The sequence below is a fragment of the Strongylocentrotus purpuratus genome, unplaced genomic scaffold (assembly GCF_000002235.5).
Source record: "Strongylocentrotus purpuratus isolate Spur 01 unplaced genomic scaffold, Spur_5.0 spur5_scaffold_3, whole genome shotgun sequence".
In the NCBI taxonomy this organism is placed as follows: domain Eukaryota; kingdom Metazoa; phylum Echinodermata; class Echinoidea; order Camarodonta; family Strongylocentrotidae; genus Strongylocentrotus; species Strongylocentrotus purpuratus.
Genome location: NW_022145609.1, coordinates 8,585,054 through 8,657,142, shown reverse-complemented (window position 1 = coordinate 8,657,142; position 72,089 = coordinate 8,585,054). Strand labels below are relative to the sequence as shown.

Genomic DNA, 72,089 nt, shown 5'->3' with positions numbered 1-72,089 from the left:
ATAGCGGGAGACTTTTGGACATATATATTATTTGAATTAGTCCACGTTTGTAAGGATGTTACGGTTACACTCCAAATTGATATATTCTTTTTTTTTAACACGTATCTGATTGTAACGCTGGTTAGACGCAACTAGTGTACCTGCGGTTTCATCCCATGTATCTTGTAATTACTCTATGATATATCCTCAACCGTATCAGGATAATTACCCCCTGGGCAATCACCCCCGGAAAAATCCCGGAAAACTACACCCAAGGACAATTACTCCCCGGAAAATTACCCCCGGAGAATTACCCCCGAGGACAAGTACCCCCAAGGACAATTACCCCCGGAAAATTAACCCCCGGAGAATTACCCTCTGGGGACAACTACCCCCGAGGACAATTACCCCCGAGGACAATTACCCATGAGGACAACTACCCCCAGAGGACAATTACCCCCGAGGACAATAACCTCCCGAGGACATCTACCCCTGAGGACAACAACCCCTATTGACAATCACCCCCGAGGAATTTGTAACACTGTGACGTATAATGCGAGCTTCTTTCCAAATTGCTATCTACAGAAAAATTCATAAACTTTCATTTTTTTTTAGTTATTAATGAAGTTCATTTCAGTCTTTTCAAATCATTCAATTCGATGTTGGGGTGGAAGTTTCCCTATTCCCCCGTATTTTTTGCCACTGAGTAAAGAACAGAAATTACATTTTCTGGGGGTAATTGTCCTGGGGGTAATTGTCCTCGGGGGTAATTGTCCACAGGGGGGAATTCTCCGGGGATCATTTTTCCTGGGGGGGGGGGGGGGGGTAATTGTACTTGTTGGGTAGTTTTCCGGGGGTGATTGCCCAGGGATTAATTGTCCTAGAACCGCCCCGTGTTGCATTTGTCCCCTGTCTCCCTACCTTATCGTCGTTCAGTATGATAAAAATAACTTCCTATTTTCTTCAAGATGAAACTCAAAAGATATGTGTACCTGATTATCTGTATTTTTAGTGATTGAGCTGCCTTCCCCAACAGTAACACATTTTGTGATATCTCTTAAACCCTTCAGATAGAAAATATTTGTGTCTTTCGCCCTATTCTATACTATGGGTGCCGAGTTTGTAGATGCACCACATTGCTGAGCCTAAATAGGGGTTTCTGTATGATTCCTCTGTTTTCAAATTTCTATCTTTTATTTAATTATTTTGAATACTTTGTAAATATATTCAATGTTTGTACATAGTAATAAACTGGAGAATCAATTAATGATTATACTTAAATCATCTTGGTACTGATTCATTATTTAGTAGACTTATTTATGTATTATTCAGTTATTATCTTAATAATCTATCCAGAGCTAAAATAACAAATGCAAAGTCAAGACAAGCAAACGAATAGCTAAATATCTATAACAATACATATCGGTGAAAACTCGCTCTTTTCTTCCAGTGTCGTAGATAAATTGGGTCCGGACATCGAGGGGGCATTAATTGCTGGGTGGAGGTATGTGAGGGTTGTGTGTTGGGTCTGTGAGTGTGTACGAGTGTGTGCGTGTGTGCGTGTGAGTGCGCGTGTGTTTATAAATGTGTGTGTAGAGGTTATATTCTATAGGTGGATGAAATGTTGAAAAAGGCCACTGAGGAGGGGTCGCCCTCTCTGCTTTCACGTTGTCTTTTCTTCCTCTATCAACTCCCCCTTCCTCTCTCTCTCCCTCTCTCTCTCTCTCCCTCTATTTTATCTCTTTTTTTTCCTCTCATTAGCTCTCTCTCTCTCTCTCTCTTTTCTCTCTGTTTTCTCTCATTAGCTTTCTCTTTCTCTCTCTCTCCCTCTCTTTTCTCTTTTTTCTTCTCTCATTAGCTCTCTCTCTCTCCCTCTCTTTTCTCTTTTTTCTTCTCTCACATATGGCTCCGTTTAGTCTCATTTCACAACGCCCCCTATCGTCAGAGCATGGTCAGATTCAGCAGCCTAACATGTTAGCCTATGGACGTTTTTTAAAAAAATCGTTAAAAATTCATTTTTTGTTTAAACGAAAAGCACATCCACCCCGACGTACGTTATCACTAGCTCTTTCATTGGAGCCCTCATGTCTCATTGACTTTTGAAAGTTCACCCACCGTAATTTTTCAAAATAGGTTGCAAGCTCGTCATTGCCTATAATACACATGTGAAACAAGTCTGTCAGTTTACCAAGCGATTTGAAGATTATAGGTCGAGCACACGAAACATAAAAAGCATGAATTATCATAGATCACTTCTGCCTATTTCGTTTTGTCCATTTCATCCAACCAGGGCATGTGAGTTTAAAGTCTCACCTCCCTGATCCAACCCCCACCGTATTTTTTTTTCATTTAGTAAAAGCAAACATTTTGCCGAGTTTAGCAAAAACATGAATATTCATGAACGGTCAGACAATACAGCCTTTTAGTACGTAACGTATAGTGAAAGGGAATGTGCGATGATCCGTGTAGGAGGTAGAGGTCAGTGGTTTGTGCTGGCAATGTTCACGCGAGCGAAAATGAGACAATCGGAGCAATATGTTAGCTCTCTCTCTCTCTCTCTCTCTCTCTCAGTATATCGTCTTTGAAGGCATATGGCATATCCTCCTCCCTTTCGAAAACAAAAATCGAAACAAGAAATTATGAATCATTTTACTTGGCCTACAACATCCAGGTTGGCAATTTCCCGGGAAATACCCGGAAATATTCATACACGTATCATTGAAATGGTATAATGTGTAATAGCAAACATAGCAATCTTACTTAATTTCATCAATTACATTTTAAACATAAATCTTAGTTGTTATTTGTAATAACTTGTTCATGGGTTTCTTAGATTGCTTGTTTGGATATTCTATCCAAAATTTTAGACACAGATTCAAGTTATGTTGCACCACCTTCTCTTGTTGGTTATACGCTGTCAATCTCCTGGTAATACAAACACGTACATTAGTGAAAAACATATCATACAGAAAAAGTTGCCAATTGAGAATGGTCTGAATCAAAATACAATCAAATATACATTTTGGAAGGGTACAAATATGTGAATGGACAGGCCGCTTTTATAACGGCACCATTACAATTACAGTATGCTTCAGGAATATTTAAAAGCTGAACAAAAAATCGAATTGCCCATCTTTGATGAAGATACACATTATAAGGAATGGAGGGACCTCTATATAATTGGCAGATAAAAGGGATTCCATCATTTATGCATCGTTATGACCTATCTAAATAGTATTAAATTGCTTTTTACATTATTTGTTTGTGTTTGATAATAATTCTTGGAATTTTTTTTCAAAGATCCAAAGGGTTTTAAAAATTTGTTTGGAGAATTTTCCAGTATTTCCCCTTTTTCTTCAAATTGTGCTATAATAGGTTGTATTTATCGCCCGGTATTTCCCGCCCTGGTATTTGCCAGCCAGCCCTGACAACGGCAGCAAAATACCTCCTTCAAACTTCAATAATAAATTTTGCTAAAATCTTTCAATTATAATTTGTCAAGCACTTACGGACAGATAATGCAAAAATAAACAATAGGCACTCTTCATTAAAAAAAGAAGAGCTGTATATAGCACCTTTAATTTTAATTACCACAAAAGTTTGTATACCTGGAAGTAATATTTCCTGTTTGCTGGTCCGCGTCAATTTACAAACCCCTTTTATTTTCCTTTGATTAGCCATGACGTCATATCTCAACCTTTGTCAATCTGGCTGATACAGGATTTTGTTTTGTTACAGCTCAGAGAAGAGGATAATCCCATAGAGCACCCTAATTTGATCGGGGATATCTCCTAAAAACTCCCTGACTGAATAATTGAAGCAGATCCCAATCCCCCTGCCCCCTGCCCCCTGCCCCTAGTGTGCTATTTAGTAGCTCGTTGCTTGAACAAACTGTATATTTATTCGAATGGTATTTTTGTTTTGTAATACCTAGGCCTATTCGTTTTCTTTCAATTCAAATTTGATTTCCAGGCAATGACTCCATTTCGCCTCTGAAAAATAAACATAGGCTTTAATAGAAGTGTTAACAAAAACATCGCTATTTTGCTCTTCTCCAGCGCAAAAAGAGACTGCATTGTGCTGGATAACAATTTTTTCCCGAAAGTACAGAGAAAGTGCATATTATTTTGTTATATTTTACTTTTTGAGAGGTTACTCAAATGACTCCCGGGCATCTCAATGCTGGAAAGCAACGCACTTTTTAGAAAAGTTCACTTTTTCATCCGAAAATGTTTATCTGTTCTAAGCACTCAAGTCAGATTGAGCGGACGATACAACGTTTCCATATGTTCTGTCGATCTATGCGAATTGATGACGACAAACTCCAATCCACTTCCTTCCGCCCACTCCCTCCCCTTAATTAATTCGAAACCAAGTCACATCACTAACATCCGGGAAAAAAATATCAACACCATACAAAAGCTTTGCTTAGTTGATTGAATCAGTATTTATACAGAAGTTTTTCATTGATTGTTTTGTTCAGTTTTTTTTTTTTTTTTTAAATTGTTGGTTACAATGTTCTTTCACCCCCCCCCCCCCAGCTCCCCAACTGTACATCACATAGAAATCAAGTTCGGATTACGTAAGCTGTCATTTTCATGTACGCTCATTTTAATAGGTGATGGACAAGGCTATTGAGATTACACCAGGTTGACTTTCCGAAAGTCTTTGCGATCTCCTTTTTCGTTCCTTTTTAAACGTTCACTTTATACAAAGTGTTGTATTTAATAGGGCAATGTATAATGATATGTATGAGAGGCACCGATAACACACATACCCTAACCTTCCACCCTTATATATAGAAGAAAACAAAGAAAGAATTCAATTCAATTCAATTCAATTTCGGTTTATTAATATCAACATATAAAATATACAATGCAGTAGTCCAGGGACCAATAATGCAATGTTTACATAAAATGTGCATAAAAACAGAAATGATCATACAAAATAATGTACAATAAAAATGATAAAAGATAAAGTTATATAGTTATAAAGTTATACCTAAAGTTATAAATAAATGATAATAGATGGATGAACAACCTATAACAGTTAAAGTATTAAACCAGTTATTGCAAGTAAAAATAATCTTTAAATAAACAAATTATTACAAAAAAACAAAAACAAATATATATATAGAGAGAGAGACAGACGAAATTTAAGAAGGGGGAGCAGGGAGGATATGGAAAGGAAAGTGAAAAGATGAAATAGGACCCTCTCCCAGATCGGTATAACTTGTTAATTAGCATTCCATTCTCCTTGTGTAGGACAAGTACGTACATATATTGTATTAAGCGCATTATAAATGTAATGTATTATTATTATTATTATTATCATTATATATGGCTTCACTTATAGCGTACTGAGAGAGATGAGTTCCCCCAATCTCTATGAGAGGGAGCTATTTGGAACTCCATGATTTGACTTTTGATCACTTACGTGTCCGCGTGTCACAACTGTCTCTCTCAGTACGCCATGGACTCTAGATATGTGCCCCTGCCCCTTCAATGGCTGGTCCAGCCCTATGCCACTATACGGTGTTGTTCATGTGATAAGACAGAATATCCATTCAGGGTGTACAAGAAACATTAAAATAACCAATGAAAACAAATGCAAGTTTTAAAAGCCATCGATCCCCACATGTACTTACATTTTGACCCCCCCCCCCCCATATATGCGATTCCCAAGAATACCGAAATTATCCAGGACTGGAGGAATTCAACAAACGAAGAAGAAAAAGTTTTGTTTTCAATTTTCAATTCCACTTTTCCAAGTAGTACTAATTTAATCACAATTATAGATCTACCTCCAACAAACACTGAAATATCACCTTCTGAAAAATACCCCCCAAATCAGGACATTCAAGTCTATTTCGTCGACCCACAAAACACTTTTATTTTCCAGCTGCGTGACGGAATACCCCTGATTAGGGATGACATCACAATCCTCCTCCTGGCGTTTTGCCAGCTGTATTTCCGAGTAACCTCCCACTAACTCCATATTTGGGCAGAAACCTCCGGATCAACTTATTGAAACTCTCGAAACTAATTGTTCTAGCAGGTTCTAATTGTAAAGTTGGTTTCCGGGGTCAAACAAAGTATAAACTAGATAACGGGTGTGTGTTAAAAAAAATGGGCCTAGGTTACTTCCAGCCAAGGTTCAATACAAATTGATGCATTATATTTTTAAGTTCTCAATATTTGCATATACCCAGTTCGGTCTGCATGTATAGGATAGAACCATGGTAGCAGGTCCATGATAAACCCCGTAGCATTCCCTCCCTATTTAGTAAGTATAATGTAGTAAGCTTACGGAAACAATGTTTGCATGGTAATATGGAATTTAGTTTGACTTGACGAAGATACAACATAACAGCAAACAAACATGAAGCTTAAAGATAAACTTGAGTTCTGGTAAAAAAAGAAAATGAATTCTCACAGAATCTAACGAAACTTACACTGAATGTTCAAGATTACAATAAATGTCATGTGCCAAACAATTTTGGAGGAAAATGTATACTGGCTGAGTAATGAGCATAGAAAGATAAGGAAATCAGGGTAGTACTAGCCCCGACACCATGTGTGTTGTCCCATATACATCTTTCTGTGTAAGTGATTGTTACTTTACCAAGACTCTGCCAAATTTATGATGATTTTGATGACTCCAGAACCTTGCATTACACACCATTACTTACATGCTATATGATCAACTTTTCTGATCCATTCCACACCTTTTCTTTTACAATGCAATCGCATTACCAGAACTCAAAACTGAAATTGAGTGATACACGCGTACTTTCTACTTAAATACATTAAATGTCGTGAAAGGGGAAGTCTACCCTGAAATTAAGTTGGTTTTGTTAAAACTAGAAAATGAGAGCAACAGCTAGTCAGTGGAATATTGAGCAAATTCAGATTGAAATTTTAGAAAAGTTATACATTTTTGAAGTTGTGATCAATCAAACACAAATCGGCAACCCCGTGCCGCATCTTGCGAGGTTCCCTCCCTCTACTCTTTATGGCCCGGTCCCACTGGCCGACGGACACAAAACGTATGCATAAAGGACGAGCAAAATTTCGAGGGTGGTTCCATCCGTTTTCATCCGCTCCAGAAATGGACAAAATTTGCGAAAATTTGCGAAAACAGAACGGAAAATAACGGACGTGGGTAGTATGTAGCGGGGATGTTAAACGGATGTTCATCGGAAGCCTAGCGGATAAAAGCGGATGGAAGTGGATGACAGCTTTGAATACTTTATATACGAGATGTATACGCTTACATCCTTTCTATTTCCGTGCTACTAACGATGTATAGACGTTCCATGTACCTTATCTTTCCTCCCTCTTTCCGTTTTCAACTGCAGCGGATGTGAGTTGCGAGGATGCCCAGAGGATACAGAGAGGATGCAGCGGACGCTTAACGGATGATAACGGACATAGAACGTTTGTTGCTCGTATTTGTCGCGGATTTACATCGTACACGGCGGAAGTTCATCCGTTCTAAAAGTTTTGTGCAGCTCAAAACTTTTTGCGCGGATGAAATCACAGTGGACGGATGCCCGATGGATAGAGCGTATGAAACACGTATGCAATGAGTACACAACGGATGCATAGCGTTTTCCAACGGATGGCAAGATTTTTTTACGTTTTACATCCTCTTTGCATCCGTAAGTGCAGTGGGACCGGGCCTTTAGTTAAACAGAAAGAAGACTTATAATAAACACATTTACCTCAAGAAAATGGTCAATCATACATGCTCCCTAAATGTTATTATTACAAATATGTTTCTAAATTCTATACAACCCCTGTATGGAATTTCGTCATCATAAAGAAAGAAGAAAATAAAGGTTTATGAAATGTTATGTACAGAGTAAATTGGAGAGGAGCTCGCAAGAAACGTTACAGCGATGCAAATTGAGAGCAACTTCAACAATTCATAACTTTCTTATGTTTCAATCGGAATTTGCTCGATTAATTGCCCTGTTCCTCCTATTTTTCTGCTTCTATATTCAAACCCACTTAATATAGTGGACTTCCAATGTAAGAATCATATTTGAGCTAGTTGTGCACTAACTTCATCTGAATCATAATCTGAATGTGAGGGGGAAAAGAGAGGGTGGTAGAGAGTGAAGTAGATATAACCATGGAGAAAGAGAGAAGGATCATATATAAGAAATTACTATTAATAGAGGCTTCTCTTCTGTCGATTTAGGCGAAATGATGACGACATCGCCTTCTACAAGCTTCAACCCACTTCACTTCCGCCCCGCCCCCTCCCCTTAATTATCTTGACCCAAACACTAGAAAATTTGAAGCCAAGGTTACACGACGTATATCCGGGTAACAATCATCACGATCATACAGGTTGGGACTGGACAAAACAGTCGAGTCGTATATATAAAAGCTTGGCTTGGCACAAAACATTTCATTAAGAAACGGTAGTTGATCGAATCAGTATTTATACAGAGACAGCTATATTTGCTTGTTGACTTTCGCTGATCGTCGAGGGGACTTCAGACTTAGCAGTACACTCTAAAAAGGGTTCAGAATTCGGCTCTCAAAGTCAAGGTATTTTATTCGTCAGATATCGTATAGCTCAGAATTATATATAATTCCTGATGTTTTACTGTTGTTATTTCTTAATATAAGCACACAATTACAAACTAACAATATGAGGGTCATTTCAACACAGTAAGTTTTACTATAGAGGTCACGATCTAGCAAATGACATTAACACAAATTCTTCTTTTTCTCCGTTTTTTGTGTAAGTGTATAATCATGTTCATTTCGTTTATTAGCCGTCGCAGATAGCTAAATATTGTTTATTTTCTGATTGTATGAAAACAAATTATATAGCCAATAAACTCTAATATTTACTAAATAAATTCACATTTGCAAAATCTGCATCTAAGGTATAATTTGTTGGTAATGTAAATACATTCCATGCCCGCTTACACGCGAAGAGCAAGTAACAAATCAACGTCTAATGTCTTGGCAAGATATTTCTTTGTCTTTTATGGTACCCTTTATTTTATGTATAATCAATTATGAAATTATTGAACTTGAACTTGAACGTGAACATATACTTGTTTAATTTCAGGTTTCCGCGAAACAAGTAAATATGATGAAAATATTTCTTCTCGCGTTTGCATACATGATGTGCACCATCTCCATGGCCTGGGGATGCGTGAGTGGTGCGGGCCCATCGTGGGAGATAAGCCAGCCAGGTGGACGTAGACCTGGACCAGGAGGTAGACCTGGACCTAGACCTAGACCAGGTGTTGTCGGGCCAGAAGAACCAGAACGCCCCGTGGTGAGTTTTTAGTCGGCTTGCATCCAAGTGGTTGGTACTACGAGGATAAACAAGGGGTGCACCACTATCAAAGCACACCGCCCATACACACACAAAAATCTTCTCCTTGTCAGGTCCAGCAAAGAAGAGTCACATGTGTGAAACGGAGTGTTGTTAATTTTATCAGTACAAATAATTTTAGTTTTTTAACGCCCCTTTCTCCTCCACTCAGCACATCTTGTTTAGTTACTTACTCTGAAATCTGTCACCCGAAGGGCTTTTACCGCCCGCCTCCTTTTAATTATTACAGCTGCACTATATCATTATACTGTCATGATTTTAAAAGCTGATGCTTGCAGCTTGCTTTTTTATTCATATCTTTTAAAACCATAATATGTCTCAGGTTCGTTAAAACTAAAGTTTCATTAGAAATGTTATTCAATATTTTCGTTTACGTTATTATTCGCACTTTTTATTGCTAAAATAACAGCCGCTTTCTTTCTCTCTCCCTCACCCCCTCTCACCTCTCCCCCATCTCTCTCTCTCTCTCTCTCTCTTTCTCTCTCTCTCTTTCTGTCCTCTTGTGCCTACCTGTTATCTTTTTTCCCCTCACCCTCCTTTGACCCTTCTGCTCGCCTCACAGGGACCAAGCCTCCCAAGGTAAGAACAATCATATTTATTTCTAGTATTAATTATGATAATATTTCAATGTGCATAGAGCATTCAAACATACAAAAAGCAATGTACTGTGAATTTCAAAGAAGAGAAGCCATCGAGTTTACATGATGATAAAATCTTTCCCCTAAAGCATTAATAAAATAAAATATATTATTCATTTTCGCCACATTGACTAATTCTAATTAACTTATCAATAATTATCATTATGTCACAAACTTGTAAATTGTAATATTTTATTCATTGTAACTTTTAAATTGCCTGACTGTTGACAAAGTTCTTCGAGATGAATTCTTTATATTATTTGAGATATTTTCCAAGATTATAAATGATACGTGTAGTGTTTATTGTGTGTTAACAATTAAGCGTTAAATTTAAAATATTGCAATTGTACCACTCGACTGTAACAACGGGGCACACTAAATAGGGTGAGGCCACACGAAATATCATGATTTATATTTTCCTAGTGTAGTCTTCCCAATACTCTATTAAATGCCTTTCTTGTTTTTTCATGCCGTCTCATGTTGCAATGCTACTTTTGCTGAATCCGCCGTGCCCGGTTAAGGAAAAACCCAAACCTTACACTGTATGATGTTGCCGAGATTGTTTCTAATTACCTTGAATCACATGAAGATACATTCTTGTAAAACTTATGGTTACCATATATAGTGCATCTAGTCTCGAATGAGGTTCCCTTAGGTCTTTCTTGAATATCAGGTATCAGGCAGTTTGAGGCTTTTAACTGCAAAACATCGTTCAAAACTTAATTACATGTTTTAATACTATGTGCAGGGCAAAAGTATTATTGGATTAATATCGCCAAATTGTATTATACGTGTTGATACAATTTCTATCCCTTTACTCTCTTCCCATTTGAACTGTATAGCATACCCGTCGAGGTGGCGAAATACTTCGCTGGACTGGTCAGCAAGGAATCAGCTTTCGCAAGCATTGATCTCGATGGTAATGGTCTGGTTTGCATACAAGAGTGGAAATTGGGAGGCGGCGCCGTGACAGAATTCAATTACATGCTCATTCGCCTTGACGCTAATGGTAAGAGATGGTCATGATGATGATGATGATGATGATGAGAAGGAGGATGGTGATGATCGATGATCATGACGATGACCACAATGTGTAAATAATTATAATATCATTGAGAATGATTATGATGATGACATTGCGGACGATGTTGTCGATGATGATGAATGACTATGAACATGACTACATATAGATGCCCATGATTCTGTTTTAATGGTTATTGTGATTATCATTATTTTTGTTGTTGTTGATTATTATGATGATGACGACAATGCGGACGGTGATGTCGATGATTAGAATATGGTGATGATTTTTTTTCTTCTCTTTACCTCTTCAGAGGGACTTTATTATTCCATTTCAAAATACATATAGACTATTTACAAAACAAGTATAATGAAACATATGAATTATAATACAAGATCAACATAATTTCTTAAAATAATCATTATAAAATTTCTAATACTTTCTTAACTTCTTCATTATCGAAGTATTTTATATTTTCTTTGTATTTCATATAACATTTCAATGATGAAATCAAATTATTTATTAACCTCTTTGGATAGGTTGGTACTTCCCCAAAGTTCCACTTAAAGGTAATACAAAGTTTTGGAAAATTTTAAAAATTGGGTGGATAGTGATTCTTGACAATTTCGAAATATTTGGATGCCCCTGTGGATGTATTATAAGCACACAAAAATTTAGCCCCTAAAACACTTCTGCTTTCGAGAAAAATGGAATATAAAAATTTACCGGTGCTCCAGGTAAATATTAATAAATTTCAAATAGCGCCTACGGCCGTACAATGGTAGCTGCGACCATGAAAAACTCGGAATATGTAGTTGTGATATATAATTTCCAAACGGGAATAGCTAATCGGTTGATTTCAGTCAAGAAACATTGTTTTATAGCTTAATTAATATCTTGACCTTTAGAGGGAGCTTTACAACATAACGAGTTTATTATTGACAATTTCATAACTTTAGACTCGATTTCAACCGCGACAACGATCATTGAATATTTTCGGATCGCATATGCTTCTGTTATGTTCATTTGAAACAAATTCATGACCCCATACCAAAACTTTGTATTACCTTTAACGTAATCACTGTTATAGGCCTATTAGTTGAGCATAATTTATCAAAAAGTTAAGTAAAATAAATTTTCTGTTATTTATTTTATATTCAATCAATAACATTTTCAATTCAATTTCAATTTCTATTTTAAAGATGAAATATATAATTCTTGACATAATTTTTCAGAAAACTCTTAATTTCTTGCAACGAAATATGAAATGCTCAATAGTTTCTTTTTAACGAAAAATTTCACATTCGTTAAACCGTACGATTTTCAATGAAAGAGGGCAATATCCTATGAATTAATTTGAAATTATATTGTTTGGTATTATTGTCTCTTATCTTATGAAATTTGAACTGAAATACATCTTTCCAAACAAATGTTTCTGGTAGGACTAAAATATTTTGCCATAAATGGAAACCAACTTTCTCGAACAACTTCATTTAGAGAGAGTGGGTCTTGATGGAAAAGATGTGCAATTTCTATAACTGACTTTTTTGTTCAAATCATACAGGCGATAAACTTATCTCACTTGCTGAGCTACAACCTTTTAGTGTACCGACTGCACCAACGAAAAGAACCATTGAGAACTTGGACCTACCAGAGCGTTTGCCTCGCCTACCGGAGCCCTTGCCTCGCCTACCAGAGCCTTTGCCTCGCCTACAGGAGAACGTACTTCTCCCGTACGATCCAAGAAGACCGCGTGGCCCTCGCGGCCGAATCCAACCAAGAAAATAAGTTCCAGATTCCATGAACAACACCATCGGCATTTTAATCACCGTGGAGGACTTCATGAGCGCCGATGTTTCAAGCTGGAACGCCACTAAAGTGTAAGAAATCGAAGAAGATAAACCCACACATGCCCATTGTCCAGAGACGTTTTCAACTGAATATTAAATGCATTGCGTACACACGTACAAGCTAATCCTGAACGCGGTCAATCAAAAAAGTGTAATGATTATTTTTACCCAAATTTATGGAATGATTTGACAATGATTTATTTCTAATAGATCTAGATAGCAGTATTCATTCTCAGATTTTATGGAATAATAATTTGCGAGTCTTTGTTTTGCGTGACTGCTAAAGCATGTGTGTGGTAAAAATAATTATTCCACCATTATGACCAACAGTGTATCTTCTAATGGCGGTAGACTTTTGAACCTATTATTCCAATTAAATTATTTGAATTAGTCCTTGTTTGTAAGGATGCTAAGGTTAGGCCTACGCTCCAAATTAATGAATTAAAAAAAAAAAATTACATACATCCCTGATTATAATGCTGGTTAGACCCAACTAGGGTACCTGCGATTTAGCCTTTACCATGTATTTTGTAATAATGTTATTCATCAATGCCTTACCAAAATGCACTAAAGCATCGACTTGGTATTGAACCGGGAACCTATCTATTACGAGACCAATGCTCGACCATTGAGCCTCTGATATTCGTAAGAACGCACGGCTGATGAATCGCACATAATTTATATGTAAAGGCGTGTCAGAATAACAGTCAAAATTAAGGCAATGTATCAGACCTCAACATTTTTTTTAAAGTAAAGAACTGCATGGAAAAAACACTTTTGAGTTAGTAAATTTAGAAGACAACTAATGATTTTCATTTTCTTTACTTCATGTTATATCTTCAAAACCAATCAATCCGCCATGTTTGAAATGTGGGAAGAATATCGTAGTTCAGTATGAGAAAACTAACTTCCTATTTCCTTCGAGAGGTAAATCAAAAGATATGTGTAACCTGTTCATCAGTAGTTTTATAGATCGAGTTGCCTTCCCCAACAGTAACATTTTTATGATATCTCTAATCCTTCAGATAGATAATATTTGTGTTGTGTAGGCCTACGTCATTTTATGATAGGTGTGCCGATTTTGTAAATGCATCAACTTGCCGAGCTTCAATAGGTTTTTCATGATACATTGTCTCTGTATTATTTCTCTGTTTTGTATATATTCAATGTTTGTACATATTAATAAAACTGGAGAATCAAGTAATGATTAAATTGAAATCACCTTGTTATCGATTGATTATTTAGTAGACTTACTTATATATTAGTCAGTTATTATCTTGATAATCTATACAGAGCTAAATAACAAAAGCAAAGGCAAGACAAGGCAAACCAAATCAAGGGTCGGAGCGCCATGAAACTCAGGGATTTTAGGCATTACTTTAAGGTCAGATGAGCATCCATGGGGCGGAGCCCTCAGAATTTCAGGGGTTTTAGGCATTTAATTATAGTCAGATGAGCATATTTTGATACCTTAGTTGCACACTTTAGTCAGTATTTGTTATATATTTTTTTGTGCACTTTTTCAAATTTTGAGGGGGGGACGATCCCCCCTAAAAAAATTGAGGGGGGGACGTGTCCCCCCGACCCCCCCCCCCCCGGGATCGCCGACCCTGGTATATTCCATATACAATGGAATATATTTGTTTTGTTCTTGTATGGAATTGTTTTATGAGATTTAAATAAATTGTATTAAAAACAAAACATAACCATACAAAGATTTTGTTTTTGTTTTGTTTTTGTTTGGGGGGGGGGGGGGGAGATGAGGGGCTTTTTTTGGGGGGGGGGTTAATGGGAGAGGGGGTTTTAGGTATTTTATGTTACATTGATTCCATTCTGTCATTATTTGTCATATTATTCGAAACGTATGAGCATTTTCTTGTATTATCTATAAAAAGTCATTTTGTTTTCCATGAATTTGTTGAATGGAAGCTCAATAAATAATACTAAAAACAAAAATTCATATATGTGTGTGTGTGTGTGTGTGTGTGCGTGTGTGTGTGTGTGTGTGGAGGCGTTCTCTTTAGGTGAATAAACTTCCCCCTCTTTCCCCTTTCTATCTTTTCTTTCTCTCTCTCTCTCTCTGTCCTCTATCTCTTTCACTCTCTCTCTCTCTCTCTCTCTCTCTCTCTCAGTATATTGTCTTTAATTTAGGGGCATAACATGGTGACTTTTTTGTTTTTAATGGTAATCAATTCGAGAAATTAAACAAAAGTCATTAAAACGACGATGATGATATGATTACGACGCCGATCATAACATCAAGGACCTAATATTCCTTTTAATGGAATTTGTCTCTCCTTATGGAATTGTTCCCCAAGTACAATCTTTCCAAGCAATTAAGGACAGATAATGCAAAAATAAACAATTTATACTCTTCATTAAAAAAGGAAAAAAATAGAAGCTGAATAGCACCTTTAATTTTACCACCGAAGTTTGTACCTCGTAGTAATATTTCCTGTTTCCTGGTCCACGTCAATTAACTAACCCGTTTTTATTAGCCATGACATCAGAAATCAACCCTTGTCAATGTAGCTGATACGGGATTTTGTTTGGTTGCAGTTCATAGAAAAGGATAAGCCCACAGAGCACCCTATTTGATCGGGGAAAGTTCCCGAAAACTTCCTGACTGAATAATAGCAGATATTCCCCCCCCCCTCAGCCACCGTTTGCTATTTCGTAGCTCATTGCTTGAACAAAATGTATATTTATTCGACTTTTTGTTGTTGTCCTGTCGTACCTATTCGTTTTATTTGAATTTAAATTTAAGATATGACTCCATTTTGCCACCCAAAAAACAAATATAGGCTTATAGTAGTTTTGACCACAGCCATTGTAGCCTTAGCCGAGAAAAAAGTCCACAGCAACACCAAAATTGTAAATTGCTAAAAATTGACATAAAGTGACGTATATAAAGTCGAAGTCGAATAACATGTCTCGATTCCAGGGGACGTTTGAGCTATATTTTACCGTTTTATGATGTTTTTGTTACAGCTGCACATAAACATCATATGGGGATGCGATGGGGAGTGAGGCGGGAAAAACAAGGGAAATACATAAAAGCATAGGGAGAGTAGGGAGAGAGAGAGAGAGAGAGAGAGAGAGAGAGTGGGGGAGAGAGAAGGAGAGAGAGAGATAGAGAGATAGAGAGAGAAAGAGAGAGGAGGGGGAGGGGGAGGGCAATACATAAAACGACGAGAGCAGCTTATACTGATCGACAGAGTCCCCTCACTTCATTTTCGTGATCGATGTTGCCATGCCATATCTAGCTGAGGTCCTCACCCTTCCCCTTCCCCACTTAAAGCCCCTCTAAAGTGTTGAGAGCCCCAAATTTGCTAACAAAATTGATGGTAACGATTTCACTAGTGTATTATGATGTGAAAGAGGACACTTAAAAAAAAATGAATGCGTTTGAAGACGGATACTGATGGAAAAATACAAAACTTGGGTTCTGTGTTATACGCAGTAAAACTGAGTTTTGTATTCTTTCATCAATGACATCCTCTTTCACTTCATTATAAAATTGAAGTAAAGGTTTTTCATCAAATTTGTTGGGCTCCTAAAACTTTAGAGAGGCTTTTAAAAATTGTCTGACACCAAGGTCAAAACATTTCCGGGAAAAACCTTCCTTGGTGGTTGGTTTCGCTTTAATAGTCGACCGGTGGCTATATAATGCAGAAGCAGTTCGCTGTAAATCACAACTATATAGGCCTATACGTAAATGCAGGTCGCTTGTTAAATTATCTCTCACTGATCATTCGAGGGGACTTCAATATACTTCAGGCTTGTCACACTATACTCTTGGGAAGGTCTCGAAAATTTGCTGGTTAGCCACAGCTACTAAAGTAAGTTCTTTTTCATTCTCTATACAGCTTGTTGGCCTCCGTACGGTTCTAATCATATTATTTTACACATTAAGGATAATTAATGTTCTTATCCTGCGTGTGCAGTTCTCTTTTATGAAACACACAATGATGGCACATATCATACTAACCTAGCTTTAACTTCAGCTGCAACGACGGATAGGTCTACGGTATTTCGTTTTATTTTCAAGATGAGTTTTACAACGCTTCGTACCATATAGTTTTCACATTTTTTCTTCCATATTTCACGTTGACATAAATTATACTAGACTTACAGTAATTAGGTAAAATTTGAATTAATAATTGGAAAGATAGATCTCCTGATACCATCACCAATAGTTTGCTTTATTATCAGCTTATGTTCACATATTAGTATTTCGTTTTATAATAATAATAAAATTTAATAATAATAATTGTACACGTATGTGTTGTTTTATGTGTGTAGCTAGGCCTACGAATACTCCGTTGATCGAGGGCTATTGATTGCATCATGGACCTGTAAAACAGCGATTTACAATCAATCGTTAACAAAGTATTGTATCTCCCATTTTGGTGCAGTATATTGTATCTTACCATGCATTTATATATATGTATAGGCCTATATACACATATAGCCTACTCACTATTTTCTTCTTTATTTCAGATTTCCAATTAAGATATCGAGCCGTCAACGATGTTGAAAGTTCTTCTTCTCACGTCTGTGTACATGGTGTGCACCATCTCCATGGCCTGGGGATGCGTGTCTGGAGCGGGTCCATCGTGGGAGATAAGCCAGGGAGGACGAGGCAGTGGGAGAGGCAGGCCGGATGTCATCGGCCCCGAGGTGAGTTGTTAGTCTCGACAGCTTGTTGTTGTTGTTGTTTTTATTTCCGAAATCAGATACAAAATATTATACATAGTAAAATATACAAAATGAAATATTGATACATGTACATAGACAAAAATCGGTGGAAAGCCCAATTCAGCAATGTTTATAGAACATTACTGTTGTTACTTGTGGTCCTTACACTGCAATATTAACATATAAGCGACATAAAGCAGAATAGAAACATAACATAAATAAAAGTTTTTAAAAATACCAGCACCAGGGAGAGAGTTGGAGAACGTCTCTGTTTTTTATATATTTTTTATTATTAAATACTTTTTTTTTGAAACATCGATTGGCCGATTTTCATTCAATTTTGAAAGGTTTGAAAAAAAATTTGATATTAATGTTTTGTTGGTGTAGTTTTTTTTTGGTCGTTAATTATTTTAATGCGTTTTTTGTCCCACTTTATCATTGTAACAAAAACATTACTAAACTTTCAAATGTGTTGTTTTTAAGATAATACATTTATGACACCTTTTTAGGGTAAAACGCCATTTCGCTACGTTGATTAAAAAATGGTAATTCAGTTCGTGTGCAGTAATAATATACCTAGAACTCATTGAAGAACAAAAAAGATTGTTCGATTTTTCATCAATGTGTTAAACTAATTATTTTTCTTTCCTCTTTCCTCTCTCCCTCTCTCTCTCTCTCTCTCTCTCTCTATATATATATATATATATATATATATATCTCTCTCTCTACATAATATCTATCTATCTCCCTTTATCTACCTATCTTTCATCTTTAACTTACTTCTCTCTCCCTTGCCTCACCTCCCTTTCTTTTTTCGTACTCTCTCTCCCCCTCTCTCTCTCTGTATATCTGTATTTGTCTCTCTCTGTCTCTCCCTGTCTCTCTTTCTCTCTCTCTCTCTCTTTCTCTCTCTCTCTCCCTCTTTCTTTCTATCCGTTTCATTTTGATCTTTTGGCCTTCATCTCATCGTACAGAGACCAAGGTAAGCGCAATACTGTATTTTCACTGTATAATAATATTCCCCAAATCTCAGACAAACAAGCAAGCAAGTAAAGGCATGCCAGATCATACCATACAAGATTTAAAAAGGGGGAAGGGGGAGGGAGAAAGCAAAATTGAAAATAATTGGCCATTAACTTTTTGGTAGCATGGTTTTCTGTCACCATTATCGGCTGGCACAAATTTACGTACTAAATGTGCACAGTCAGGAAGACCTCCCGGAGTCTCCCATTTGAGGAAAACGCGAAAGCCTAAAGGTGGCGCTATATCACAAATGAAATTACAAACAGTGCACATCGCCTAGAGGAATTGTATTTTCGCTTATCCAGTCCGCCGGACTGAAAAGTTTAACTCGATTTCTTTCCTTGCCGTATTTTCCTTTAAAAAAAATTGGATAACTTTATTTTACGTCCACCTTACATCCACACTTCACAATACCAGATTATTTATCATTGTCTGTCCTTGGCGTAATGGTGGTTGGAAACCGCATAGTTGTTACTAGAAGAAAAGCAAAATCAGTTGATATAATGTTTAAGTCTGCGGCCTATAGGCCTAAATGAGTATTTCATGCTGTCTCTTTACAATTGTGTTGATATATGAGGCAGGTAAAACCAAAGGCCCGTATTCTACTAAAAACTAATCTCGACCATTGGTTAAGGCTTTCCTTTAAATTCGAGTGAACAAAGGAAGTCGGTCTAATGTCTAAGTTTTAAACGTTGAACATAAACTTAGACCCAGGTTGTGTTAAATGCAAAAGTAAAATATGGAGTCCGTTAACAACTTAAAGCTCACAACTTTGCAATTTGTGTTTGTATTAAGCAGGATAATAGACCATTTTCGTAATGTAATCAAATTAAATGTACAAATCTTTAAGTGCCTCGTTACAAATAATTTACGAATAATTGTATTTCATTAGTCAGAATGCGCATTGATTACATTACATGTTGGTAGGTAGGACAAGCCATAATATTTGTCCTACCTTGCACCAATTAATGTATGCAATTCGAATTCTGAAATACAATTATTAATAACAGGTGAATGTAATAATTTGTAACATGGCACTGAATACAAGTTTATGCATTAAATTTGATTACATTACAAATATGGGCTATCGGAGATGATAAAAACATCACGATTAAGCCAATAGACTGCTATCTAACATTATGTTCACGACACTCTCCTTACGTTTCATTTGCTGTCTGTATAGAGTCCCTATCGACATTTTGAGGTACTTCGCTGGAAATATAACCAAGGAATTAGCATTTGCAAGCATTGATCTTGACGGTAACGGTCTTGTGACGCTGGACGAGTGGGTTGCGGCAGACGGAGCCTTGACAGAATTAAATAATCTGCTTATTCGCCTCGACACAGACGGTAAGACGTGATGACGATGATGATGATAGTGGTGGTGGTGATGTGGATGATGATGGTGGTGGTGGTGGTTGTGATGTGGATTATGATGGTGGTGGGGTGGTGGTGGTGTTGTGGAAGATGATTATGAAGATGATGCTGCTGGTGATGTAAATGATAATGGTAGTAACAATTAAAATGGTGATGAACTGATGATGTTGATTACAACAAAAAAAGATGACTGTGATGATGCCTTGATCAAGATGGTTGTGGTGGTGGTGATGATGATGATAATAATGATAATATTGCTAAGTATAGGGATCGAAGCATTTTCCGAGATTTAAGGCTGACCAATTCTTTCTTCTAACCAAAATACACATTTGCATGGTAGACATATAGACTCTGTATATAATATGTATTAAATAGAATTTAGAGTTGCGGAGGAAGAATGATAAGATGTAGTACAAAGACGATTATTAGGCTAATTATAATTAGGGAAGTTACGAGTCTCGTTTTACTCTCTACTACTTATTTTCTCTCTCGCTTTATATTTCTCTTCATCTCTCTCCTTCTCTCTCTCTCTCTCTCTCTCTCTCTCTCTCTCCGTGTTCCCATATTATGTATAATATAATATGAATATATATATCATTTTTTCTTTCTCTCCACCCCCTCCTCTCTCTCTATATATATTTCTTTATCTTCCACTCTGATCCGTAACATTTTGTATTATGATTCATTTTTTGTGTGTCTCAGTTTAGTGTATGTTTTTCTTTTGTTTCTGTGCATTAAGTCAATAGTTTAATTCTGTGAAACCCACACGCAACATTGCCTAGCTATTAAGTAGGTTCACCTTTCATTTACGTATTCAATTTAACTTTTTTTCAGAAATATTCTTTTATGTCTCTAATTGCTGTGATTCGGGATAATTCATTTCCATAATAAATAGAAACAATATAATGTTTGCAAAATATATTATGCTTTCTGAATTTTGCATGGAAATAAGGAAATAAGGAGCATAGCACCAGGCAGGCTAATTAATTATCAGTCCCAGGTAGAGAAGAAGAGATCGAGGAGGGTAGAGCCGGGGGACTGATGGGCATGTCAGGTCCGTCTGCGTGGCGGTTGATGATAGCGATCTTTAGATTTTGCATATATACATGTACTTTTATACATTTATAATGGTGATTAAGATTTTCTGATTAACTACAACAATATACTAAATACGAGTTTACAAGCCGTTTCCACCATATCCATGCTGCCATATTGATATGGACATTTTGAGTGAGCAGTTGTTGTTGTTGTCGTTGTTATTGTTGTTGTTGCTATTGGCTGCTTTGGTTCAGAATCTATATGTAGGTAAAACCAGTTAAGTCGATCGAGTCATTTATATATTCCCTATAATTATATTACAAATTCGCCTATATATTGAGAAAGCAGACTCAACATTTAATGGTGAGGGGCGACAATAAGCAATTTTTGTAAAGCTTTTGATCCATTGTTATTTATTTTGATTATCTTTCAATCCTACAGGTGACAACCGCATCTCTCTGGACGAACTCCAGCCCTTCAACCTACCAAGCAGATCGGATAGCGAGGCCGTGCCTCGTCTGCTCGCCTTCCAAGGCGTTCCTGATGAAGAAGCGACTCTTGGAGCCACGACACCACCATCTCGACGACGACGACGGATTAATCGGAGGCGGAAGGGACGACGTGGTCGATTGGGAGCAAGAGCAACGCCATAAATTCCATCGACCAACGTGAACGACATCGGCTTGTGTAGGATTACAGGGGCACTGATGAAAAATGGAGGGTCACTGGTTTTTAAGAAGGGAAATTAGAGAGGTTCGAGGGGTGAATTTTTTTCCTTCATATTATGGTAGATTAACACTTTTAACATGCTCCATTATCCTGGACTCAACATTTTTGAGGAGGCGAGATGGCTCATCGGTAAAGCAGTGGTCTCGAGACCGGAATTCGGGTGCCGGGTTCGAAACCAAGTCGATGCGCTAATGCCCTTTGGTAAGGGGTTAATCCACATTACCAAGTCGCTGTCGGTCCCGTGGTTAACTACTTTTTTAAAAGCATACACATGTTTTCTTAGCAATCAGGTACAACAAACAAAAAGTAACCACCCTAAGTAAACCAAACCAATTCACCCCTCAGTGTTGAATCAATCACATTTACCGTGTTAACCTACCATTTTAATGTTTTCGTTGCTCGGGTCTTTTAAATGTTGATTTAAATAGTTTTTGGGGTGTAAAAGCGGCTGATATATTTTACGCAGAAGATTCCTCCCAAAGTTGCCGAGAAATGCACGAGGAAAATCAAACCGTAAAAATGCGAGCGTGTCTAAGTTTGTACACTCTGCGTTTAATACTACATCATCAATTTTATATGATGAATCTTTAGGCTAGATTTGATCGTATCTACATGACTGATTTATAAATCTGAGTGTGCATGAACATTATGTTTCGGATCATGCATTTATAAATACTTCCATCTGTCAAATACTCTCTTTTTTCAATTATACATAAACCTGTAAAAAGGATAAACATTACATAAATATCAACCGTACTGTGATATTATTCACTCGCCTTGATAGACATTGAGACTTATTTCATTGCATCTCGAAATCTATATAGCCTATCTTTTGTTTCTGGATCCGATATAACCGTACTTAATTCGCTCTGCACCATGTTGATGAGACCTTCTTTGTAATCCAAATTTTAGAAAAGGAAGACAAAATCCACCTGCATTGTATATAATTTATGTACATAATTTATTCGCCACATTAGTATTAAGTGTTTTCTCTTTATTCCTTGACTGAATATGGGGGGGGGGGGGGGGGGGGGTCAATCACGAAGACCTGAATTTGAAGAACAAAAATCAACCTAAGGCATTGTCGATTCTTTTGCCCATTCACCTATCAAAATAATTTCTTTAGGATGCGCAATAAGGTCCTGATATCCCCCCTGAGTTGATTTCTCGAAAGTCTTCGTGATCGACTCATAAAGTAAGTGTTTATCACGGCCATTACGTTTTAGTGAAATTGAGTTGAGAATAAAATAAGAGGATCTATTTATTTTAGTCAAACTTTGCCAAGATAAAGTGTTAAAAGTGATTTGGATACAACCAATTTCTTCTGGATGTGATTAATGTGATCTATACATTTTTCTTCATGATCTTTTCCCATTAAATTCAATGGTATTTTTCAAAAATATGATACCGATATCAGCAACTCCACTAATTTTCTGATCAATTTATATATTTTGTTATATTCAGACCAGTGACCATCAATATCGTCGTCCAATTATGTGAAATTCAACGGTGCAAATTATATGCCTTATGGTTCTAAACTTACCAGGGGGTGTTTCACAAAGATCCTAAGTAGAACTTAACTGTAAGTTGGACTTAAAAATTATGGACAGCCATTGGAGTCTTTAAATGAAATATATGCAAAAGCAGAAATTCAAGTATTTTAGACTTTTTATTAATTCCACATCCAGAACATGAAATCTCCTTGATGGTAGAAAATATGAATGATTTCAATAAACAATGAATGCCTTGCAAAATAACTTTTACAAAATATTTTCAAAGATGCTAATGGCTTTCCATATTTTTTAAGTCCAACTTAGAGATAAGTTGAACTTAGGATATTTGTGAAACACCCCCCAGAACTCGATAGCAACTGCTTTCGAAAAACAACCGAAGGCAATTCCAATATCCTTATGCGTCACATATTGAAATACGCGAACATGATAATGAACTGTGACGTAATCAAACATTATTCCTATGGGACATACAATAGGGCAATGACATATCCCGTGAGTTTATTTTTAGAAAACAGTTGCGACAGTGTTCCGGTATCACAGCTAGAGAAAGGAAAGACATAATGCAAAGGTCTTGAATACTGTACACCACGACAAGTTAAACAATAATATGTTTTGATTGCTTTTTTAATGTTATGTTTATCCATTTTTCACTTTTGTTCATGGCAAACTAATAAATATCAATACAATGATAAATTGTTAATGGTATTGTTTCCATAGAGAAGAATTTACGAGATATTGTGAAGTTGGTGCTGAAAAGGGTGAGGACTAATTGTGAAGACGGTAGAAGTGGTTGTCATTAATGGCTATAAGGATAATAATAATAATAATATTGGCATTTATATAGCGCTCTTACAGACATACATGTGTATCACAGCGCTTTACAACATATTATTATTACCCCGGTCATCGGATTCAGGCTTACCCGCACACAAGGTATGCACATTCTCCACTCCCTGGGGAGCATTCCAGCCAGTCGCCATTTTACAAGCGCCACTTGCTAATCAATTCTAATAAGAATGCAGAATAGGGGTTTATTTTCAACTCTGCTTACGTTCATGTGAATAAGAAGTGACACGACCAGGTCTTACAATTACAACACAGGATGGAGGTGGTGTTGATGATAGAGACAAAAACAAAAATATCGGTGGCAGTATCGATGATGGTGATGTTGATGGTGATGTTGTTGTTGTTGGTGGTGGTAGTACATGTATGTAGTAGTGATAATCATGACGATTGACGATGATGATGATGATAATGAAGATGATGAGGAGGAGGAGAAGGAGGAGGAGTATGGTGAAGCTGGTGGTAGTGGATGGAAGTGATGGCGAATATCATATATTATGTTCCGTGTAACGATAATGATGATGCCAATATAAATTCTTAAAGACATGATTTGGAAGGAAGTTCACATTGGACAAGAGAACTGAAAATAGGCAAATAATTAAATCTACCTATCTATCTTAGTATCTTCTCCCGGTTCGGAGGTTGATTGCAACATCTCTCCATTTCACTCTATCTTCTGCCATTCTGGTACACTCTTGCAGTTTTAGTCCACTCCAGTTCTTGACATTCTCTTCCCAGTTGATTCTGGGTCTCCCTCTAGGTCTACTTCCTTCCACTCTTCCTTCCAATACATCCCTTGAGAGGCTTTGGTGCTTAATTGTTTTATTAATCAAATATACAGGGAGAAAAGGAAGCTTCCAAGTATTGAAGAAAAAGGAGAAAAGTTGATTAAAAGTGAGCGATAATAAAGAAAGATTTCTACTGAGCGCAATACATTGACACTACACTATACCAAATTGAAACATTCGAAAGTATCACAGATCAGCATGAAATGAAAACATACAATGGATGGGGAGTGGAGGGGTCAGCCGGGTTCGCAATCGTGTGGATTTGGCCGCTTCTCTGCTGCTAAAGACAGCCCTCTTCTCTTCTCTTCTCTTCTTTCTGTTTGTCTGTTTTGTTTGTTTGTTGTTTGTCGGGAGAAGGGGGAGGGGGAGGGGGAGGGGGAGGGGAAGGCTTTGATCTATCAATATAATTAAGGATGAGGGATGAACAATTTCTTCAATTCAATTCATTTCAATTCAATAATTATGTAATTTCAAAATACATGCATCATAATTGTCATTTTACATGAAAAGCAGCAGAAGCTGGATTATTCATGCTTACATGTTGACATAATAAAGTGACAGATACAAATAAATGGCAATTGTGCGCAACGAAGGACTTTTCCTTATTCACTGAGCTCTGTGTTTAACAATAAGAAATAGAAATGTACAGTGTATTACATTTTATGTCATTAAAAACGCCCTCTTACCCCTTCCACATATCTGAAGGACCATTTACTGTGCATTATAATGATTGAACAAAGTTACTTTTTTAGTACATTTGTATTTCAGTGTTATAGCTATCGTTAGGCCTATAGCTTTTTCCTCATGAAGTAAAAACCGCTGTGTATCCCTCTTGTTCTATTCTTGTACTCGTGGCCTTAGTGTTGTATCCCGTATAATATGTTATTTCATCACATATTTGAAGCATGAAATATGGTAAAAGTGTTTATGAAAATAAGAGTGATAACGAAAACATATCATTTTAAATTGTTGTTGTTTGATGTAGAAAGTTTAACTGCTGAATCTAATTGATACACATGTATCAACGGTCAGATAGTATTTATCATTATAAGTGGAAACCTAAGCGTTTTAATTGGCACAAAATCATCAATCTCAAAATGATAATATATGAAAATTGTAAAGTTGCACGCAAAACCTATTTTGCAATTCAAAATTATTGATCGATTTGATTGAATCTTAGCCGAAGGATAAGTTACGATGTAAATTGACTAAGAAAGGCGAAGAACAAGAAGAAAGAAGTGTTGAATCCAATGTAGGTTTCATGACTTTCTTTCTGTCTTGAAAATGCACTCATTTTGTTATCTACTTAAAACTGAAATGCAGTTTTAGAGAAACGGCTGAAAAATATAGTTTTATAGGCTAGACAAAACGCTACACAGTTTTCTATAAACATGTATTTTTACATTTCTGTCACAGAAAATAGTGTTGTTTGATTAAATGTCCATGTGTATCAAGGTTCTGTAATAAAACGTACAATATTTTTCTAGATCCAAGAGTATATTTACCATATTATAACGCTTGCAAACACTTTCGAAAAATACAATATAAGGCAACTTCAAAAGCCTTGCGCTTCATCACCTATTGCAGTTTGCGATCATTAAAACGACGTATTACGTAAAACGAACACGATTTCTATGACATCTAGAGAATAGGGTAGATCAGGGGTTCTCAAGCTTTCTCCTTGGCGGTCCACATGTGATTCCCATGAAAGTAAAAGGTCCGAAACTACGGGCAAATTTACTTTACTTAATCAAGTATTTTCATAATATAACTTTGAAATATCATATATTACGTGTCTTCACGCGTTCCTTAATTTCAAGAGTTAAGACATTCAAAAGTGGGAAGTTCAGTGTGAAAATGGCACTGTTTTTATCCTGCAATAACCCGTAAACATTGGCACAAATGGAGTAATTGTGGGGGGGGGGGGGGGGTTGTTGCCTCTTGAAATATTGGCTGTGGAATGACGAAAAAATCTTAAGCTTGGCTTATTGAAATATTATCAGTATATAAATAAAACAAATAGTGGATTTGATTTGATTTGATTTGATTTGATTTATTGGTTTCTGCGTCTCTTTTTCATCTCTTTCATGAACATAATATGGTTTGATACAATATTTCAAGTGTATATAATTTTATACAGATAATAAACGAAATTAAACAAATATATTGAATGCATAATTAACATACATTAGATGCAGGAGCTAGGGCTACATAAATAAGCAAAGTAGCTTGACATGCCTGCAGTCCTCAACTTAGATAAAACAATACAAATAAAAAGAGTGACTTGCAGAGAAGGAAAGGGGAGAGAAGGAGCTTTGGTAATAATACAATAAATCTCATGCATCTGCTGATTGAATACAGGTTCATTCATGAATGGATAAACGATGCTAGGTCATGGCAGGGGCGTCGCCAAAGGGGGGGTGTGGGGGGGTGTGACACCCCCCCCACCTGTCAGGATTTTGTCGGTAAAATTGCGCTGCCGTCGGGAAAAAGAGAAAAGGGGGAGGGAAAAAAAGAGGGAAAAAAGAGAGGGGAAAAAAAGGGAGGGAAAAAAAGAGAGGGAAAGGGAAAGAAAAGAAAAAAAGAAAAGGAAAAGAAAAGAAAAAAAGAAAAGGAAAAGAAAAGAAAGAAAGGAAAAGAAAGGAAAGAAAGGAAAAGAAAGGAAAGAAAAGAGAAGAAAGAAAGAGAAAAAAGAAAAAGAGGGAGGAGAGGAAAGAAAGGAAAAGAAAGAAAAGAAAGAAAAGGAAAAAGAAGAAAAAAGAGTGAAAGGGAAACAAAAAAAAACGGGGGATGAAAGAGAGGAGAGAGAGGGGAGATAAGAGTCTGAGAGAGGAGGAGTGGGAGTAAAAGAGAGAAGGGGTTGTTGGGTTGATTCCATGACATTTGCTCCGGCGACAATTGCTCCGCTGTAAATTTCATACACTAATCGAATGGCTAACTTCAACCCTGGATTCAACACTATACCCTACCCTAAACCTAACCCTAAACCTAACATAAAACCCTATTGAAACCCTAACCCTAACCCTACATCTTAGACGAAATAAAGCCCGGAGCAATTGTCGCAGGAGCAAATGTCGTGTCACCGTTGGGTTGAGTCGTCTCGTCGAGGGAGCAAGAAAGACACGGGTAAATATGTTGCTGTGTCGGGTCAGCTTTGTCGGTATTCTTGCTCGATCCTCGTGTACTATATCAATGCAGAAGTTTGAAGTCGGTGAGATGTATATTGTCGGTCGGCCGACAAGTTTTTTTCCCTACGAACTGTGACTTCTTATCCGCTGTGACGATTTCGAGAGTGACTACAACTACAATACTTGTATTTTCTCGAAGTTTCACTTTCCTATAAGTTCAGCTAAAGAAATCAGAGGTTTAAAATTTTCGGGGAAACTAAATTCAAACAAGGTTTAAGAGTCAACAACGGTACGACGAATCGTCTTCCTTTCTTTATACTGTGATGAAATGCCAAAAATTCCGCGCTTCGCGCGGAAGGTTAAACTTCATTTAGACGAGTCGAGAACGGTACAACGAATCGTCTTCTATCTCTAATAATTTAAGGAAACGTCAAAGCTTCCGCGCTTCGCGCGAAAGTGGGAAACTGAATTCAGACAAATAGGGCTTATTAAAAGTCGAAAACGGTACAACGAATCGTGTTCTTTCTCTAATAATTTGAGGAAATGTCAAGGCTTTCGCGCTTCGCGCGAGAGGGGGAAACTGAATTCAGATGAATAGGGCTTAATAAGATTCGAAAACGGTACGAGGAATCGTCTTCCTTTCTATATATTGTGATGAAACGCCAAAAATTCCGCGCTTCGCGCGGAAGGGGAAAACTTCATTTAGACGAGTCGAGAACGGTACAACGAATCGTCTTCTTTCTCTAATAATTTAAGGAAACGTCAAAGCGAGAGGGAGAAACTGAATTCAGACAAAATTATTAGGGCTTATTTAGAGTCGAAAACGGTACAACGTATCGTGTTTTTTCTCTAATAATTTGAGGAAACGTCAAAGTTTTCGCGCTTTGTGCGTGAGGGGGAAACTGAATTGAGATGAATAGGGCTTATTTAGAGTAAAAAACGGTACAACGAACCGTGTTCTTTCTCTAATAATTTGAGGAAACGATAAAGCTTTCGCGCTTTGCGCGAGGGGGGAAACTGAATTCAGATGAATAGGGCTTAAATTGAGTCGAAAACGGTACAATGAATCGTCTTCCTTTCTCTATATTTTGATGAAACGCCAAAAATTCCGCGCTTAGCGCGGAAGGGGAATACTTCATTCAGACAAGTCGAGAACGGTACAACGAATCGTCTTCCTTCTCTAATAATTTAAGGAAACGTCAAAGCTTCCGCGCTTCGCGCGAGAGGGGGAAACTGAATTCAGATGAATAGGCCTTATAAAGAGTCGAAAACGGTATGACGAATCGTCTTCTTTCTCTAATAATTTAATGAAACGTTTAAACTTCCGCGCTTCGCGCGGGAGGGGGAAGCTTCATTCAGATAAGGATTAAGAGTCGAGAACAGTACACCGAAACGTCTGCTTTTTCTCATAATTTAATGAAACGTCAAAGCTTCCGCGCGTTGCACGGGAGGGGGGGGGGGACTGAATTCAGAAAAGGATAAACAGTCGAGAACGGTAGAGCAAATCGTCTTCTTTTTTATAATAATTCAATGAAACGGCAAAGCTTTCGCGCGGGAGGGGGGGGGGGAACTTCATTTAGCCAAGGATTATCAGTCGAAAACGGTACAATTAATCGTCTTCTTTTCCTAATAATTTAAGGAAACGTCTAAGCTTACGCGCTTCGCGCGGGAGGCCCATCACCCACATCCCCTTAATGAGCGCGCTTTTAAGTGATTCTCTTGCTAACTACCGCCCTCCCTAAAATAAGATCCTAGCTCCGCGCCTGCATTAAAATATATAGCTATGATGCTGACTAAATTGAAGAAATAATTCGTATATTTATGTCGTCGAGGAAAATGACCATTTTGCGCATATGCAAGTACAAGAGATAGTCCATAGGAAAAACAATTTAGCCTTCGGCCCAAGGTTTATAGGGTTGAATTTTTCGATATTGGACATTTAATTTTGTCGGTAATTGGTGGCTAGTTTTGTCGGTAATCGTAAGCCTCTACACCCCCCCACTGAAAAAGGTCTAGCGACGCCCCTGGGTCATGGACGATTACACATCATTGTTGACTATACAGTCAATGTACACACGAACATGAATACAGTAGAATTACACACGACAGGACAATAACAGTGATGCGATGACGTCACAGACTCATGAGTGAGTTGCCAGTTTGTCTTGCGATTTTCATGTCATTAAAAATTCATAACTTTCTTATTAGTTATCCGATTTTGCTCTAACTTCTTTTGATTGGTTTGTCTTATTTTATGCTTCTATTGAAAGCAATTCATTTTTGGAGTAGACTTGGCTTTTAACTGAGCCAGGATGTCGACATGGTACACCACCCCTGAATGGCAGTGTAAAGTGAATAGCCTACCTAGGTCTAATATGAAGGGAAAATACCGAAATCTCGTTGTTTTTCAATACAAGATGATGTTTGCTGTTTGGAGTTGTTATCTTTACACTCCTAACGCATTTATGATAGAGCAGCTGAATTTTAAAGGAACTCGACCCGAAATGGTACAAGAATGAAGTTTGGTAATGGCATGCAAAAATAGTTTCACAGCCTGAACATGTATCTAATGCTACAACGCTTTTCTTTTATATTAGCCAGGGCCCTGTCTTATAAAGAGTTTATATTAATCGCAACTTATTTTCAATTGCTATCAATCGCAACTATGTACATAAGGTTCAGGAGACTGAAAACTTGCTATTGATTGGAGGACTTGCGATTGATTTGGATCAAACGCAACTCTTTATAAGAAGGAGCGCAGGAATGTTATATTGTCACCTGGATGATAGGCGTTTCACCTCTCTCTCTCATTATACAGTGCGTCCCAGAAAAAAAGGAAACAGAGAATTATCGATGTTTTATCATATATTAATCACAATTATAATAACTATTTGTAAAGCTTAGATCCTCCCCTTTCATTTGACGCAACTCATATGATGCATATTTCATGCATGGGTGATTAAACACAATTTCAAGAAAGGAAACAAAAAAGTCATTTTGTGGGCGGTATCTGAATTTCAAGGAGAAAATCACATTTCTAGTTCATTTCTAAGCACTACTTTAAACAACAGAACTTTGTTATTCCTGGCTCATTTTTCCTGATTGAGGTTTCATATGAAAGGGCAGAAATGTGATTTTCTCCTTGAAATTCAGATATCGCCCGCCTAATGACCTTTTGGTTTGCTCTCTTCAAATTGTTTTTAATCACTCATGAATGAAAATGGCATAACGATGCAATTGTGTATTGATCGGTTTGCAGTTATCCAGACAAGCAAGCGCCTCGCCGATCACTAACAATGGCGGTATGATATCACAATACCACCATACCAAGCAGAAAACCTCAACTGAATTATAGGTTCGCTATTCCCTTATCACAAGGCAATGGATGCAAAGGGACCGTGCCCCGGTAAAACAGACATTCCTTTACTTGATTTTTCTTTGTACAGTTGACACCCAGTGTGACATTAGTAAAAACAAACTGTCTAGAAGTTTTGTTTGGATTAGATAAATCTTTTAGTTATGATGAATAGAAAATATGAAGAGAGGAACAACTTTATATCAAACGTTAAACTTTACTATACACACACAAGCATGGAATCAGAATTTTGCCGCCATGCAGTTGAGAATTAATTTATTCGGTGTGCAATCATTTTATGGAACATCTACTATGATAATCTTCTACATGGGAAATCCCAAGGAGCCCCCCTTCTTGGTTGTTGTTAGACGTACATCGATCCCCTTACCCGATATTGAGGCTGGGACCTCCCCCACACCTACCCACACCGAGCACACGCACACACGCACATAATTTCACACCCAAAGGATGACTACCTGCAGCTCTGTAAAGGCCAGGACAGAGATCATGAACATAATTACTTAAATGTGTTATTATTATTAACTTAGCATACCAGTAAAGTATTCCAATGGATACCAGTACAATTTAATGCTCATGTCCTCAACAAGTACGATCAGGGTCCTGTCTTATAAAGATTTTATATTAATCGCAACTAATTTGCAATTGCTATCAATCGCAACTATGTACATGATCGATATTCAGGAGACTGACAACTTGCTATTGATTGGAGGACTTGCGATTGATTTGGATCAAACGCAACTCTTTGTAAGAAGGGGCGCAGGAATATTACATTGTCACCTGGATGATAGACTATTCACCTCTCTTTCTCATTATACAGTGCGTCCTAGAAAAAAGGAAACAGAGAATTATCGATGTTTTATCATATATTAATCACAATTATAATAACTATTTGTAAAGCTTAGATCCTCCCCTTTCATTTGACGCAACTCATATGATGTATATTTCATGCATGGGTGATTAAAAACAATTTGAAGAAAGGAAACAAAAAAAGTCATTTTGTGGGCGGTATCTGAATTTCAAGGAGACAATCACATTTCTAGTTCATTTCTAAGCACTACTTTAAACAAACAGAACTTTGTTATTCCTGGCTCATTTTTCCTGATTGAGGTTTCATATGAAAGGGCAGAAATGTGATTTTCTCCTTGAAATTCAGATATCGCCCGCCTAATGACCTTTTGGTTTGCTCTCTTCAAATTGTTTTTAATCACTCATGCGTGAAATATGCATCATAATTATGAGTTGCATCATATGAAAGAGAAGGATCTAAGCTTTACAAATGTGTGTCACTTATTAATTATAATTGTGATTAAGTTATGATAAAACATCGAAAATTCTCGGTTTTGTTTTTTCTGGAACGCACTGTACGGTAACTCCAAAAGAAAGAAAGAGACGGAGGAAGAGAGAGACAGAGAAAGAGAATGAGAGACAGAGAAAGAGAGAAACAGGGAAAGAGAGAGAGAGAGAGAGAGAGAGAGAGAGAATGGTGTATAAGAAGTAAAAAGGATATATCGGTACAAAGGTTACATTGAGCTCTTTATGAAATCGCAAAGTTATAGAAATGAAGTGTATTTAAAATCAATCAGCCATCCCCAATAATCGGCACTATGAACATGACTGACAAAGGAAGCGGACAAAATATACAGTTCCTCAGGTAGACAAAGGAACATACCTTCACTGCTATTATGTAAAAATGTGTAGAACAGGTGTCACATGCATATTCACCTTTTTACATAATAGAAGTGAAGGGATGTTCCTTTGTCTACCTGAGGAACTGTATATTTTGTCCGCTTTCTTTGTCAGTCATATTCATAGTGCGGGTCAACAAGCACTTTTCGTGTATGCAATGCATGAACATTGTGTATCTCTTTCAAACCATGCACTTCTAACACAGTTTCAATGAGGTGCACTCTTCAGTCAGTTTATCTCGTTTTGATTATAAAACGTTTGCACTTGTACGCAGAGCAACAACAACATATAGTTGGTGATAATAGTCGAATTTGGCCGATTGCCATATAATGCTGAATTAAAAAAAAATCAACAGTTCGCATTCCTCAATGCCCGACACAAAAATTTACTAAAACGGATTAGTTTAAAGGGAAAATTAACCCTGATATTAAGTTGGTTGCAATAAAATCAGAAAAATAAGAGAAACAAATTAATGGAAGGTTGATCAATATCCGATTAAAAAGTTTACATTTTTGAAGCTGTCATCAGTGAAACACTAATTGACAACACCCGATATTGAGGCTGGGACCTCCCCCACACCTACCCACACCGAGCGCACGCATACGCACACATAATTTCAGACCCAAAAGATGACTACCTGCAGCTCTGTAAAGGTCCGGACACAGATCATGAACATACTGTAATTACTTAAATGTGTTATTATTATTAACTTAGTACCCCATTAAAGTATTCCTATGGATACCAGTACAATGTAATGCGCATGTCCTCAACAAGTACCATCAGGGCCCCGTCTTATAAAGAGTTGATATTAATCGCCACTTATTTGCGATTGATATCAATTGCAACTATGTACATAAGAGATAGGAGACTGCAAACTTGCGATTGATCGGGGGACTGGCGATTGATTTGGATCAATCGCAACTCTTTATAAGACGGGACCCAGATCGCAGTCCACATTATTCACATTCTTTGGTTACTATCAATAGACCATAGATGAATGTTTTACCTTTTCCATTTATTCTCAAATCCATGGATATTCATTTGAATAGGTAATGACTCAAAGGTTACAACCTTCTTCCCGTATTCTACTGAAAATTATGCCCGGCACTGGGTTTTGGCTTTTGTCCAAAATCTGGTTTAACTAAGAAAGTAGATGTAAAGTCTAGTTTTTCCTTTTGTTAAACGTGATCTTAGACACAGGGTCGGTTGAACTGATTAAAATGAGGACCGAAAATTTAAGAGCGCTGTTCTAGAATTATACAAATATGAAATCGTTTAAAGATACTATGTCCCTTTTGCAGCCAACATCAAATTCTGTAGAACTTTGCAATAATTATGAATATGTCATGTATGCCCTCTCTGTGTAATTTAAACATTAGCAGTGTCCTAGTATTCAAATTATGCAAGGAAACCCTTTTACCTTCTAGACTTTACTGTCAGACACTATTGAGTGACTGACTGACTTTTTATTTGGTAATAACACACATCAAATCAGCTGTTATAGGTACAAGTACATTATAATTTGTCAGCATCAATAACCCACTACCTGTAGTGGCAAAAATTATGGCCAAAATTAAACTGATTAAATTTGTGTGCAGCATAAAACGGACGACCATTCGGTAAAAGGGTCTGAAAATCAGACATTGCAATAACTTAATTCGATTCGACAACTAATGGTCGTTATTTTCCCCCTGAAATATATTTTTAAGCCCTTTCGTTTTGATGGAAGTTTTAAATTAGTATTGTCTTTCAAACACCGTTGGAATTTTACCTTTTCATTTCATGGAACATAGTGGCCCGAATTCACAAAGCAAGGTTTGAGTTCAGACCAAGGTTTGACCTCAAACCTCCTTTTGTTTCGCCAAACCTCCTTTTGTTATTTACAAACCTGGTTTGTAAATAACAAAGGGAGGTTTGGTGAAACAAAAGAAGGTTGCAGCTCAAACCTTGGTCTGAGCTCAAACCTTGCTTTGTGAATTCGGGCCAGTACCTTTGTATGATGGAGGCAAAAGTTCTGTCGTGTGCATATTCTTGGATCGTACAGAATCATTTCAATAGATTGTTATTTATAATAACTTTGATGAAGATTGAATCTGCAGATTAATTTCATTTGTCTGACATGGTCACATGGATACAACCAAAGTATCAATTATCGATATCACAGGTTGATGTACTTGTTATTTCAGCTGTGGCTTTGATGTAGGAATTACTTAATGAGCACCCTTTTAGATTTTAGATTAGCCTGGAAAGCGGAAATAACCTTGTACAAAAAAGTCATACTCCGGTTTTCCGCGTCATGGCGTGGAAATATGACCTTGATTGAGCAATTTTGTGATGATCAAAATAGCTTGTTCGCGTGTCCTTTTGTCCATGTAGGATATGACTGATTCACAAAGTACATTATTATTATTACCACAAACGTATCATCAAAACCCTCTGATTAGCGGTGTTATCCCACAAGGAGGAAGTACATTGCCTATAATTATGGCATAATCGACTTTCTTTTCAATAATCTCTCAAAACATTTGGGTACTGGAATCAGATCACAGGCCATTCCAAGCTGCTCCGTCTGTTAAGCTGCTAAAGTGAAAACTCCGCTAAAGTGTAACCTGCCGCCTAAGTTTTTGAAAAAGAAGTTCACTTCAGCGAACGGGCTGCGCATATTTTTTTTACACAACTGTTTAGCCATTTTCGCGAAAAAAATCCAAGAAGTGCTCTGGTGAAAGAGTCTAAGTCGTCAGCGTACTATCATGTGGAAGCACGTACACCCAGGGAAGGGAATAGATGATAGAAAGGGGAAAACAAGGATAGTTGAGAGGATGGAGAAGGAAAAACAGGGAAATACATAAGGAAAGAGAAGAGGATAAGTCAAAGGAAGAACATAAAAGAGGATCATAGATCTCTAAAGGAAAAACAGGGAAATACATATAAGGAGAAAGGGAAACTATATATCAGATTAAAACAAAGAAATAGATGATGGAGGAGAAAAGGATAGATTGAAGGAGAAACAAAGAAATACATAATGAAAGAGAAGAGAGGATAGATTAACCCGAAACAAATAACGAGTATGTACACTAGCTCCAGCAATCCAACAAAACTGCTAAGGGTAATGCTAGACTCTGTCTCTAGTCGTTTGCACAGTATCTTTGACTGAAGTGGCTAAACAGTTGTGTAAAAAAAATATGCGCGAACGGGCTCGCGGCCGTAGCGGTCGTGATGCCGGCGCGCGTTCGTTGTTCGTGTACGTCTGGAGCTAGCTAGCTGAACTGAGGCCAGGCGCACGCGTGATGAGATCTAGAGACTGACCGTCATGCATTACCACACTATGTCCAGTATCTACATCACAGTTACTCATCTGCTCATCCAGTTATAAATAGTCTTTCTACATTTCATGGAAATAGTATTAATACCGTTTTCAATATGAAATCTAACATATTGCTATTTTGGTGCCCAGGCGCGGATCCAGGATTTCTTAGGGGGGGGGGGGGGGGGCCCAAATTTCAAATTATGCGAGCCAAATATTGGTAGGTAATGGTGACCAACAGTGACGTAATGTGGGGGGGGGGTCGGTGCAAACGCGAAACGCGGAAGCTTTGACGTTTTATTAAATTATTCGAGAAAGAAGACGACTCGTTGTACCGTTCTCGACTCTTAATCCTTGTCTAAATTCAGCCCCCCCTCCCCCTCCTGCGCGAAGCACGGAAGCTTTGACGTTTCTTTAAACTATTGAAGAAAGAAGACGATTCGTTGTACCGTTCTTGACTCTTAATCCTCGTATGAATTAAGTTTTTCCCCTCCCGCGCGAAGCGCGGAAAATTTTACGATTTATTAAATTATTAGAGAAAGAAGACGATTCGTTGAAAAGTTCTCGACTCTTAATCCTCGTCTAAATTCAGTCACCCTTCTCCCTCCTGCGCGAAGCGCGGAAGCTTTGACGTTTCATTAAACTATTAAAGAAAGAAGACGATTCGTTGTAGAGTTCTCGACTCTTAATCCTTGTCTGAATTCAGGTCCCCCCTCTCCTCCCGTGCCAAGCGCGGAAGCTTTTAAGTTTCATAAGATTGTGAGAGAAAGAAGACGATGGCTGTACAGTTCTCGACTCTTAATCCTCGTCTGAATTCAGGTCTCCCCCCCCCCCTCCCGCGAGAAGCGCGGAAGTTTTTAAGTTTCATAAGATTATGAGAGAAAGAGGACGATTGGCTGTACAGTTCTCGACTCTAAATCCTCGTCTGAATTCAGGTTCCCCCCTCCCGCGCGAAGCGCGGAAGCTTTTAATTTTCATTAAATCATTAGAGAAAGAAGACGATTCGTTGTACCGTTCTCGAAAATAATCCTCGTCGGAATTTAGTTTTCCCCCCCATCCCGCGCGAAGCGCGGAAGCTTTTACGTTTCATTAAATCATTAAAGATTCGTATTACCGTTCTCGCCTCTGAATCCTCGTCTGAATTCAGGTTCCCCCTCCCGCGCAAGATTATGAGAGAAAGAAGACGATTCGCTGTACCGTTCTCTATACTCTTAATCCTTGTCTGAATTTCAAAGATGTTCTTTGTCTACTACTTTTTCTTCCTCTTCCGATTTGGGGGGGACCGCGGTCAGATAAGCATTCAGGGGCCCGCCTTAGGGCCCCTGGTGGGGTCGAGGCGGCGGAGCCGGCCCCGGAAACTTAGGGGTTTTAGGCGTTTAATTAAGGTCAGATGAGCATTTTTTTAAATACCTTTTATTTTGTGACACTGGAAGGTCACTATTTGGCGTAGGGTCCAGGGGGCGGAGCCCTCCAAAAGAGGGGTTTTAGGCATTAAATTACCGTCAGATGAGCATCTAAGGGCCCGCCGTAGGGCCCTAGGTGGAATCCAGGGGGCAGAGCCACCGAAAGCTTTGGGGTTTTAGGCATTTAATCACGGTCAGATGAGCAATCAGTATCAGTACGCCAGTATCTCCTCTTTTCCTTTTTTCTTTCCCTTTCCTTCCTTCTCTCTTATTTTTTTGATTGGGGGGGGGGGGGGGGGGGTCAACAGCTTTGGAGGCAAGGTTACACTTTAGCAGGAGGTTATACTTTAGCAGCAGGTTACACTTTAGCAGCAGGTTACACTTTAGCAGCAGGTTACACTACAGCAGCAGGTTACACTTTAGCAGCAGATTACACTTTAGCAGCAGATTATACTTTAGCAGCAGGTTACCCTTTAGCAGCAGGTTACACTTAAGCGCCAGGTTATTTTGTTGGGGGGGGGGGGGAGGCGAATGGACGTGCAATAAAGAAAGGGGGTGTCTGAGAGGGATGTACCCCCTCAGAGTTTAAGTTTTTTTTTCAATTGATGCATAAATTGCTCGATTTGGTGCATAATTTTTTCCAAATTAAAAAGAAAACAGTAGTAAGTTTAATTAACAGGAACAAGAACGCAAGGGTAGGGGATGTCTGAGGGGGGATGTGCCCCTTCAGATGTGATTTTTTGTTTGTTTTGAATTGATGCATAAATGGCTTGCTTTGGTGCATACTTTTTGCCAAAATAAAAATAAAAAAAGTCTAAAGTTCAACTAACAGGAACAAGAAGGCAGGTGGGGGGGGGGGGGGGGTGTCACCCTATTTTTCAGAAGGGTTGTTATAGATGAATTGTCGTTTCCATTGAACAATAAGCCATAAGGTGTAGGAGATAAAAGGGAATAATTTGATTTTTTTTCGGTTGGCGAAAGGTTTTTCATCGCAAACCAACGTTAAACTTCCGGTAATGTGAATGTAATAATGACGCGTCTAAATCTGATCGCCCGATTTGGATTGCTTTTTTTCTCTATTTTCTTTCTCCTGACCTTTCTCCTTCTTGTCCCCTTCCTTTTCTTTAATTCTCCTTCTGCTATAGTGTAACCTGCCTATTAAGTGTAACCTGCTGCTAAAGTGTAACCTGCTGCTAAAGTGTAACCTGCTACTATAGTGTAACCTGCTGCTTAAGTGTAACCTGCTGCTAAAGTGTAACCTGCTGCTATAGTGTAACCTGCTGCTATAGTGTAACCTGCTGCTATAGTGTAACCTGCTGCTATAGTGTAACCTGCTGCTATAGTGTAACCTGCTGCTATAGTATAACCTGCTGCTATAGTGTAACCTGCTGCTATAGTGTAACCTGCTGCCAAGGGCTGCGCCACAGGGGGGGGCAGGGGTGCAGCTGCCCCCTATCATTTTGAAAAAGGTAAGAGGAGGGGAAGGAGAAAGAGGAAAAGGAAAAGGAAAAGAAAAGGAAAAGAAGGAGAAAAAAAGGAAAAGAAGGAGAACTATGGAATAGGTGAAAGGGTCTTTCTTCGTGTGAGACAGAAAGGTAGCGTGAAGAGAGGAGGGAAACCTTTGGGGAGACCGCTTTTGTATGTCACAGAGGTAGTTGACGTTAATCGGCAGAACTTTAAGTATACAGTAAGTGTCCTGCCAGAGTCACAAATAAAGTATCAAAATATGCTCATCTGACAGTAATTCAATGCCTATACCCACTAAGATTCTGAGGGCTCCACCCCTTGACCCCCTCCGAGAAATGTTCAGCGGGGCCTGCATATAAGAGTGGGTGATGAGGATTTTTTCGTCAACCCCCCCCCCCAAAAAAAAAAAAAAAAAAAAAACGTTTTTGCCATTGCCGGTGTCACCATTACGTACCAATATTTGGCTCGCATAATTTCAAATTTGCCCCCCCCCCCAACCCCACCTCCCCGAAAAAAACCTGGATCCGCGCCTGGCCTTATCAGTATTTATACTGATCTCCCTGAGGGCCCTGCAATCATATAATTTTGCTATTTTCAATATATTTTTTCAAGCGCACACTTGCTAATCTAAGCACATTAGCTTTCGCATCTTACCGGGTACCCATTAATTAACTACTGGGTGGAGAGTGGCAAATGTAGATCAATGTTTTGCCATGAAATTTGTGGGGCTCCCAAAACTTTAGAGGGGCCTTAAACACCTGACATTTTCACAGACATTATTCTTTTACCGTGAAACAATCATGTGGCCATGTGGTTGGTTGGAACCAAAGATGTTTGAATTTATACTACGTTTAAAACGGTCAGCGTATCAAATTGAGCTTTCCCTTATGTTTCTGAATGTATGTAATGAACGCACTATAAACACAGCCCCTCTAAAGTGTTGGGAGCCCAAAATTGTCTTAATATTTCATAGTAAAATTTCAGTTAGATTATATGAAGAGGTGAAAGCAGGCGCGGATCCAGGATTTCTTAGGGGGGGAGGCCCAAATTTGAAATTATGCGAGCCAAATATTGGTACGTAATAGTGACCAGCAGTGACGTAATGCGGGGGGGGGGGTGGGTGCAGGGAGGGGCGAGTTTCCCCCTCCCTCTTGACGTTTCATTGCATTATTAGAGAAAGAAGACGTTTCGTTGTACCGTTTTCGAAAATAATCCTCGTCTAAATTCAGTTTTTCCCCGCTGGCGCGAAGCGCGGAAGCTTTTACGATTCACTAAACCATTAGAGAAAAAAGACGATTCGTCGTACAGTTCTCGACTTTAAATCGTCGTCTGAATTCAGTTCCTCCCCCCCCTCCCCTCCTGCGCGAGGCGGGAAAGCTTTTAAGTTTCATTAAATCATTAGAGAAAGAAGCCGATTCGTTGTACCGTTCTCGAAAATAATTATCGTCTGAATTTAGTCCCCCCCCCCTCCCGCGCGAAGCGCGGAAGTTCTTACGTTTCATTAAATCATTAGAGAAACAAGACGATTCGTTGTAGAGTTTGTACGTGTTTTTTTGTTAACGTTTCATTAAATCATTAGAGAAACAAGACGTTTCATTAAATCATTTGAGAAGCAAGACGATTCGTTGTAGAGTTCGCGACTCTTAATCCTCGTCTGAATTCAGCCTCCCCCCTCCCGCGCGAAGCGCGGAAGCTTTTAAGTTTCATTAAAATCATTAGAGAAAGAAGACGAGTCGTATTACCTTTCTCGAATCTGAATTCAGTTTTTCCCCTACCGCGCGAAGCGCGGAATTTTCGATGTTTCATAAGATTATGAGAGAAAGAAGACGATTCGCTGTGCCGTTCTCGACTCTTGATCCTTGTCTGAATTCAGTCCCCCCCCCTCCTGCGCGAAACGCGGAAGCTTTTCGTTTCAGTAAATCATTAGAGAAACAAGACGATTCGTTGTAGAGTTCGCGAGTCTTAATCCTCGTCTGAATTCAGCCTCCCCCCTCCCGCGGGTAGCGCGGAAGCTTTTAAGTTTAATTAAATCATTAGAGAAAGAAGACTATTCGTTCTACCGTTCTCGACTCTTAATCCTTGTCTGAATTCAGTTCCCCCCCTCCCCTCCTGCGCGAAGCGCGGAAGCTTTGACGTTTCATTAAATCATTAGAGAAAGAAGACGATTCGTTCTACCGTTCTCGACTCTTAATCCTTGTCTGAATTCAGTTCCCCCTCCCCTCCTGCGCGAAGCGCGGAAGCTTTGACGTTTCATTAAATCATTAGAAAAAGAAGACGATTCGTTGTACCGTTCTCGACTCTTAATCATTGTCTAAATTCGTTCCTCCCCCCCTCCCGCGCGAAGCGCAGGAGCTTTTAAGTTTCATTAAAATCATTAGAGGAAGAAGACAATTCGTTGTACCGTTCTCGAAAATAATTCTCGTCTGAATTTAGTTTCCCCCCCCTCCCGCGCGAAGCGCGGAAGCTTTTAAGTTTCATTAAAATCATTAGAGAAAGAAGACGATTCATTGTACCGTTCTCGAAAATAATTCTCGTCTGAATTTAGTTCCCCCCCTCACGCGCAAAGCGCGGAAGCTTTTACGTTTCTTTAAATCATTAGAGAAAGAAGACGATTCGTATTACCTTTCTCGAATCTGAATCCTAGTCTAAATTTAGTTTTTTCCCTCCTACGCGAAGCGCGGAATTTTGGCGTTTCATAAGATTATGAAAGAAAGAAGACGATTCGCTGTGCCGTTCTCGACTCTTAATCCTTTTCTGAATTCAGTTCCCCCTTCCCCTCCTGCGCGAAGCGCGGAAGCTTTGATGTTTCATTAAATCATTAGAGAAAGAAGACGATGCGTTGTACCGTTCTCTACTCTTAATCCTTGTCTGAATTTCAAAGATCTGCTCCTTTTTATTCCTACGTCCTCTTACTTTTCTCTCCTCTCTTTTTTATTTTGCCGCCGATTTTCGGGGACCGCCCCCACAGCCCCCCCCCCCTGGCTACGCGCCTGCGGTCAGATAAATTCCTTTTTGATAAATTGTCCGACGCCTGAAGCTCAGGGGTTAAAGGCAATAAATTACGGTCAGAGAAGCATTCAGGGGTCCGCCTTAGGGCCTCTGGCGGGGTCGAGGCGGTGGAGCCCCCGGTGGCTCAGGGGTTTTAGGCGTTTAATTACGGTCAGATGAGCTTTTCTTTTATACCTTATTATTTTGTGACACTGGCAAGACACTATTTGGCGTGGAGTCCAGGGGGCGAAGCCCCCAAAAGTCAGGGGTTTTAGACAATAAATTACCGTCAGATGAGCATCTAAGGGCCCGCCTAAGGGCCCTAGGTGGAATCCAGGGGCCAGCAGAGCCCCCGGAAGCTTGGGGGCTTTAGGCATTTAATCACGATCAGATGAGCAGATTTTGATGCCTCATATTTTTTGACACTAGCAGTTAACTATTTTGTCTTTCTTGCTCTCTTTCTTTTTATTTTTCTTTAATATACCTTTTCAAAAAATGTGGGAGGGGGGGGGGGGGGCTCGAGGCTCCCGATCCCCGCCGTTCCCCGAGCCCTGACACGTAAGAATCTCAAGAATCATATTTCTTGCCTGGCTGTAAATTTAGGAATTTGTCACATAAAAATTTATGGAATTATTATGGAATTAGAAATAAACCACGTTTGAATTTGATTTCACCCAAGCCCCCTTCCCCCTATCAGTTCGCCAGTATCTCCCCTTTTCCTTTTTTCTTTACTTTCCTTCCTTTTCTCTTATTTTTTTGATTGGGGGGGGGGGGGGCAACAGCCTGGGAGGCAAAGCCCTTTCGGCCCCCCCCCCCGATCTCCTTCTTCCCCCTTTTCTTTTCTTCTTCCTCTTCTCTCTTTTCCTTTCTCTCCTCTTTCCCTTTCCCTTCTTTTCCTTTCTTCTCTCTCTTTTTTTTTTGCGGGGGGGGGGGGGGCAAGGCCCGCTCGGCCCCCCCTGGATCCGCGCCTGGGTGAAAGAGGATGTCCTTCTGCAATGATTTATACAACAAATATGTTTGAAGACGAATTTGACGAAGGAGTGCCTAATAATTTATTTAGGTTTGTGTTGTACGCAGAAAACCCTAATGTTGTACGTTCATCACTATATTCGTCTTTATAAACATGTTTTGAAAATCCATGCAGAAGTGTGTCTTAAGTGTGTCCATCAGCCTGGTGTCCATCAAATTGTCGGGCCTTCCAACAATGTAGAAAGGCTCTATAAAGCTCGGCTATAGCAAAACAGCAATTAATAGAAAGAAAAAGGAAGAAGGAGATGAGAGAGACAGAGATAAAAACAGAAAGGGCGGGGGAAGATATAGAGAAAGAGAGAGAAGGATAACGAGAGAGAGAGAGAGAGAATGAGATGAGAAAGAGGGAGAGAGAGAGAGAGAAGGGGGGGGTTATAGAAGTGAGATATATTAAGAAAGAGAGGAAGAGAGAGAAAGAGAAAGAAAGCAGAAATAAAGGAAATAGAATATAACTAAATAAATTAAAAAATCGAGACAAAATATGAGATTTGTCGCATATTTTCATCACGAATTTCACTTCAAAGTTTGTGATTCGCGATGTCCCTTCAGAGCCACTATTATGGTTCGCTTGTGTTTCCCAACAAATTACGGTTAGCGTGTGCTCCTCAACGGTTCCACAGCGTATCAGTGTGTATATAGCGTATCCGCTGAAGTGAACCTTTTTTCAGTTTCTTAGGCGTTAGGTTACACTATAGCGTGAGGTTACACTTTAGCAGCTTCACATCCGTCATACCAGGATATACAGCAATGGATATTACTACAAGTACAAGCACAATCTTTTTTGATATGTGTACATAGAAGGGAATTGATAATATTAAATATTGGACTTCACTATTCACCCTCTGTGTTTCTGTGATATTGACAATGTCTGGGGATTCAATACTTGGATGGTTAAGGATGTTCCTGTCACTTACTCTGATATGGATTCTTGCGTCTATTACAGGTTTGTATTTAACTTACTGGATTTTTCTACTTTTCAATTCCAAAAGCATGGAATCGCCTATGGAATTCAAAAGTATCAACACTTGTTTATTGTTTACCACCAGTCATTTTTTGTTGTGAACAATATGCTATCAATATTAACCCTATTTTAACTGGGCTATTTCAGACCGGGTTTTTACTGGAGGGGGAAAGGGGGGGGGGTCAATTTGACCTCCCTAAGATCTCGGCCGTTTCACAGCCGATCGCCGCGAAAATTTGCATGCATGTCAAGTGAAGTGTATAGAATACTATGGTAATTTCAATTTTTTGAAAAATTCACTCATTTGCCTATGTATGGTAATTCATGCAAATAAGGTCATAAAATTCACATTTTTACCCATGAATCATATATTATTCATATTTAAGCATTTGTTTCCACTACATATATTTGTTAGACCATTTGGAATAATAATACAACACAAACAAATTGAAAGAGCCAGGTTATTCCTGATGTTATCTCTTGTTTTGATAATTTCTTATGTATTTCATTGTTTTGATAATTTCTTATGTATTTCATTGTTTTTTAAGTTATGTATTTTATTGTTTATGTTGTTTTATTTCATTTCTAACTACAATTCAACTATTTTGACCCCATATGTTTTGTACACAAATCACAACAATTAGCAATTTTCGAGCTGACATGCAAAGACAAAAGGTCACGTAACTTTGTAACTATACGTCTGATTTTCGAAAAAAATTGTTTTAAAAAGATGCGTAACACTCGAAAGAAAAAAGTCATGAAAGGAAAACTTAATCTGCCGCGGTTTCGGAGTAGTCGCGAAATTACAACGGGGGGGGGGGGGGGGGGGGGGTTCAAATTGATCCCCCCATAACATAGGGTTAAAGATTCATTAAAATGAACTTACATTCAAAATTATAAAACGACAACATAGAACCATATACATATTATATTCACCTGAAACAGTGGGTATAATAATGATGTGGTCCTATGTACACAGCCAAGGTAGCCATATCAGTATTAATACAGCCCTTCCCGTGTGTACCGTAATTATTAATACCCCGGCATTGCCCGGTTGGCCCCGGTACCCATTTAATACACCTGAGGGCATGGAGAGGGACCAATATTGTATGAGAGTCAAGAGCATTCACCTCAGTGCTCCCACTGTATGATGGGTAAATAAGTGTTTATTCTTTAAAAAAGTGAAAGTAATTTATTTGGAATAATAAACGAATCAGAGGGGTTGCTTGGATGCAATATGAGCATTGATCTTAATCTAGGAAAGCGCACGTGTGGAGGGGTTGGGAGGTGGGACAAAGTAATCGAGAAAATACGTTAAACAGGACAGACAGACAATTATCGACATGATTTAGGAAAGAACTGCTCCTGCCGTAGATAAGACGCCCCTAGAAATTTGTAGGAGGGGAAGGGAATAGTTGCGTACCACTTAAAATCAAATTAATTAAAGGGGCTATAAAATGAAGGTGAAAAGGATTAATGTCAGATCCTCCTCTTACTTCCATATTCCTCTTATAAAAAAAACACATTATCAGATGACTCCCTCTGTTTTCCTTGTTCTTTTTTTTATGGGCAATTCGAAAACGGTGATTGAGTGGGGGAGAGGGGAGGGGGTATAGCCTACTGTTGTGTGAAGAATCACGTGTTGCTTCATTGTCTCTTATTCTTATCTTACAGTTGAATGTCAAGAGTGTTCTACATCAGGGTCGAATGTGTTTGGTGGCTATCAGTATGTCTTCTACCATGGTGTCCACAAGACATTCTCTGACACACGTGCACTTTGTCAAAGCTTAGGAGGTGACATGCCAATCATTACATCAGCTGGTCAAAATGTACGTACGCACTTTTATCGTGTATTACATTAGATATTTATCAGAATTTTCATGGAGCCAACCGTATTAACGTTTTTCAAATTAAACATTTGTTAACCGTTGCCTATTTATTCTTATGAATTATCATGATTTTCTGGCGCCTTCTTTGTGTTTTCAGAACGAATAGGGCGGTGGAATGTTGTCAAGACTGATACTGATAGCAAAAATCGTATTCTAATTGGCAGATGTTCTATGAAGTTAAACTTTTCAAGAATTATGTTATTGACCGGTATAGGCATTAATCCAACCACCCAACAGGTACACCATGTATAATTCTCAGATAAAAAAATAAAAAAACTAAACTGGTGCTTGTGTCCACTGTCTCACGATTTCCCACCAGTGAAATTAAAAACATAAACCTTAATATATACGTTGCCGTGTTTGGAAAATGTGACATCTGAAACTCCGATTGAAAATTTTAAGAATACTGGTGGAACATTCCCATTGTAACCACTACTGCAATGAGCCGAAAGTTCGAGGGGGCTGAGCCCCGGCCCCCTCCCCCTTCCACTCCGGGAACGGAGGGACCGCATTCATGTTTCCCAAGTCTCCAGTAAAGGGGTACTTTTCACGCATCAAAGTCCGGCTCGTAATACACACAAAAATCGGCCCGTATACACACCGGACTTAAGGCCCGGTCACACAGCCCTCCACGGGCGTATCGCGGCCGAATCACGGCCAAAAATTTCTGCCCGTGAAGCAGACGCTGTTGGACGCTTTGAGGTCGCGATAAAGACGCGATACAGCCGTACTTTACCCGTCGTTACACGCGGTAAGAAATTCACACGCGGTTGGCCGCGCGAAAAAGTTTTGGGCTGCCCAAAAATTTAGACCGCGGGTAATCGCGGGCGGTACACGTGGTACACGTGGTACACACGCGGTAAAGACGCGGTACAGACGCGGAACGAACGTGCCAGGACGTGCTACGGCCGCGGTTAAGACGTGGTTACACGCGGAATTGGACGCGAAATTTTAGCGGGTAATTGCGGGTGGAGCACGGTCATAGCACGTTTGTTCCGCGTCTGTACCGCGTTGTTATCACGTGCATTAGCGTGTGTACCGCGTGTAAGCGTGGTAGGCCGCGGTACCGCCGCGCTTCACCCGCGATAAGGACGCGGAACAGTCGCCGGCGTCTGTTCCGCGGGCATACCACGGGTAAACCGCGGGTAAGCCAATTTTGCACATTTTCCACCACGGGCAACCGCGGGCAAAAAAAAAAAATCGCGAAATTTTACCCGCGATACAGACGCGAAAGGCTGTGTGACCGGGCCTTTAGGGGGGGGGGGTGCTTTCAAAGGGAGGGAACATGCATACGCTTACTTAAACTAAACTGGTGGGGGGCTGAGCCTTGAACGCAATGCATGCGACTAAGATATTGATCCTTTGAATCGGGGGGGGGGGGGCGTGTTTACTTTGCCCCTCCCCCGAAATTAGACAATGTTGCAATGCGCCACGTTGATATCAATCTCCAATGTATTTCTCTTTTCTTCATAATATGAATAGGCTTTCATTGCCACGAGATTACCGACGAGGTATGGTAACTATTACATCGGCTTAGAAGGCACGGATAAGGATGATGAATACAAATGGATTGATGGAATGGACCCTGAGTATGTATCAACTATCGTCGTGATAAAATGCCACTCATGTTTTTCAAATCATTTTCCTATAACAAATATTCATTATGGCAGTGGTAATAATGGCATGCAAGCGCGGAAAGAGGGCACTAGCCATTTGAAGAGGAGGGGCAAGTGTGGCAATTTGCACCCCTGACGAATTTCAACCAAGAAAAAGTTATACTGACCGACTGTGCATAATTGTGGATGTTTTTTGGTGAAACCCGACAATTTTTATGTGATTGGTTGGTTGGTTCTACCTGACTGCTAGGAAAGCACGTTATGTTTCTAAGTTAGCAACCAGAGGACCGACGCGACTTAAGGCCGTCGCAAGTCCTCTCCGAGGGACTTGGTTATGACGGTTAATGGCTTACCAATTGGCAGTAGCGCATTGACTTGCCACTTGGTTCCGAACCCGGATCTCCTGGTTATGCGAGACCACTGATCTACCTCTGAGTCATCTCACCTTAAACCATTAGTCAAATCGTTTTGAACTAAAATCTAATTTGAGAGTAATAATATCGCATAAATCATTGAATTATTGCTAATATATTACATTTTGATCGAATCTTCATATTCCAAGTTGTTCTAAGACATGCAAAATCTTCAACGTTTTCCTAATATATCGAACTATGTCACACGTGTCACAAGTTCAAACGGCCTAGGTTTTCTTCACGAAACAATTGTTTTATATCCCAAAATCGACCATTCAAATTCATGCTACAAAAAGCGTGTTTTATGAATGAAAATGTTTTGCTCGCAGTTATTTATGATAATGCCATAGCATGCAATTATAATACTTGCTCCAGACTCCAGTTTTGTCAAGGAATGAATGAAAAACTCCAAGCTACATGAAAACCTACTATTTCAATGTATTTATAAAATCAGTCATAAGCACTTCATACTGATTTACCAGTAGATTCATGTCCTTTTGTTCTCCGAAGCAACCGAGTCATAATGTAGTCGGCCTTTGTCTCATATATCTATTTAGTATTTCCGTGGAATTTGTGATTTTTTTTATTGTTAAGTCTATTTGATATATATAAATTACTCACTTTAAAGGTATACCAACTGGGATTCTAGTTTAAACAACCCAGACAAACCTTACTGTGCTGTAATGAGGTCGTCTGGAAATAGCTCGGTAAATGGACTATGGAACCGAGTAACATGCACATCAACTAGAAAACATATCTGCCAAATACCTATCGGTACGTATTTCAAGTAATTTTGCGTTCTCACCATTTTTAGTCCAGTTCTGAAGGATCGTGTAAAATAACATTGTATGTATAATATTCTAGATATTGGCCGACTGTTCCTGATACAAAATGTTAACGATCAAATTTTGTTTACTATTTTTTGCCCAGTTTTTATCTACGGTGTGTACAGTGATATCAAAACAATTATATGAGAGAGCCGTTTTGATACTAAATAAAGCCTCGGTCACAAATGCCATTACGTACTGCTACGAACGCCGTACGAACGATTTTCAGACAATGGAAATGCGGGAAGACGATGGAAAAACAGGGAGATTCGTACGAAGTTATCGTTCGTACGAACCTTTGTGACCGTAGCATATTATTTCGTACGAATCTCCCTGTTTTTCCAATGTCTTCCCGAATTTCCATTGTCTGAAAATCGTTCGTACGGCGTTCGTAGCAGTTTGTAATGGCATTTGTGACCAAGGCTTTACGATCAAAGGCATTTTTCTTTTTAATACACTATTTCGAGACGATCATCCGATATTCATGCTCTAGATGGACTGTCATTTCTGTAACCATACAAAATTAATTATCAATGATAAGAGCCGAACGAAGAATAATTATGCAAAATTTACATAATTTATCAAGCTTAAAGGGGTAATAATTCAGTTACACTCTTCTAGGTGATGTCGTAACATATTTATATATATTATGAATGTTGATTGTTGAACAATAATGAGTAATGTCAAGTAAAAACATTCCGCGATATCATTTAGATGATGTTCTTGAGGTCTAAACGTTTTGGTCCATATATTACTCCAATAGTAATTTTAAAGAGTGTTCTTGCTGTAATTAATTAATTCATCATGTTCATGCAAAACGAAGATTCATCATGTTCTCTGGAGGGGAAGGGGGAGGTTTCCCAATCATTTTCATTTGTCAATTATAATGTTCTCGTTTGTATGATTATTCGATTAGTTATTCGATGCAATTCATGAATATATATATTTTATATTATTTTATTAAAAATAGTGACACAAATTTGAAATGAAATTAAATCCAGCAAAACATAATAATGGTTTGCTTGATGATTTCCAGACGTATGTCAATAAACTTCCAGGTAGAATATAATTAAAGAGTGTTCGATGTATATTGAAGAGATCGTCTATGTCTACAACGATGTACATGTTAGAAATACATGTTACCTTGATGCATTAAAGTCAGTCCAACCTTCATAACAAACTACTATAGACTAGAAGAAAGCTCGAAAAGCAGAGTAGCAGACTGGTAAAAGTTGGAAAAACATCGGACAAAAATTTGAGTAAATTATGAATTTTTCAAAGGTGGAATGAAATCACTTTAGGTATGGCCTCTTCAAATTGGATGAATCGGTAATGTTTCTGTGAAGAAGAGGCGGAAAACCTTACATTTGTTCCAACACACAACAGTAGTACCCCAAGGAAGGAAGCAGAAACCATTCAAACAAAATGTATTGATCTTTTTTGTACACGACAAACGATAGAGTTGTCCGTGTCTTATGCTACGGTCACAAAGGTTCGTATGAACGATAATTTCGTACGAATCTCCCTGTTTTTCTATTGTCTTCCCGAATTTCCATTGTCTGAAAATCGTTTGTACGGCGTTCGTAGCCATTCGCAATGGCATTTGTGACCGAGGCTTAAGTCATAATCCAAGGGCTAAATTGCTCGTTTGAGATTCGCACTTATTTAGCGACCTCGCTTTTCAAACTTTCATAATTCTCTTATTATTGGTCCGATTAATTTTAAACTTTCACCATTTTTGTGTGTGCTTTCGTACAAATGAACTTATTAGACGGGTTGGATAATTGCCCTTTAATTATCTGTACTGTGCATGAATAGAATGCCAAGTGCTGTAAAATGCTTGCATCGTTATACTTGTAAACGGGTAATATTATACTCTTTGTCATTTTGGATTTGATAGCCCATCCAATATTTCAGTTTGTAATAGTTCAGTAGCTGTCTTCCATTTTGAACATAGCGTATGGTTTTATTTAATGTTATATAAACAGACGATTACTGTAGATGGCAAGAGCTCGGCGAATCTCAGTATCTCATCAAGTTCGCACCTCGTGCAACACCAAGTGCTGCCAGGGAAACATGTCAAAGTTATGGCGGTGATTTGGCTATCATCAAAACAGCCGAAGTCAACGTAAGTCCCCTGACACATTGTATACAGTATGCACTCGGTCAATATAATTAAGATAATCAAGGAAACTAAAATATACGCCAGAGGGCAAACTACATGTACCTACAACTTTAATATGTACACCCCGATGGAGAGACCCCACCCATGTCACCGCAAACAACGCCGAACCAGATTTCACTGACCATTAATCTCAGAAAATCGATCACGTCTGTTAACAGTGGCGGATCCAGGGAGGAGGGGGCCCGGGAAAAAAATGTGTTCCCTACCCCCCCCCCCCCCCACCCACCCACTGAGCGAACTTTTGGCCCCCACGATTTTCAAATTTCAGCACACTTAATTTCATATTGATTTCAAATCTGGGCCCCCCCTAAGAAATCCTGGATCCGCGCCTGTCTGTTATCGCGTTCAAGTGGTTCGCGGGGGGGGGGGGGGGGGGTGGATAGGCGTGGAGAATTGTCTGTGGACTAAATTGATTTCAATGACATTTGAAATGTGTTTTCATTCGCAAATTACCTATTGTATATCGAATAATCATGATTAACGCAATTCTTACTGAATTACACGGCAAAAATGAGTAAAAGTAAGTATATTGTTATGCAATGAAATAAAAACTAGACAAAACAAAACAAAAACGGGCATACTATCTTTGAACAGCTGTTACCCCCCCCCCCCCCCCGATTAAGTGTTTTAAACACTTAATAGAAAATTGGTATTGCGAACAAAAAATGTTTATTTTGTTCAGAATCAATCTGTATATATTAGAAGTAATTACATATTTTACATATTTTTTTCTCCAATAATAGATTCTTTCATTAGTAATTTCTTGCGGGCCTATAGAGCTCCTGTATGAAACCAATTTCGCTGATTTTCTTATCATTCTATTACAATTAGCACAACTAGGTTTTTCATTCTGACTTAATAATTTGTGAATAAATCATACATTTATTATTATTGTTTTCTTCTCCATTTTGCTCACAGAACTTTCTCAAAGCGCTTCTACCTCCATTTAATCCTAGTGATCCATATTTTTGTTTCTTGTTCGGGCTTTCGAGGAGTGGCAGGGGAACTTTCTACTGGCTGGATGATACTGCACTCGAGTATGTTCTTCATATGATTCCTATGTCAAGATCAGTCAAGATAAAATACTACATGTTGATGAACGCCTATGCCTTTCTTGATTCAATCTGTAGTTACAATTCTCCGCGAAACAATTTTTATTTTAATGTATCCAGTGTTCGTTAAAATATTATATACTTTATCAGCATACTGTGTATTATCTATATATGCTTCAGATGAATATCAAGACGATGGAACTTAAAAAGCTCGGCTCAGCATTACATAACGACGTTACAATCAGATTTCTGCTCTATATTTTGGCATAATACGTTTTTCCAATATTCCTCTAGCATATCGAAGGAGGATGAGGTTACTGTGAATGAAGATCTGAATTTGAATTAAGTTCAATGATGTGTTATATCTGAAACTCCATGATCATTCTCAATTTTATACGAAAAATGAAATAATGATTAAATTCATATTAATGATGATGATGATGATAATGATAATGATATAATGATAAGAATAATGAAGATGATAATGATAATAATAACAACAATACTACTACTACTTCTACTATTATTACTATACTGTTACTACTACTAATTATGATAATTATGATAAAGATCATAATATGAACTTAATTTATAAACCGTTTTTTTCTCCTAGTCCTAGGTATAATGATTGGTATACTGCCACGGAACCAAATGAAGCTGACACCTGGGGTTGTCTTGGTACGCGTGGTGGTCCTTGGTATGACCAGGTTCCACAGCTATCTTCACCGTACATTTGTGAGCGTACACGAGGTATGCATTCTGATGATCCAACATTAATTGTGCTCTAGTGACAGTTGCTCCGGGCTATATTTTAACAAACTATTTGTCTTTGGACCATGTTGGTAAGGGTTAAGGTCGGGGTTAGCCTAAGGATAAAGGGCTGAAGTTTGGACTTCGTTTAGAGTAAGAAATCGATTGCAGATAAATCGTCGTTGGAGCATGTTTCTATTCGTACAAGCTGAATTTTAAATTGATTTTCAGATATTTCGGATATTGCGCCACCTCCCAAAGGAAATTCGTTATTATTATTTAAACAAAACCATGCATTCTCCACTTTGAACACCATTATGGGATGTCTGGCTGATTCAAAACTTGGCTATTTTCTTTTACTACAAAAGATACCACTGCAATTGTTTATTTCAGGGAAAAAATGAAAATCGTGTTTTCAAATCTTGCGCATTCTTACACCAGGGAGATGCTTACACCGACGAAATAGTTTCTTCTTCAGACAGTGGATGAATAATTTTTCCTTTAAAAAATGACAACAAATGCAATCGCCCTCTGTTTTCATACATATTTGGAACATTAAACAAAGTTAATCATCGACTGTTAGGCCCACAAAGGGCTCCGTAATTGGGCAGAGAAAAGCCGACGCAATTTAGTTAATATCACACTCTTACTCATCACATTAAACTCTCTACTAGAAATTATGTTTTATTACAGTATCTGATAAAAATAGTGAAGCATCATTTGGAGGTCTAGATTATTTCACCTCTCCTTCATGGCTAGCTCGGTCTTTCTCAGATGCACGGACCTACTGTCAGTATCATGGAGCTGATTTAGCACTCATCAAATCACACGATATCAATGTATGTTCAATTGAACTCCTTTTCATTCAGCTATCAATTATTATCAAAATGGTGAATCATTGAACACATGTTAGTCTTTTGTTGTTTTATTAGTATTTTCTATCACAACTGGGAATTTTACATAGTTATTGAACTATGCAAATATTGGAAAGAATATTTCATGAAGTAATATCACGATTGAATGACGTATGTGACTTGATAGACAAATCGGTTCTTCATGAATGCGAGATGAAATTGGAAGCAAATGCCAATTCTAAAAAGGGTTATTTGAAGTTCATAGCAGAGGTAATATAACAGTCATGTAAACACATTTCCAATCCTTTGGCTTGAAGCTTTACAATATCTTTCAAAAATGATTATTAAACATGAAAAACTAATGAAGTTAATGAGGTGACATTTTTTCCCTTCCCAAAAGACTTTTCTCCATGTCAGGAATTCTGAGGAATATTCGGGATCAGATGACCAGATATTTTTTGGTTTGACTGACCAAGCTGATGAAGGCACATTTATATGGATCGACGGAACACCTTTACAGTAGGTTTAATAAATATGGAATGCCAACTTAGTCGTTTCTACTTTGAAATGACCGCTAAGCTCAAAAGTACTTATATTACTCCTTTAATAATTATGTAATCTGTAAAATGTTCGTCTCATTATATTATATATGTAGGTCGAGATAAGTGACCCCCCCCAAAAAAAAAAAAAAAAAAAAAAATAGTAAGAATAACGAAAATTTCACGGAAATTTTTCGTGGTAACTAGATAATTATTAATTCATGAAATCTGTTTTTCTAAAAATTTCTTAATCTCACTTAAATCGCTATCTTATGTTTTGATAATGACATTTTTGTAGTTCGTACTAAAAACCACATGCATTTTGCCTTTCGTAATGCAATGGAGGGTGCACACTTTTGTAATGATTTTCATCGTTTGTACATGTCCAAGTGTATATTTTCTTGTAAAATTTTCTAACTAGCAATCCGAATATAGGTATAACAGCAGTGCATACATTGCTTTCCGAATACATTAATTTATATGATTTTTTTCTCGAGTAAGATTAAAAAGAATTGTGGGGGAACTTGCTTTTTGATTGAGGGAGTATATTAGTAAGATGTTTCGGCTCAAAACTACTGTTGAGAGATTAAATATTTAAAAGCCAAGAAATAAGACAATGCACTTATATGACATGGGTTATTACACTTCACTTGTCAGAACTAAGATTGCATATCTGCCAATATAATGCCAAAAAACTAAACCCACAAAACTAAGAACAAAGCAAATAGAAACACGCACCCCTAAAAAAAACAATCTTTTATAAAACCGTTCTTATGTTTAACCGTCTGTTTGCTCATTAATTTCTCCTTTATTCAATACACACAGGTATTCTTCATGGAAGTCTCCTGAACCTAACGGCGAAAATAATGAAAATTGTGCCTCTCTACTACCTTCTAATCCAAACATGGGATGGGATGATGCTTCATGCAATGGCATACGACCCTTCATATGTGAACGCTATCAGGGTAAGTCACATGCCAATGATGTATGATCGTTTCAGTTTCTACAACGAAAAATGGTTTATTGCTTTATTTCAAATTGCTTAAGGTTCACTGTTGTCGACTTGGAGCAAACACAACTCCACCCCCCCTTGTGCATTTTTGTCTGTTTACCCTTGTGGATAGGTCATCAGAGTATGAGTCTATCTAGTGACTAGGGGTTTGCATCATCGCAAAGGTCGCAAAGATGAAAATTACACTGTAGAGAGCGAATCTAAGAGATTTTTTTTCAAAGTTTCGACCCCTCGAAAGTGCTTGTATCGATTTTATTCATGTAAATTAACGTGATCATGACAAAATACACTTGTGCGAGGATGCAAAGCGAGTTGGAATTTATTAAGTTATTTTCCGCATTTCACAACCTTTCAAAAATCGTATGCATCATATTATCCTACATGCTACAAGGAGAGGGTTAAGAATCCCTGCTACATCACTAACGTTCGACCGACGTGTAGTAAGTGGGTACTTAGTAGAAATTATTCATGGAATGTACTGCGCGCTGAGAACTACGGTTAAAAGCAGGATTAATGACACCTACATTATTTGGAAGTAGCGAAATGTTCATAATAATGGGATATTCATCGCATTTATAGCAATGTAAATGTCAGGTGTTTTATTAGTATGAACATGATGAATACAAATTATACAAAAACACGTAATGGTTTGAAGTAATTATCTCGTCTTTTTGTCTCAAAACACAATGAACACCTAATAATGGCAATCATCTTCTTATAATCAATATGTAGATGTTCCTGAAAATGAGTGGAGTCGCCTTGATGGAACCCTGTACTATATCTCTCAATCCTCGATGACGTCATACTCATTTGCTAGAAAGTACTGTCAGGATCAAGGAGGTGATCTTGCCCAGCCTAAAACAAACGAAATCAATGTAAGGACGCATCGTCATATTAACAAGTTTAATTCCAAGTATGGAACGTTTTAATAAAACGTGATACAACTTGTTACGGGCGTTTCATAATTTAGCAATAGTGTGTGCAAAAAAAGAAAGAAAATATAAACAATAAAATTAATGTAAGAGAAATAGAGAATATGTTAGATTATGTGAAAACAATCGGAAACGGGTAATAGAGCAGCATGATATTGTTGTGATGGGCATATTATAAGGAAACAAAATTATATCTTATTTCAACTAGTTCAAGTTTCAATGATGTCATATACTATAGACATCGATAAATTAAATCCCACTATCATGATAATGGCACAATAGAGATATTCATCGGCGATTTTTCTCTTTCTGATGTATTCTCTTAATACATTCACCAGATGCATCTCATCCAGCTGGCTGGAGGTAACTCGTATTGGTTTGGACTCGATGATATCAATCAAGAGGGCACGTTCCAATGGATTGATGGCACTCCACTCAACAATAGTGGGTATGTGTTCAATTGTTTTATTCATACATATACACACAACAATATCCCACACACCCTATTCATGACAAAAGCTATGGTCACAACTAAGAGCGGCGACCGACCGATTTGTAGCCTGCTAGGTCGCCGCTGTCGAGCAGGCGAGCAGGCTGTAAAACCCCAGCGATGCCTGGGTGGTGCCCTGTCGATTTGCCTTCGATCGCCGGTCGATTTTAGGTCAAATCTGGGCAAAATCGATCGGCGGGGCACCAAAATACGCTCAGTGCCCGGGAGGCCGCCGACCGGGCACCGACCTAAGCGAGCGTTCGCCGTCGAGCGATATAGGTCCAAAATCGAAGCTGCGAGGTCAAAGGCTGCCGACCGACTGATCTCCCAGCGACGACCGGGCAGCGACTTGGCGGGGACCGCTCGGCAGCCTTTGACCTAGCTCGATTAGGTCGGTGCCCAGGCGGCGACCGCCCGGTCACGGAGCACATTTTTTGGCGGCGAGTGAAAGGTGAGCAGGCGCCTCCGAATTTTAACTCCGCGCTTAAACTTCAGCAGCGACCGAGCGATGCCCTAAAAACAAGCTGTGCCCGGGCGAAATTGGCTAAACCTCGCCGCCCGGCCGACGAGCAGGCTACTTTTAGGGGTTGTGACCATAGCTACACTGCGTTCATTTCATGTCGCAGACAGAATGCAATAGGTAGAAACTGGTATGTAACGTTAATAACATTATTATCTAAGATACAAGTTGATACTCATAAAGCTTAGGATGAGTTTTCCAATTGATTGATGGCACCACCTTCCCCCCGGAAAAATAAGGAATTTGTCTTACTTTCGACCTTTTTTTTTATGCGGACCTCATGGAGCCTAAAATGCAAGCCCTGATCATGATTTGCAAGAAAGACATACTTGTTTATATTTACATTTTAATTAATATATATTTTAGCTGAAGCTCGAATCAAAACGCTCACATAACCCTTTCAACCTTTCATGATTATGCCCTTTAAAGTAAATATATCTTTTATTGATTCCAGATTTCCTGGTTGGTCGAATGGTGATGCAACCCTATTTCAGAATGAAAGATGTGTTCATCAGAAGGTTACTAATGGATGGAGAAAACTACCATGTACATCCTACTCCAGGTTCGCATGTGAAAAACCTCCGAGTGAGTATTTGCTTTATATTTCTATTATCCATATTCAGGGGGTAACCTTTATGATAGTCCATGCTCATATTATGCTCGTTCCACCTCATTACTTAGTTCAAAATGCCACAAACGAAACAATATTCCAATTGATAACATTCTAATACTTTGAACCACTGTTTGAGAGCCATATTTGGTTTCCATTTTAAACGGAATATCATCCATCGTAATCCATGCTTCAAGGAAATAAAGGGAAATAGTTTATCATATGAAATCTGCCTATTACACATTCCTAGTTATTTAGGCTTTACCCACCTGCAGTTGATAACTCGAGGGAAACTTGACTTCATTTAATATCATATATCATTTAAATTGTTTTTCCCATAAGTTTTTATATCATTCAGATTTAGGAGTGGAAGTAACTTTGTTAACAAATATATGTATGACAAAAATTGATTTGCATGGAACAGCGAGAACAACATAATATACGAAATGTAAGGTTGAAGTGTGAGATAAGTCATTGCCTTGGTAACGTTATGTGTATTCCCCCATACTTCTCCTCTTATGAAGATGCTAGGCGGACACCAATTACTTGAACAAAATAATTATTTCCCCATAGGTCCGCGACAGATCCTTCCTGTACGTCTAATGGCAGCTACTCCATCCCCCTACGGAGGAGGTCAGGTGAATTCTTCATTTGTCTGTCTACTCGGCTCAGAGAATGAAGAGTTTCTCACATTGTCCACCAGAAGACTCGTCCGTCTGACCGAGGCTATAAATTCCGATAGTTACACAGCACCAGGAGACAGCAATGGTGCATCATCTGTAGTGTTAAGGCAGACTCTTCCAACTACTATGGACGGTTTGGGATTTTACGAATGTTCTGCGGTGACAGCCAGTAGAATAACATCTGCTCCTCTTGGCATTCTTCCTTCTACCCGTACGTATATATGATTTCACATTGGCCTATGTTTTTACGATTATATACAACAACAACAATTCAACTAAGTGTAAATATTTGTTCTGAATACTTTGAAATGTGAACACTCCTAAAAATACCATCAATGTTAATACTTTTGAAATAATATTACCTACTTTTACTTCTTAAGAACCTTTAGTCAATGCAAATGTAAACATGACTGAGGATTAATGGAATAAGAGCGAGAGAAAAAGAAAGAATATGAAAGGAGCAATGACGAAATATTAATGAATCAGAAAAAATAAGATTCAAATGTGAGATTGAATTATCGATTTTTCCTTTCTTATCTGTTTTTTTCTTCATTTCGTAGGCCAATGGCAACCCAGTGATGGTCGATTTACAAAGACAGTACACGTTGGAGATGATATCACACTCAGTGTGATGAGCACGACAGGGATGGTAGGTGAAGACAGGATCAGATGGCGGAAAATCACTGATGTAGACTGGGCTAATTCACTTATCGGAATGAGTTCTGGTAGTCTAACACACACAATCCAATCTGCATCTGTCTCAGACGCCGGTGTGTATGTGACTTACGAGGATGGAACGTTGGAACAACATCAATTTAGCTTCATAAGACTCATCGTAAAGGGTTCGATTCCTCCTACCTTACACGTCGAAAATATATCATTACATATTGTTCGTAAGGATGTTAACCTACAGGAACAATTCTCCTTTCAGCTCTGTAACTATTATTCAAATGTAATGTAACAAATCAGGAAAACCCGACTAGAACCGACCAGATATATTCGGTTAATGAGACAGTAAAGAATACAATGTAAAATTGTAATTTCCATAATTGAATGACAGTTTCTGCAGTATTACGTCTAATTGAGGATTTACACGAATTTATATGTAACAGTTTGTCCTAATTGTGCAGTTCTAACTTTGTACAATGGACTAATGATTAAACGTATCAGGATGATTACCCCCTGGACAATCATCCCCGGAAAATCCCCCCCGGAAAACTACCCCCAAGGACAATAACCCCCCCCCCCCGAAAATAATTACCCCATGAAAATGATTCCCCAAGGACCATTATCCACCCTTGAAAATTACCCCTAGGACAATTACCCCTCGGATAATTACAACCTTGGACAATAACCCCCCCCCCGGACGACCAAGGTCAACCACCCCCGAGGACAATCCCCCCCCAACCCGGCAGATCACCCCGTTCATTAAAGGGGACTTCCAACCTGATAATAAGTTCGTTTTTATTTTTTTTCGGGGGGAGGGGGTAGTTGTCCTCGAGGGGGGGGGGGGGGGCGGAGGTTGATTGTCTAAAGGAGCAATATTCAGGTGGTTGTCCTCGGGGGAGGGTGTAATTGTCCATGGGGTTAATTTCAAGGGGTTATTGTTAGTGGGGGGGGGGGGGTAATCGTCCTCGAGGGAGGTAATATTCCGAGGGTTATTGGGGAAACATCATACTCTTTTAAAGACTTTCTGACCTATTATTTCATTAGCATTTAAAAGAGTCACTTGATTTATTTTTTCGTTACTTTAAAAATATGATTGATTTCCATTTTTTTTCTAGGCTACCCCCCTTCAAAATACCTCCCATCTTCGTGGTATATATATATATATATATTCACTATTGTTCATGTTTCATTTCATTAACAGAGTGCCCTTATGGAAGATGGAATCCACCATTATGCGATCGTTTGTGTGATAGTTGTTATAATGGAGGTGTATGCCACGAACTCTCAGGAACATGCATCTGTCCTCCTGGCCATGCTGGAAAGAACTGCCTCCAAGGTAAAATCGAGAAATCTCTGAAGAAAATATTAAAACCCCTTTATTTGTCTTTATCTAATACATTCTTTTCCTTTGGTTGAATCTTTACAATTAGATACTACTATGTTTTATAATTTTTTTTGTATGAATAATAATAACAACAACAATAACCATTACAAAAGGAAGAAGAAAAGAAGAGGGAGAAGAAAAGGAAAGGGGAAGAAGAACAGGAAAGAGGAAGAAGGAGACTTATGCTGATAATGATGGCGATGATAATAAAAATAGTGATAAGTAATGTAATATAACGATCATCATGAACATTATAAAAATAATAATAATCACAATATATTCTAATACAAGTAAAGATAATGAAACAATGGTTATTTTATTATTTACATAAACGTCGTGGGAAGATTATCTGTTTTTCACGTCTTTTGTTTCCATAAGTAACTATTAGTTTAGTTCAATGCTCAATGCTTATTTGCCAATGATTATAATGACTGACAACAGATTTGTTTTCCAAATCAAAATAAGAAAAAATAACAATATTGTCGCTTGTGGCTTGGGAGAGTTTTGATTGACTGGAATAGGTTTGCATATTACGTGCTCTTTTCATCTCATTTTTCAAAACATTTCCTATTAATATATTTTGTTTATATAATTGAATTCGATGTATATTAGTAATAAAATTGTTGAAAAATTTCCTTTTATTGTCGACCGACAGGTTTTTTAGAAATTATGGGAAGAAAAACATTGATAAATCGGAGAAAGGACCCTTTAAGAATTTGTGATTCATATCTAAATTGAACACTCTGATTAATATATATGTTCCATGCAGCGTGCGGGATGCAAAAGTTTGGCTGGGACTGTGAGTTTGAATGTGGACCCGGTCAGCCTCTGGACAAGTGTGCTGGAAGTCAGATCTGTCTACCTGATCCTTATGGATGCTCCTGTTTAGCTGGATATACAGGAATATACTGCAATGAAAGTATGTGCTAAAACGACTTCTATAAATGAATGAAATTTGGAGGAAACCAGAAACCTTTAAACAACAATGGTTTCGACTTTGTGTTTTATACAATTTTCACGGTCAAAAACTAAATCCTTTTACAGGATTTGTCTAAAATGGATAACACTTTGGAGATAATTATGGTGGTACCTTAACATGTGTATACACGAATAGCGGGTTTATATATATATATATATATATATATGCATGGAAATTATCAGGATTTTAGAATGGGCACCTGTGTATTACGTGAACAAAAATATGCTTAGGTCACACGCGAATTAAATGTTCGGGGGAGCAAATTCATTAAACACTATGTCAAGTCATGAATCTCGTAATATCTCGTCTTTCTCATCCTACAGCATGTGGAGACGGTATGTTTGGAGCTGATTGTCTTCAAAAATGTAATTGTACTGATGGAGCAGATTGTGATGACGTCACTGGACAATGTACAATAGATTGCTCGCAAGGATGGTCTGGCTCAGCATGTCAAGGTACAATCATTTAATGTAATTTAAAATGACATACGAATATACTTTTGAATAATTTAATCTGTCACTAAATTAAAATAAAATTTAATAATATAACTAATAGCAAAATAATTATGAAATAATTATGTTATCTTGGTTATTTAGGGACATATCCAATTATTCAAAAATATATTTATATGAACACTTGGCATTACATACTTAGTCGGAGGATTAAACCGTGGACTAAAGTTAGTCCGCTTTCGATAATAACACCCTAAGCCCATATATCCCCCATGTATTGAACAATAATCACATACTGATACAGGCACGCACGCACCCTCTGGAGCGCAGGCACACACACAGCTTTCCATATGTGAATCATAAATGTTTAGCTGTGGTGTAAACAAACTACTGGGACCGGTCTGTTTGCATTCCATTAGTCATTACAATCAAATATGATCATATGCTAGTATCTAATTCATTCATCATTTATCTATCAACTCTGTTGCTACCTTGATATTTCTAATCTAGTATCTGATATATTTATTATTTAGCTACCAACTATGATGCTACCGTCGTATTTTTAACTTCTGTCATTTCAATTCAATAAGCCATTTCGTATATACTATCTGCGCATGGGCAGATAAAGGTCATTTGTGATAAAATTGTAAAACCCACCGAGATGAATACGTGTTCATGTTATGTAATCAATAGGGACTTTTAGATTTGCGTGAACTGATACGTGTGACGTCCATTCAAGGCAGTGCATTGAAAGGACGTCGATCGTAGCAATCCACGTTATATTTGTGCAAATCTAAAAGTCCCTATTATTCATGTGTGCACCTACGGTACATTCTATGATACAAGAGGGCAAACAAAAGCTTTTCATGCAGTACATACATGACTTTGGCATTGATTATTCTAAAATACACAAAGTGGGACTTCTCCACGAGTAGAAGATCTGTAGATATTTGGGGTCATTATTTTGACCCATGTGCTAACTACGAAATGGTCTATTCATTTCAATTCAATAACGGTTTATTATGCAATTTTAAAATACATGCATTCGAATTGTCATTTTGCATGAAAAGCAGCAGAAGCTGGATTATTCATGTTTACACGTTGACATGATCAGGTGATGAATACATAATTAAATCAATCTCATTTTTGAATATTGACACGTTAAAAAGATTGTTAAAAATACATTTAAAATTACATTGCACATTAAGAATGTCAAAAGAAAGTCTTATACTCCCGTCTGGAAATGAATAAATTGCATTTTAAGATTGGAGATGACTGAGGAGTAGACCAGTACTGTGTTTGTAATTTAACTTTCTTTTTACTAAAATCCTAGTTCCACCACCATTCTCTTCAACTACTGTCTCTTCTCCACCAGAATCAGATTCAACTGGAGGTACTTCGTCAAGTTCCATAGCAACTGTCGTAGGAAGCGCTGTTGGTGCTATTGTTGTGATTGTTATCGTTATAATTCTCATCATCTTCCTTTACAAGCGAAGAAGGTTAGAGAGATACCTTGTACTTAATTCGTCCCTCTCAGCAGTCCATTCTCATCGTACTTCTCCACGCATATGGCTAATACTGTATGGGCATGACAATGCAAGCTGAAATATGATTTATAAAGTTATTTGAATACTTTCTTCATTTTTAAAATTTGCTATTCAATGTAAATATTCTAAAGCATAACGTTTCCTAAATGTCACGGAAACCAGTTTAAAATACTTATTATATTTCTAACATGTATTTTAAAAATACCGTACCAATTCCCACATGCCAATTGTCATGTTTACAGGTTATTATATCTGTTATTTGAAATTTATTATTTGTAAAACTATGTATTTCCTCAATGCATTTTATCAATTGCTTTCATATTATTAACTTTCAGCGATGAATCAGCCACTACTAAGTCTAAAGGGAAGGAGTCTGATACGTCTCCTCAGTATGAGAACCCGGTATTTGATCAGTCAAAGACAGATGTCCATACCTACCAAGACATTAATACTGACACCAATACCTACCAAGACATTAATACTGCTGATCAGAGCTACGAGGATCTCTCCGACCCTCATACCTACCAAGATCTTAAGAAACCTGATCAGGAGGCTAACTACGAAGAATTAAATGACGCCAGGAACAGAGATTATGTCAACGTACCAGGCATTTAAACTATCAATATATCAGAGGTGTCGTGGTTGAGTGGATACGTCTGTTGAGGTCTTAAAGTGTAACATGGTCTTAAAGTGTAACACGACCCCCTAGCTCCTGAAAAAAGAGTCGCTGCGTTGCGCATGCGTACGTGGAGCTAGCAGACGGACACATACTTTGAAAACAAGCTACGGTAGCTACCTAGCAGCTAGATGCAGATCATACAGCTGCATTACTATCCTGACTAGTGTATTAAAACCTGTTCTATTCATTCTCAACATTTCAAACACCAGGTATCAACGATTTCAACAAATTCGACATTTTGAAGGTAGAGACTGATAGTAGACTCTAGGCCTAAAGGGAGATATCAAGTAGATCTAGACCCTATCATGAATCGACTTCGCTTACTAGTATTGCTAGTATTGGTAGTATTGGTGAATGAGTGTCGCTGCCAAGGTGGCGAGCGCGGCAACGATGGTGAAGAACAGCCAGCGCCACGGGGTCTTTTGACAATTCTTTTTTTTTGCTATGGCAGACAGCCAGTGAAAATAAATTCGTTAACTCCGTTTCGTTGACACTCACCAGAGATTTTTAAAAGGGGCACTAATGATAATGAAAAATGGGCATTTGTCGCAGGAAAAGGGGAACCTATAAGATTTTAATAGGGGCATTTATCAAAGATAAAAAGGGGTATTTATGAAAAGGAGAGGGGCCGTATAAAAAGGGAAAAGGGGCGTGCACTCATTGGGAGGGAAAGGGTACTTACAAGAAAGGAAAAGGAGGCATGTGTCAAAGGGGAATTTATGAGAAAGGGAAGGGGCTCTTATTAAAAAGGGAAAGGAGCACATATCAAAAAGTAAAAGGGCACTTATTAGAGGGGACGCGTGTCAAGGTAAACAATAAAAGGGCTATTATCAGATATCATAAGGGGCACTTATGAACTTGTGACAAACATACAATCCAGATGAAATACGCCATAGGATGAAATCATTTACGAGTATACGAGTAAGGAAAGAAAAATATAAGAAACCAAGATTACTTTTAAGATTAGAGAAAAAAAATAAGAAAAAGATAGAGGAAAGAAGGGGAAAAAAGGGTAGCCAGGCCTATAAAAAACAACAAGAGGTTGACTAGAAGTGAAGACATGGTTTCAATATTATCTTGCTCCTTTCCCTTCTTCTTTCGTCTTCTTTTCATTTCAATTGTCAGTATCAAACAGCAGTATACTGCTGTTTGCATGCGCTGCATGATCTTTGTGCATGATACTACAGCTAGCTGTGCGTAAGCGCCGCGCGCACGCAGCGACTCTTTTTTCAGGAGCTAGGGGGTCGTGTTACACTTTAAGACCATGTTACACTTTAAGACCTCAACATGCGTCGCCGGACTGTCGATCATAAGGTCCGTGGTTCGAGTCCCGCCGCGGCACTAATGTCCTTTGGCAAGACATTGATGTACATTTGCCACACTTCACCCAGGTGAAGTAAATGGGGACCTGATAAGAATTTTTCCTTGAAACGCAGAGCGTGTAACAGCTCTTCTGCTTATAGCCAGCGTAATTATGCTGCATTTTTGTAGAGCGCATAGAGACTTCTGATAAAGTAAGCGTTAGGCCCTATATAAAGCAAATATAATAATTATAATATATATATATATATATATCTTAATGTGCTGATTAAGGATTGAATACATGAGAAAGAGAAAGATCCGGCAATCTTATCGCAATGAATTTGAGTTACCAAGAAGGAAATTTTTGGTTATAATTTTGAGAGATAAAATATGTTGTCTTGATTAATTACGTATATATGTCCATGTACGAATCATTCTGTGAAGAAGAAACCATGCTTTCTGCGTCCTGTGCTCCTGTTATTCTCATATCTTTTTTAATTTGGTTTTAATTCATTTTCTTCTGCAAAGTACAAAGTTTCTCGATAAGAATAATAATATAAAGTAAAATAAGTATATTTCTGACAATGTATCATAAATTAGCGAATATATATAACAATTGTTATTTAAATAAACGAAATGACAAACTGTCACAAAAAATTAGTACTAAATTTCCTCAAACAATCGAAATTATTTGCGGAAGAAGGACTGTCATTGTAAGCAGATTGCTTGACAATACAGCCGCCCCTGACAAAACTCATGAAATAGATTACTAGTAACACATTTATTCAGCTGAACGGATAGGTAATTGAAATACATATTTAATGGTGGTGATATTGACAATGCAGATGAGGATGATGATGAAGATGACGATAAAGATGATGATAACGATGATGATAATGATTCGAATGAAAGAAGAGATGACATTATGATAAAGACTGAAGAGTTGACACAGAAATTTTACCTTGAATGTTCTCATAATAACATCGTTTTAACTTTGGCCGTAAGTGAGTAGGGTGCAACATGATGTAATAGATTCTGGGAGAGAGTTCCATAGGTCTGGACCATGGTGTCTAATAGATCTATGGGCAATAAGTAATTTCGGGTGGACTAGATGAAAATCTGAGGAATAACTGGTATGATAGGATTGCATGGCTTTATTTATAGTGTAACAGTTTTGAAATGAAAGAGAGAGCATAATATTTGAATACTTAAACATGATCTGTAAACTTTGTAGCAAATTTTATGTCGAATACTGTTAGGGTTTTCAGTTTGTAAAATATTGGACTTGTGTGAGATAAATGTGGTGAACCAGTACATATACGAAGGGCTTTCTTTTGCTATAAATAAATAGAGTTGATTTTGGTTTTGGTGCTGGGGGTCCATACTACATTACAATATGTTATATACGAAAATATCAATGAATTATAAAGCATAACAAGCGTATAAAATGGGACTAATTTCTTTATTTATATAATAAACCAAGAATCCTAGAAATAGAAGTAGTTATAATTATGACGCATATGTTCATTCCAATTTCAATGTTCATCGATGATGACACCCCAAAATGTTGGTGTTCTCTTTCTTTCGAGAGGGACATTATCTATAATTATGTTGTAAGGAAAGTCGATGATATGAGAATTTGCGTGCTTGAAATACATGAAACTTGTTTTTATCTATATTGAGGAATAACTTATTGCATTGAAACCATAGGGATAATTTTAGTAACTCATTATTAAATGTATTTACTAAAGTGTTTACATTATGATATGAACAGCAGCTGTTCGTGTCATCAAGAAATGTCACAAATGATAATAAAGGTGTTGTATAATAGAAATAGCAAAGAGCCTAATATTGACTTTTGTGGTACTCCAATCAAATCATTTATAATCTCCCAGGTAGATTTAATATTTGATTTTACCAACCATTCTTCAATTGCTAGGTCACTTTTTAATGATTCAATATTTTGGGGTGTTTCTTTTCTGTTCATGTTTGATTTAGCTTTTTCTTTTTTCATCGTAATTTCATTATTACATATTAAACAAATTGGCAAATGATTAGATACATCATAATCTATTAATCCACTGGTAATGTCTTTATCAAAGATATTAGAAAAAAAATATTGTCTATAAAGGTTGAAGATTGGCCGTCAATTCCGATTGGTTTATTCATATGTGGATAACAGCTATTAGAATAAGAAATATGAAGAAGTGTGTCCTGGTACCTACTAAATGATAAAAGGTCAATGTGTAAGTCTGCCATTAAATATAAGTGTTTACCTTCTCCTGTAAGAGTATGAAGGCATTTATCCAGATCTTTACAAAATAAATTTGTGTGACTATGAGGGGGCTAAAGATTATTCGACGATTATATTTTTTTGTTTTGGATTAATGATTTCTAAGAAATAAAGATTCAATTTGTTTTAACGATATTTCTTTTCGGATTTTAAATTGTAAATGTTCATTGACATAAAATGTGACACCCCTCCTCTTATTTGTATCGCGTTCTAGTCTGATCAATGTGTAATCTTGCAAGTTAAATAAGTTAGGCGAAGTGTTATTGAAGCCAAGTTTCAGTGACACCAATAATAGAAAAGGGAAAATTATTTAGAGTATGCAGCAATGTTTTCAGAGAATCAAATTTGTTGCTTAATCTTCTAGCATTTACGTGAAGTAAACTAAATTTATGTCGGAGGATACCTTGTTTGTATTGAAAATGGATAACAGGTCTAAATCATTATCCATGAATATTGATTATAATTAACAAGTAATTTTGTATTAAAGGTACAATAACTGGTTTGCATATAAAGTTTCTGTTTTGTACTAGTATGGTGGTGGTAGTGATTAAGAGATAAACAGAGAATGAAATGAAGAGATATTGATAAGTTAACATGAAATGCATATCATATGAAATAAATTTAAAAAAAAGATCTTAAAGCGTTTACTTTGCAAACGAGTGTTATTTTAACTGTTCTGTATAAACGGTATAAACGATGTAAATATGTCCATGTTTATGCAGGGCCCCATGGAAGACCACTACTTATTGGTGAAAGGGCTACCCTGTCAAAAGATTATAAATAAAAAATAAAAAATAAATAAAACAGAACTCCTTCCCGGGGCCCGTGCGATGAGGCACTCCATCAACATGTCGTCAATGAAGGGACCACAGCACCTGGAATCCAGTTTGCATTCAGGCGCGGATCCAGGGGGGGGGGCCGAGCGTGCCTTGGCCCCCCCCCCCCCCCCCCCCCAAAAAAAAAAAAAAAAAAAAAAAAAAAAAGAGAGAGAGAGAGAGAGAAGAAAGGAAAAGAAGGGAAAAGGAAAAAGGGGAGAAAGGGAAAGAGAGAAGAGGAAGAAGAAAAGAAAAGGGGAAGAAAAAGATCGGGGGGGCCGAAAGGGCCTTGCCTCCCAGGCTGTTGCCCCCCCCCCCCATCACAAAAATAAGAGAGAAGGAAGGAAAGGGAAAGAAAAAAGAAAAAGGGGAGATACTGGCGAACTGATAGGGGGTAGGGGGCTTGTGGGAAATCAAATTTAAACGTGGGTTATTTCTAATTCCATAACGGTAGATTACAAATAATGCTGAAATGACATAATTTCAGAGATTTTTCCTCACTTTTTAGTAAATTATACGTTTTTATGTGACAAATTCCTAAATTTTCAGCCAGGCAAGAAATGTGATTCTTGAGATTCCTACATGTCAGGGCCCGAGGAACGGCGGGGATCGAGAGCCTCGAGCCCCCCCCCCCCCCCCGCTTTTTTTGAAAAGGTATATTAAATAAAAATAAAAAAAGAAAGAGAGCAAGAAAGAAAAAAGAGTTAATGGCCAGTGTCAAAAAATAATGAGGCATCAAAATATGCTCATCTGACCGTGATTAAATGCCTAAAGCCCCCCAAGCTTCCGGGGGCTCTGCTGGCCCCTGGATTCCACCTAGGGCCCTAAGGCGGGCCCTCAGATGCTCATCTGACGGTAATTTAATGTCTCAAACTCCTGAGCCTCCGGGGGCTCCACCGCCTCGACCCCACCAGGGGCCCTAAGGCGGCCCCTGAATGCTTATCTGACCGTAATTTATAGCCCCTGAGCTTCTGGGGTCGGACAAGTTATCAAAATGTGTCTATCTGACCGCAGGCGCGTAGCCAGGGGGGGGGGGGGGCTGTGGGGGCGGTCCCCGAAAATCGCCGTCAAAAATAAAAAAAGAGAGGAGAGAAAAGAAAGAGGGCGTAGGAATAAAAAGGAGCAGACAAAGAACATCTTTGAAATTCAGACAAGGATTAAGAGTAGAGAACGGTACAACGCATCGTCTTCTTCTCTAATGATTTTATAAAACGTGAAAGCTTCCGCGCTTCGCGCAGGAGGGGAGGGGGGGACTGAATTCAGACAAGGATTAAGAGTCGAGAACGGTACAGCGAATCGTCTTCTTTCTCTCACAATCTTATGAAACGTCCAAAATTCCGCGCTTTGCGCGGTAGAGGAAAAACTGAATTCAGACGAGGATTATTATCGAGAACAGTATAACGGATCGTCTTCTTTCTCTAATGATTTTAATAAAACCTTAAAGCTTCCGCGTTTCGCGCGGGAGGGGGGGGGGGAAATTAAATTCAGACGAGAATTATTTTCGAGAACGGTACAACGAATCGTCTTCTTTCTCTAATGATTTTAATGAAACTTAAAAGCTTCAGCGCTTCGCGCGGGAGGGGGGGGGGGGGGCCTGAATTCAGACGAGGATTTAGAGTCGAGAACTTTACGACGAATCGTCGTTTTTCTCTAATGGTTTAATGAATCGCAAAAGCTTCCGCGCTTTGCGCGGGAGGGGGGGGGGGGGAACCTGAATTCAGACGAGGATTTAGAGTCGAGAACTGTACGACGAATCGTCTTTTTTCTCTAATGGTTTAATGAATCGTAAAAGCTGAATTTAGACGAGGATTATTTTCGAAAACGGTACAACGAAACGTCTTCTTTCTCTAATAATTCAATGAAACGTCAAGAGGGAGGGGGAACTTGCCCCTCCCTGCACCCACCCCCCTCCCCGCATTACGTCACTGCTGGTCAATATTACGTACCAATATTTGGCTCGCATAATTTCAAATTTGGGCCCCCCCCTAAGAAATCCTGGATCCGCGCCTGTTTGCATTAATAACCTTCTGCCACGTTGGGCAAGCCCCTGGCTTGATATCGAGGATCAGCTTAATTTTTTCCTTTTTGAAATACCATGATTTGCACATGTCTGACAAAATAATGTGGGTAAAAATAGTTGTAGACTTTAGGTCACATCACTACATGAAAGTCAGTGTATCGGATTATATAATCTTCTGCGCGCCCATGCTTTGATTTATAATGCATGGCCGTACAGAGGATTTTTTTATGTTGGGGACCGGGGTAAAATGCAATGAATTATTGATAATTTATTGCTTTTTTTGTTTTTGTTTTTTGTGTGGGAACTGCCCCTACCCTAGCCCCCGCTGCGAACAGTCATGGATTAGCGGCAAAGCAATGGCCTCTTAACTGTGAGGCTCCATGATCAAAACCATGTCGATGTGCCATATAAGTGCCATATAAGTGCCATTTTGTGGGGCATTAATCCTCATTACTGTCATTTATAACTTAAGGGCGTAGGTCCCTTAGTTGATAAGCATAGTAGCATACACATGCTTTAGCAATCACGCAAAACAAACACTGGCAAATTATTATTCAATAACATTTGAGAATGTTTACTATCATCTAGATCTATTAGGAATGAATCATTGTCAAAATAATTCCATAAATTGGGGTAAAAAAAAAATATTCCAACTATATGAGCGACAGTGTATGTATATTCATATGTATTTTCTTTCATTGAAGTTTGTTTCCTACTGTCATTACTTGAATAATGTGAATGATGTATAAGAAAACATGAATCTTACATCATGGAGCAACAAAGAATAATTTTAATTTCGAAAATTGTATTATTTTCTATTTGTTGAGGTATCTGATTAAAACGATTTTTGAAAATAATATACGATATGTCTTGAATAATTCAATGCAAGCGCATTATGAACCACAAATTATTGAATCATGTTGATACATGTGTGCCAAAAAGTACGAAGGCATATTCAACCATGTTAATCGTGTTTTGAGTAGGTTGCCACTCCGTCTAATTGCAAGACGGGGACAATTTTGAATAGGCTCAAAGTTCAAGAGCACCCTTCCCGTCCATGCCAGTCCGAGCCCGTCCATGAAGTTCTTAAACAGATCATAAGCAGTTGTTACTGTACGTTCACTCCGTTCGCACACAGTTTGAGCCCGTTTGGCAACATTTTACAGAACGTAGTGAGAACTAGTTTGGTGTGATGGGGGCTTCACTTGAATTTCTTGATCTGCACAGCTTAAATCGATGAAATTGAACAGGAATGAGGAATGACAAGAACGCGCTGGGGTTGTATAACCCTTGAGCAAGGACGCGATTGCACACTCTCTAGGAGCGCGTTCGAACGTACTATAATAACAAAATGAGGACGAGTTG

General features: G+C 38.2%; 5 protein-coding genes across 7 annotated transcripts in view; all 5 read left to right on the top strand.

Moving 5' to 3' along the window:
- The window catches only part of LOC115918231, a 9,846-nt gene extending 9,572 nt beyond the window's left edge, over nt 1-274 (top strand). The window contains exon 6 of the mRNA XM_030996391.1: nt 1-274. This exon is cut by the window's left edge and continues 186 nt beyond it. The gene's annotated coding sequence lies outside the window, so the exon portion shown is untranslated.
- A 7,838-nt stretch (nt 275-8,112) lies between these two features.
- LOC115928676 lies at nt 8,113-13,600 on the top strand. Of its 2 annotated transcripts, XM_030996389.1 has the most exons (6): nt 8,113-8,543; nt 9,076-9,288; nt 9,911-9,927; nt 10,829-10,995; nt 12,572-12,833; nt 13,170-13,600. In XM_030996389.1, the coding sequence occupies exons 2-5, from the start codon at nt 9,097-9,099 to the stop codon at nt 12,793-12,795; spliced, it is 600 nt and encodes a 199-aa protein (XP_030852249.1). In that variant the 5' UTR covers nt 8,113-8,543; nt 9,076-9,096; the 3' UTR covers nt 12,796-12,833; nt 13,170-13,600. The 2 variants fall into 2 exon arrangements, with proteins under 2 accessions (XP_030852249.1, XP_030852248.1); XM_030996388.1 differs by having other exon boundaries at nt 8,114-8,543; nt 12,572-13,600.
- A 2,994-nt stretch (nt 13,601-16,594) lies between these two features.
- On the top strand, nt 16,595-22,741 carry LOC586765. The gene is made up of 5 exons (XM_011665223.2): nt 16,595-16,699; nt 17,361-17,540; nt 18,533-18,540; nt 19,765-19,931; nt 21,438-22,741. Exons 2-5 carry the CDS (start codon nt 17,391-17,393, stop codon nt 21,647-21,649), a joined length of 537 nt encoding a protein of 178 aa, XP_011663525.2. The 5' UTR covers nt 16,595-16,699; nt 17,361-17,390; the 3' UTR covers nt 21,650-22,741.
- A 21,253-nt stretch (nt 22,742-43,994) lies between these two features.
- On the top strand, nt 43,995-60,669 carry LOC587740 (macrophage mannose receptor 1). Its single transcript, XM_030996697.1, has 16 exons — nt 43,995-44,194; nt 45,887-46,041; nt 47,584-47,690; nt 48,759-48,904; nt 50,946-51,085; nt 52,061-52,179; nt 52,808-52,944; nt 53,638-53,783; nt 54,199-54,317; nt 55,163-55,302; nt 56,082-56,224; nt 56,620-56,729; nt 57,746-57,876; nt 58,475-58,795; nt 59,145-59,426; nt 60,455-60,669. Exons 1-16 carry the CDS (start codon nt 44,116-44,118, stop codon nt 60,667-60,669), a joined length of 2,490 nt encoding a protein of 829 aa, XP_030852557.1. The 5' UTR covers nt 43,995-44,115.
- A 744-nt stretch (nt 60,670-61,413) lies between these two features.
- On the top strand, nt 61,414-64,804 carry LOC115919005 (multiple epidermal growth factor-like domains protein 10). 2 transcript variants are annotated; one of them, XM_030996735.1, is made up of 4 exons: nt 61,414-61,556; nt 61,940-62,071; nt 63,444-63,567; nt 63,951-64,804. In XM_030996735.1, the coding sequence occupies exons 1-4, from the start codon at nt 61,415-61,417 to the stop codon at nt 64,228-64,230; spliced, it is 678 nt and encodes a 225-aa protein (XP_030852595.1). In that variant the 5' UTR covers nt 61,414; the 3' UTR covers nt 64,231-64,804. The 2 variants fall into 2 exon arrangements, with proteins under 2 accessions (XP_030852595.1, XP_030852594.1); XM_030996734.1 differs by having other exon boundaries at nt 63,402-63,567.
- The last annotated feature ends 7,285 nt before the right edge of the window (nt 64,805-72,089 follow it).

Bases quoted from the DNA above. Each gene is read 5' to 3' on its own strand.
- LOC115928676 (XM_030996389.1), top strand. From the start codon at position 9,097: ATGATGAAAATATTTCTTCTCGCGTTTGCATACATGATGTGCACCATC. The intron at 10,996-12,571 runs GTAAGAGATGGT...CAAATCATACAG, and splicing joins CATTCGCCTTGACGCTAATG to GCGATAAACTTATCTCACTT.
- LOC586765 (XM_011665223.2), top strand. From the start codon at position 17,391: ATGTTGAAAGTTCTTCTTCTCACGTCTGTGTACATGGTGTGCACCATC. The intron at 19,932-21,437 runs GTAAGACGTGAT...TCAATCCTACAG, and splicing joins TATTCGCCTCGACACAGACG to GTGACAACCGCATCTCTCTG.
- LOC587740 (XM_030996697.1), top strand. From the start codon at position 44,116: ATGTCTGGGGATTCAATACTTGGATGGTTAAGGATGTTCCTGTCACTT. The intron at 53,784-54,198 runs GTATGTTCAATT...CCTTCCCAAAAG, and splicing joins TCAAATCACACGATATCAAT to ACTTTTCTCCATGTCAGGAA. The intron at 57,877-58,474 runs GTGAGTATTTGC...ATTTCCCCATAG, and splicing joins CGCATGTGAAAAACCTCCGA to GTCCGCGACAGATCCTTCCT.
- LOC115919005 (XM_030996734.1), top strand. From the start codon at position 61,415: ATGCAAAAGTTTGGCTGGGACTGTGAGTTTGAATGTGGACCCGGTCAG. The intron at 61,557-61,939 runs GTATGTGCTAAA...CTCATCCTACAG, and splicing joins AGGAATATACTGCAATGAAA to CATGTGGAGACGGTATGTTT. The intron at 63,568-63,950 runs GTTAGAGAGATA...ATTAACTTTCAG, and splicing joins TTCCTTTACAAGCGAAGAAG to CGATGAATCAGCCACTACTA.